Here is a 69,845-nt window from a genome sequence, read left to right as displayed (position 1 = left end):
TCTCATTCCCCCTGCAACCAACCTGGGAGACCTCTTTTGGAAGTTTCCAACAGAGCCCAAGGTGGGACTTACCAGAGTGTGGGTGGTAACAACCATGTCTAGAAACACAATGTCCTGCACTGGGGACTTGCCCTTTCTGCCCTTATAAAGAACTTGTCCCACAGTGATAAGGCCAGTTGACAAGTCCATGAAGCGGGGCAGAGAACCACGTAGGGTCAGCATGAAGCAGCCTGGCACCTGGAAGTCTTCCTCCCTTTGCAGCTTGCCCACGACACCCCGTGATTTAAATGCCATTTCTGGAATAGACTAGTATTGTTCAAATACTCATACCCCCAGTTTGGTAACCTCAGAAAACAATGGAGCCAACGTGCTGAGAATACACCTCTTTATTGCTGAAATAAATGCAGGGAAGGAAAGGTTGTCATGGCCATGGTGGGTGGCTCAGACATTAGGGGCAGGGGTAGGCTCCAGGACATCTTGCTCCAGGACAGGGATGGCACTCAGTGCTACTCCGGAATCTTCAGGCATCGTTGTTCTCGGGTCCAGGGAATGTATCACACAGCACCAGCAGTCTAGTATTCCTCCGGTAAACGGCTCTCCTGTTCCTAAACCAATCCTGCAAGCAGAAGACAGGGCTGTTTTACTACACTGAACTGTATCATGGCTGAAGAGCGCATGCTGGAACTTCGTATACTGGCTCAACTTGGCTAACATTTTATGACATATTTGGAACCCGTCCCGGGCCTGGTGTACGCTAGGTGTGTCTCTAGCACCGAGCTTGTCTCCTAGCAAAGCTCCAAATCTTTGACTGCCTAGAAACTCCATGTTTATTATGTAACCCCAAGAAGGGCTGAAGAAGTACCTGAAGTGTATACTGACTGTTCAGAAGGCTGGAAACAACAGGTTTCTTTCTCACTGAAACACTAAAAACACCCCCTGAGTATCCCGTGGGGACACGTAAGCCACACCCAGACCTTCAACTAAGGAACAGACCAGGAATTTTGCCGCTTCTCTCCATCAATTGATATTTTTTGGTTGTGGGCCTACCCTTTAAAGACCTACCTCTCTCTCCAGCCCACATCAATTGGTATTTTTAATGCATTCTTTCAGGAAAGGATGCATACCTAGCTCGTGGTTTCCTGATGGTCCCTGCAGGATCAAAAATTATTAAGAAGACTTCTCTTGGACCCCTGAGGATACATAAAGGCCTGAGGCAGTCTGTCAACGTTTCCACCACGCTAGCATTTGTTAGTTTCCAGAATGCAGATTTTATGAGACAAAGGGCACTTCTTCCGGCTCTGCTTCCGTCTTAGCCTCCCAGCACAGTGACTACTGGCCTTTTCCCTCGTGGGCATGTGGTCTGGAAAAGCCAGGGGTGCTTGGAATGCTGATCAGAGTGCACACGCATCACCAGCAAAGGCAGGCAAAGGTGCTAAGAGCAGTTTGAGGTCTCTGGGCCCAGTACTGGTTCAGAACTAAGCTAGGCCTCTGCCACTAGAGCCTAGAGCGAGGAGAAGTCTGAGAAAGGGGTTTCTGAGACATGCAGCGTGACAGAGCTGAAGGTGGGCAAGAACGTGGTCTCATCACTTAGGTGAGGCACGTGGGCTGCAGTCTCCAGAACATCATGGAGAACACAGGCCGTCCACCGCGGGGCAGACAAAGCACCCTGAAATCTCAGTGTTTCAGGTGTCCAGCTGGACATGTCCTACCTGAGAAAATGGAGGTCCGGTGTCTTCCTGAACCTAGCCTGGCTGTGTATTGCTCTGGCATCCTTGGGATGCAATTTCAGGGTCCCACTCTGCTCCTACCCATCTTCTAGGCAGAAACATCACAAGATATGAAGCCCTTCCAAAAGTATACTTTAGAATACTGACCTGCACGTCGGCTTCTGGCACACCCAGCCATCTTGCAAGATCCTTCCTGAAGTGAAAAGATTCCAACATTTAGGTTTTGTGTTAGAAATGAAGGATATACGGGCATGTGCTTTTTAAGCGCTTAGGTCCACACTATTGTGTGTGCACATGTGTACACACACACACACACTATTCTTCATACTTTCTTTGAGACTAGCTTTTAGCAACAACTTTCCTTCAGGGACCACAATTAAGGGTAATCCCCCAAACACAGATTTCTAGTCGATGTACTTAACATAGAAAACTGAAGGCAGAGCCTGTACGATGAAAAAGTCTTAGCAAAATTTTAAACTGAGATGGGATCCGTCCCACACATCTTCCCAGCCACACCTCCGGCTTCTTTCTCCTATTTAAAGACTCATTTAGGACAAACATTGATTAAATGTCCCACTCACGTGTCCCTTAAATGCGTAAAATGCACATTCTTTCCCATCGGGAATAGGGCCCATCCCCCTACTCCAGAAACCAGTATCTCATGGAGGATCAGGGCAGGGTGGTTATATTTCTTGAGGAACCCAGAGAGCCAGGGAAAGCCTGGGCTAGGACACAGCGCCTAAAACCCAGCCGCCTAGCAGGACAAAGTGCTTACCTCATCCGCAAGCTGGGGTGGCGATTCTCTTGGAAAAGCCGCTCCAGATCCTGCAGCTGAGACAGGGTGAATCTGGTGCGGCGCTTGACAGGCAGCCTTTCCCCAGTCTGGGGACTCTGGGTGCCCTCAGGCATTGCCGCCGCCTCTTGCTGAGGCTGCTGTTGATCCACGCTGGCGCCATGGCCACCTTCCTCATGGACTTGGTTGTCCACGGGGCCAGCACTACCAGCGCCAGCCTGTCCTCCTCCCATTTCTTTTTCTTGGATTTCTCCCTCCTCTCCCTCTTCTGTGGCTTCCTGAGCAAGACTGCACTGAGCAGGCTCTTCTTGAGCAAGCTTGCCTTCAGCAAGTTCGCCCGGAGCAACTTCGCCCCCATCAAGCTCCCCCTGAGCGGGCCCGCTCTGCTCAAGCCCTTTCTCGCCTCCTTCCTCTCCAGCCTTCAAGACCATTGCATTCCCACCTGAAAGAGAGAAAAATCACAAAGATAAAGGTTTGAGCGTCGCGGTCCAGGGACCATTGGAAGGCCTGGAGAGGAGCCACAGGCAGAGCTGGGTAACCGAAGCCCATGGCCACTGGCTTTTCCACCAGATTTCTTTCCTGGCCCCCGCCAGAGTCCCGTAGGAACCAGTTTACTGACCATGCTGTTGTTCCTGGTCCCCATCAGCTCCCAGATCCTGCATCCCGTTGAAAGTGTTGGAGCAGTCTTGGCGAGTCTCCATTCCGGGAATCTTTCGATCAGGCCGCAGTCCTGCAGACTCAAAAGCCGCCTCTCACAGGTCTGGCGCCAGACGAAATGAACTGCTCTGGCGCTTAACCCGGAAGGGCTGTCTTCTCGGGCCTCCACCAAATTACAGTGTGTCCAATCACACAATCTGTCCTGCCCAGACTCAGTGGCGGTGGGTTTGTCCTCTGCCTAAGCAGAAGCGGTTTAGGGTTGCAAAGGACAGGAGGACATAAAAGGAAATTCAGCGAGTCTCGGTGGCGGGGATGCAGAACCTGTGACTCCAAGTTGCCTCTGGACTTTAAATTCCGACACAGGGTGCAAGTAACACAGAGATCTTCTCATGTTCAGCATGTCCTTGAACCCGGCTAAAACTTTTTAGAAAATTATGCAAATGTCATTCAACCAAAATGACAAAGACGCATCCCTTAATAAAGTGGCACGAATTAGACTCCATCATTTATGTGCCAAACAGTGGATTGGCCAGGAGTACACACTCATTTTGGTCCCTACCTCAGTCTAATGTGATGGCAAATATGTGGGAAGGACAGGCAAGAGCCTCCCGAGAGACTGTGTTCTCAAAGGGCTGAGTTCCAGCAGTGTTCCAAGTTCGTTCTGATGGAGATCTTTCTCTACCTAGCTGGGCTTGTCCCAAGGGCATATGGTTACCCAAAGACATCTCTGGGCACCGTAAATCGGCCTTGGTCTCTGGCTCCAAACTCGTCTCACTGCCATGAAGTTTACAGATGGGAGGAGCAAGCAATTCTGATGTACTCTGTACAAAGTAGCGTTGCAGGAGACAGGGAAATTGGGAAAAAGTTAGAGAAACTCCCCAGATAGGTGACATTATCCAAATTTAAAAAGGCCACCGAGCTCTGTCATTTAGTGGATTTTGTTTTTAAGGGAATCACAGCGGCAGCGATAGGTGACATTCCCGAAATTTAAACAGCCACTGAGCTCTGTCATTTAGTGGATTCTGTTTTTAAAGGATCACGGCGGCAGTGTCTGGCGAGTGCCTGGGGTAATTGTTAGGAGGCGGCTTAGTTCTCTGGGAAAGCTTAGGCTGAGACACTGGATGCCCATGTCCGCATGGTCCGGCCCACACCGAGGAGATGATGTGCCTTGTTCATCTGGCTCTACCCCCCTCCCACCACATCCCCGCTGCTCATCCTTCACTTTGCCAGTTGTTGATCCTCGTCTGGTAGCCACCGGCCACTGGGTGCCCCTGCGCCCCCTGACATTTCCTACATCCCACATGCTTTTAATTTTCTTCTCTCTTCCTTCTCACAGCTCCCTAGAAGCAGCTGCAACTATTCCGCCTGCCCTGCCTTTCTTCCTGTTCTCTTGTCTCCAGCGTCTCTGTGAAAGGCTTTCCTGAAACACCGAAGAGGGAGGCTTTCTTAGAGACAGTGTTTACCTACTCTCTCAGTTAGCTGCTGTAGAAGCTAGGCTATATTAGGGGACAATAGTGCCACATGTGCTTGCTTGCTTGCTTTTCTTTTTTCTTTTTTTGACCCAAATTTGAAGTTATATTCATTAAATACTGACCAGGATGATAGACATTGTTCAGGCCTACACCTGAGATTCCCAGAGTATGGCGCAAAATTCCACCAGTCAGAGGGGTGCAGTGGCAAACCCCACTAGACGATGGGGGTCCACCTTTGTCCAATCAGGAGAAGCCTACTTCCCATTATCCTTCCCTGCGTATGAACCTCCCACCTACATGTGATCCAGACTTCCTGAGGAGTTAGGGCAACCAAACTTCCTCACAGAGGTAAAAACGCATAGCTTTTTATCTGACAGGAGCCCCCAGCATTCCAGCAGGTACTTTCTTGAAGGAATTGGTGCCTGGCTGGCCAGCCGACTCTCTGGCTGGGAGCCCTGCCCTTATCAGTGTGAGATAGTGTCGCTGTAGGACTGGGCTCCAGAGCCTCTCTTTCTCAATCTTAATGCTCCTGGTTTGGCTCTTTCAACCTCACCCTCCATCTTAGCCCTAACTTCGCTGCACCATATGCGAGCAACTTGCAAATGTGAACATGGGTGCTTTTTCTTCCCTACGGTCAGAAACCTAACTCGTGCCTCGATCCCAGCCTTGGATTCTGAGATTCATTCCCCAAGATGCTGCCCCCAGGGTTTGGGAGAAGCAGATAAGCAATCATGCATCCAGGGCGCCCCTGAGTCTGTTCATTTCATCCTCTTTCTGCAGAGTTCACAGGACCCCGGGCGTGTTCTTTTATTTCTGGTTGTTTCTTCTTAGGGCTTAGCAAAGGAGTGAGGTGGGTGGATTTCACTCTCTCATCCGGGAGTCAGCACCCTGAAAGATGGGTGCTTGCTGTGTAACCCAGAGCAGCTATGGAGTGCACTGTGGGAGTATGCACCACAGGTGGACAGCAAGGCCCACTGTGCTTCAAACTTACCTATGTGAGTCTGGGAACCAGCACCCTTCTCTGCCTTTACTCTTGATCCTCTAGGCCCTGTTGTCCCCATATTGGACACGGAGAAGGGACTCAACTCTGTTGACTCCTAAGGATGCCTGCTGCTTGCCTGCTGGTATCTAGCTCCCCAATCCTACACATCCCTGCACTGACAGGAAACCTCTACCCATGTACATATTTTTCAGTGGATCATCAGAGCTTTGTGAGCGCAATTTACTACTCCGTGTGATTTTTCTTTAAGGTTATCTTCTATTACTGACTTCCCAGGGTTGAATGAAATGCATTAATGAAATCTTGTGGGTCCTTCTTGTTTGTTTACACTCTTAATGTTTTAGGGCAATGGATCTCGACCCTTCTAATGCTTTGTCCCTTTAATACAATCCTCATGCTGTGGTGACCCTCCCCCAACCATTTTCCTTGCTACCTCATAATTGTAATTTTGCTACTGTTATGACTCATAATGTAATATCTGAGTTTTCCAATGGTCTTTTTTAAGGCTGATAATCCCCCAAGGGCAAAGGGGGTGGCTACCCACAGGTTGTGAACCACTGCTTTAGGTTAAGAAATGTGATTTTGGAGTTTCTACAGTATTTTCCCGTCTGACTCTGCTCCGTCTACTTGCTAGATGGGGACCATACCTGCACACAATCCTTTCTGAGGGATGGCTTTGTCTGAATCTGCATTTCCGCACACAGTTGCGCTCACAGGCCTTCACATGCAGAATCGTCTGGACCCAAAGCCCTGCAGCGCCACTGTCTCATCCCCTATACAGAAGAGAGTCTGCAGGATGCAAGAATAGTTCCAGAAATATGGAAAGCATAAGAGGGAGGTGCTCCAGAAGGTTTCACATAGCTAGTCACAGCCATGAAGGGAAAGACAAGTGAACTGTAAGTATGTTTTATTGACAAGTAGGAGTTCAAAGACAAAAAAGCAAAACTTGAATCACTGCCTAGGTAAAAACCCAAGACAATGTTGTTTACCTTCAGAGCATTAAGATAATTAAAATTAGCAATTTCAGAAATGTTGTGATCCAGCTGCCCTCACTCCCCCTGACTGACAGGGGAACTTCCTTGTGGTCTGTAATTGACAAGGATGTTTGTGTTCTTTCTGGCCAGTGGGTCTCCACAGAAGGAGCAGAGGTATAAAAGGCTTTAGCTCAGAGCAAAACAAATGTTGCTGCTCTTCCACCTGAAAAGAAATATCCGTGTCTCAATCCCAGCACCCCCCGCCAGTCTCAGCATCCAAGCTGCACTGGTGCGGCACAGAAACAATTAATCAGCTTCGAGAAGAAACGTAATTGACAGAGAATGAATTCTTTCATGAGCTTTTATCTGTATATGACATAATAGCACATACGGAAAGAGCAATAACTGAGGAGGTTTGCCTAGATTTGGGCCATCTTCCACAAACCCATGGTCAGCATTATTAGGGACACCTGGCATTCTGTGGCCTGGCTGTGCCTTGGTTGGCTCTCCTATGTGGCCTTTGTGTCTCATAGGACAGGACTCCTGCCCTTCTCATGTGGTCCTAGCTCCCTGTGTCACTTTTCCATCCTCTGCTCAGCACTCCATGACCTGAGCTTTCAAGCTATCAAGTGGTAATCATATCTTGGGCATGAAAGTCAGAGGCTGCCACGTAGCTCATCTGAACTGCAGCTTCTTGATTCATTCCCCCCCCCTCTCTCCCCCCTCTCTCTCCCCCCCCTCGTCTATATATTCTGGTGTCTTGAGGAAGAATAGTGAAGACTGAGCCCCTCTCTGAACCAGGAAAGGAGTGGGCAGGTCTGGGATCCCGTATCCAGGCCATAGGTCCTGTCCCTGGTCACAGGTCTCATTCTGCTATGTTTGTGAGAGATACATGATTGAGCGAGACATGGGATGATAGAGAGGAAGGTCAGGACTGGGGAGCTGGGTGGACAGACATCGAGAAGGACAGTTTAATGAAGAAGGAGAGGGTGGGGTGGCTGACATGAGTTCTAGGAAGGATATCTCTGATAGAGATGGCAGAGGTATGGCCACGAGAGGCTCTGGAGACCAGCTGGGGCAGGTTTTCCAGCACAAGAGTCATGGCTGGGGAGATAGGTGTACAAATTATGAGTCCCAGGGAAGATGCTGGAGCTGGGGGTACCCAGCAGGACCCAGAAGAGAGGGTGCTGGGTAGTCAGAAGTCTGTGAAGCGGAATGAAGGCATGAAGTGAGCATGGCTGACTGCATCCACACAGGAGTGTGGCAGGCTACATGGTCATGAGTTCTCAGGTAAGATCAGTCTGGCCAGCCAGTGTCCGGTGTAGAGAAGGAAACCTGGGTCCTTGAATATAATCTCCAGGACCCTACATCTGCCTTTGTGGGGATCAAAGACCAGTAAAGATGGTTCCTTATGCTAACATTTTGGTGTGTAGGGAGTTGACCACATAAACTCCCCTGAGGCTCTCTGAGAGAGGCCCATTCGTCCCACATGCAAGCTTAGACTGGCATATCAAGCTCTGAGATGGTCCACTGGTGGGGTGGGACTAAGTTTCAACTTCTTCAAAGACATCCATCGAGAATGAAGAATACTTACTAGTAGAACTTGGTTATAATGACTTCGTGTGTATTGATTTGGCAGTGACACTCACTGCAGAATTATGTCTAAACAGAAATGTGGGCAGGGCTTTGATATCCGTTATTAGGGGATAGGCAACGGTCTGACCTGGGGACAGAGAATTTTACAGACCAAAAACGTCACACTCTCACAAATGCAGTCAAGGTGATCTTTTGAAAATACCAGCCTGACTTTCCTGCTTCCCTGCTAAGACACTGCCCATAGCTGCCCACTGCCCTTCTGACTTTGCCAGAGCCCAACACTGCCCCTTCTTGACTTCCTTTTCCATTTAAGTTGTCACCAAACAGTGTGGTTAGCTCTTTTTATTCCTGGCATGTCCCGCTTTTTAACTCAACTCCGTGGCCCTGTCCTGTGCACACTCCCTGCCTTTCCCGCCTGTGTGACCGTATACTGCCACTGATACCTCCTCTTATCGAGCTGGGATCCATAGGGGCCTCTGGGAATTGACCTGTGCAAAGTTGGATGTGTTCCTGTGGGCCGAGGACTTCTGCTGGGAGCAAGAAAGGATTTAAGCAGCTAGCCTGCTCCTAGATAAGAGGGAACGCAGCCCACCAATGTACCTGGCCAACTCCAATGGACCTGGGCCTCTCCACAGGGCTGAGAGGGTGGGCATTTTGATTGCTACCAGAAAACAGCAGTGTGCCAATATTTTGCTAACTGAGTGAATGCCTGAGGGGCTGAAGGTAGGGTTTCTGATAGGATAAAGGCATAGGTACCCACAGAAACCCTTGCATCCCCTACTCAGAAAGTGTCAAGGAGCTCCGTGCGTTAAGGGATCTGGTCTCTCATCCCACAGCTTGCACTACTGGTGTCCTTAGTCCTAAGGGCTGCTTGACTCCCTTCCTTAGCCCCATTTGACTGTCCTGAAACAGCAGTGGCTTCCACAAGTCCCTGCTGTGATGGCCACCCCCCAACAACAGTCAACTGGATCATGATGTTTCGCCACCTTGTTTCCCTAAGATGGCCTAGTCTTACCTTGATTTCTTGTTTTACCCTCCCTCCAGAGATAAAGTGGATAGTCAGTGAAGGGGAGGAGCAAGATCTTATTTACCAGCCAGAGCACTTTAAACAGAAGAGTGGACACTTGGATAGGAAACTAGGAAGAAGAAGCAAAGGGATTGAAAGATGTTGGTAGTATTTCAGTGCTAAGGTCTCAGCAGGCTTCTGGGTACCTAGCCAAGCACCATCTACAAGGGTCACAGCAGCAAGCTCTCAGGGAGTCTCAGTATGCCAACTGGGCACAGTCCCTGGCAAAGGAAGTCTACAGAGAGCAGGTCACTGAGTGGCTCAAGTGGTAGATCTCCCATCTCTGGTGTGTCTCAAAGGCTGAAGAAATTGCCCTGCTTATGGCTGAAGCACCAAGTCTCCACAGCTGTGGCAGAAACAGTAGATCTCCAAGCAAAAGCAGCATCTCTCGGAGCAGGAGTGGGAACTAGAACGCCCCTTATCTGAATATGGTCTCCAGTGAGTCTGTCTCTAGCAGGCCTCGGGAGAAATCTTCCTTCTCTGATGACCTTCTAGGAGTCAAGACCCTCAGTCAGAGCCAAGAATTAGGAGAGAGCTGGATTCCAGTTGAGAACTGGATTCTGAAGTCTCTCCAGACTAGAGTCAGGAGCCAGCTGGGACTCAGACTCCAGTCAAGAATCTGCCTGGGGCTTTGTTGTTGTTGTTTTGGTGGTTTTGGCTTTTGTTTTGTTTTGTTTCGAGACAGAGTTTCTCTGTAGCTTTGGAGCCTGTCCTGGAACTAGCTCTTGTAGACCAGGATGGCCTCAAACTCACAGAGATCCACCCCCTCTTCCTCCCAAGTGCTAGGATTAAAGGCGTGCACCACCACCTGGCTGTTTGGTGGGTTGTTGTTGGTTTTGTTTGTGTGTGTGTGTGTGTGTGTGTGTGTGTGTGTGTGTGTGTGTGAGAGAGAGAGAGAGAGAGAGAGAGAGAGAGAGACCCAGTTTCTCTATGCAGCCCTAGATGTTTGGGAACTTACTCTGTCGACCAGACTGGCCTCAAACTTACAGGAATCTGCCTGCCTCAGCCTCTGCCTCCCAAGTGCTGGGATTAAAGGTGTGTACCCCCCCCAGCCCTATTAGTAACAGGTGTGGGAACGGACTCTGGTTGGTTGGAAGGGGAGCATCAAAAGAAATGAGTGTGGGTTGTCCCTTCTTAGTTGTGTTCCCTAGCCAGGTGAGGGTTGTTTGCTTGGTTTTGGTTTTGTTTCTGATAGCCGGCAGTCTTCCCCTGGGACCTTGCAATTGACTGTCTCTGTGAGCTGTTAAACACAGCCGACTACTGTTTGGAGGCTGCTGCCTTGAAGGTAGGACTTCCTTCACATCCAATGGTCTCTAGCCTCAACTGCTGCTGAAGAGCTCCGATCTCTGTTGGGGGGTCCTCCTACTACAGAAAGAAAACCTTGAGGATCTTCTTTACACCTAGCAAGCCCCTCCAGCCAAGCCACCTGCCTGGGCCTGCTCTCTACCCCCAGCCTTTGTTAGTCAGGATTTGGAGCAGGACTTCAAGCTCAAAGGGAGTTTGCAGGAGACTGACCTGGAGGGTCTCCTGTCCTCGGAATTGTACTATTTTACAGCCCTTAGAAGGACTGTTGTGAATGCTGCAACTCTCCGGAACTTACTATGTTTCCTAAGTCATATGAGCCTCTGACCTCTTTCTTCAGGAAAGAATGTTTCAATTCAGAGGCAATAAATGGCTGTAGAACTGTGGATATGTAAATTGGCCACACTCCCCCCTGGCTCCCTTGAAGGAAGGAAGGAAGGAAGGAAGGAAGGAAGGAAGGAAGGAAGGAAGGAAGGAAGGAAGACGACGACCAGAGCTGGAGGACAGCATGTACCAAGGCACATTCCACCATGCCAACACTGAAAAATCTAATGCCCACCATGCAGACGGCATAGTTGGGCACCTCCAGACCCACAGTGGAGGCTTGTGAGGGGTTTTTCTGCCTTCGCCCACAAACTGGGCCTAGACACACATTTCTCAGTGGCAGTGGAATCTGCCATGTGTTGACTTTTTACCCCTGGGTCCACCACAGCAGAGAGGATAGAGACTGCCGTGCGCACTAGACAATAGGCATCCACGTACTCCATCTTCACCTACTAAAAGACGCTTGGCTGAACATGGGCAGGCTCCCAGGGCACACTTCTGGCCTTTCTTCTCAATGAAGCCTCTTTGGATATGGGCTGCTTGCATTTCCTCATCCTGCCAGCCCAGGGGACCCAAAGAATCAAGCAGCCCCCATTACCTTTCTCAACCTTCCACAGGAAGTCCCTTTAGGCAAGGACTTCCCAAGACAATGTTATTTCCCCAGGCCAGATGGGCATGGAGTTCTAAGTCTGACCTGAAAAAGAGAGTGGAATCCCAGGCATAAGGACAGCACAAAGTAGTCTGAACTTAACATGATAACATTAAGGTGACTTATCTCCCTAAGCCGTTGGACAGGCGTCTCAAAACAACGCTGCAGCGGTATTAGAATCTGTTTCCCAATCACTACTAGTAGTAAGTGTGAGGTCTTTACATTTAGATTATTCGTGTTGCAGTTTAGTGGTGGTTGAAAATGGACCACAATATGCAGCAAACCCATGTGGGAGTTTCTAGATGGGAGGAAAGAGAAAGTTGTGCCAGTCGACTGGGAAAGTGAGGCAGAAGAGGTGAGGGACCGTGGAGCTTGCTTTTAGAAGGGCCTTGACCCATGTGTACAGAGCCTTGCAGCAGACACGCAGCGCATGACGTAGTGGCATACAACCATAGGCTGGCTAGGCCTTGGTCTGAATACTGACAAGCACATGTGCAGCCATGGGACCCTGGGGCTGGCTAGGCATTTGCCTAAATACTGACAGGTACCAGGTGATAGCGGGCGGGCCAGCATTATGCCTGAATGCTAACGACTTGTGCTTGTTCTAATGTTCATTTTCTAGTAAGAAAACAAGGATGTAGGAAAATGGGCCCATTTGATGCTAAGCAGGAGCTGTGGGATTCTCCCATACTGCCTAGGCAACCTTGAACAAATGGACTGTGGGAAAACCAGGCAAAATTTCTTCATGCCATTGCCAGCATCCTTGAATGCTCAAAGGGCACTGTGATAAAATTATGAAAGGATCGCGGGGCAGTGGTGGCACACACCTTTAATCCCAGCACTCGGGAGACAGAGACAGGTGGAACCTCTGTGAGTTCGAGGCCAGCCTGGTCTACAAGAGCTAGTTCCAGGACAGCTCCAAAGCTACACAGAGAAGCCCTGTCTCGAAAAAAAAAAAACAAACAAAAAAATTATGAAAGGGTCATAGCTGATTGTCTCCTGAAAGTGCAGCCTCCACCAAGAATGTTTAAAACACATTGCGCTAGACTTTGCCATGTTATTAACCTCAGCAAACTCTAGAAGACTTTGAAACTTTTCCCACCCAGGGGAGAGGGTGGAGTACATCCCCTGGAGGCCTAGCAGAGAGGTGATTGCTGCTAAAGGGGAAAGACTAGGATTGGTCCAAGCATAGTCCTCCGTGGTTAGGATAGGTGCTAAGAGACAGGACTGGGATTGGGCCAAATATTTCCTTTCAGATGACATAAGCAGGCTGCTCGGGCTGTTCGTGAGTCTACAGGCAGACAGTCTTTTGCTGTCTCTCCTGTGATGTTGCAGCATTAAACCCAGTGACAATTGCTTTTCCGTGCCTAGTCACTATTTCTGGCGAGAGCAGAAGCACCCATTCGGCTTACCAGCCAGGAATTTAGGAAAGCAGCCGTCCAGAATTCGTGCTGCGGCCAGCTGGTCCCACAGCCCGGCTGAACAGAGGCAAAATCCCTGTTGATCTCCTTCACAATTTGCTAGTCCAGTCACATGGCAGGGATGATGGAGAAAGACCAACTCTACTCTAAATACCAATGCCTGTATGGGAAATTATGCTAATTACTGTTATGTCCATCTAAGAGATGCGTAAACTGAGGCATGGGAGCTACTGCAGTTGGACATGACAGCCGTACTCATGAGTGCAGCTGCCCTTTGGGAGACCCCAAGAGACCCTTTTGTGATTCCCTGTATAGACTTTACTTGGCCCAGACACTTAGATTTTGGGGAGATTTCCTTCCCATCTCCCAGCCTCACAAGGTGACCCTATTTCCGCCTGGCTACCCTGGTCCCAGAGTTGGGCAGCTTAATAGGAACTAAAGAGTTGGGTGACCTGCCATGAGGGTGTGCCCAGTGAACAGGCAGTGACCACCAGGCTCAGAGGGCAGGGGAGCTTGGCTGTGGAGATTCAGATCCTGTTGCCAGCTGCATTCCGAACCAGCACCAGGCAGATAACCCAAGGACCAGGGATCACCATGGTGCTGGCAGGGCGCAAATGATCGCGGGACCTGAGGTTCTAGAGACTGGGGAACAGCACATAGTCCCCATCCTGACAAGCCTTTAACTTCCATCGTGGCAAAACTGGCTGGCCCTGGATTTTCAAGGGATCACAAGGCTGAAAGTCAGCGTCTGTGCTCACCATTTGACACAGTGGCCTGCTGTTTCCAGATCCGGATTCCTCAGCAACAGTCCTTGTAACCAGAACGTCACAAGGACGTCAGCGATATTGGAGTGCTAAAGGCTACCATAATGAAGCCTGACAAAAAGCCTTCCGGATGGGGCTCAGACTCCACACTCCAAAAGGCCTCAGCCTGGCTCAGCCTGTGGCCCTTGTCCTTTCTGACAGTCTTAGGTACCAGGAGCAAAGTGCTAAGAATGGAGTCTGGTCTTCTGGGGGCTGATCCAGCGGGCATTGCTGAGGGACAGGCACTCTAAGCTGACAGTTCCTGCAGCCATCCATGGTGGGTGCGGTAGCAGTGAGTAGGCCTCCATGAGGTGCTCAGAGCAGGGGATCCTGGTACACTGTACTGGGCTCACTGGCAGACGCATACAGACTATATATCAAGTTGCTGCAAGAGAAAAGCAGGCCTCCCTTCAGCTACAGTTCTTTCACATGGGGTTGTCTCCTGCGTACTGAAGGGACGACAGGTTGCCAACCTCTATGGAATGAGTACAAGGCCACCTGCCCACAGAGATGACATCTCTAATGTCCCATATGCGAAATGGGGCTAAACCTCAGGGTCTGAGGAACAGCAGGATACATTGTCCACTGATCTGTCCAATGCCAGGCCCTGTCCAGGCCCAGCAGTAATGCCTAAATACCCTTGTGTTGCCAGTGGGCAAAGTGAAAGAGAGAGAGGGAGACTTTCCTAATGTTACCCAACAACCTGGGAGAAAACACAAAAACAGACTCTGTAAATACACAGGAGATGTATAATGGACAAAGCCAGCAAGATTAGCCTGAATCCTGGTACTTCAGTATCCCCACCTATCACACTGCAGGTTGAAGTGACAGAGGACAGGTTTCACGGCTTCTCCCTCTGTGCCAACAGCATCTAGTTCTAACATAGCCAGGTCAGTACCACTGCATTTAGATATAGTTGTTTTGATACAGTGGATTTTACTGCTTTTAGGATTGTACAAAGAACGTGCATGGATAGGCTCTTTTAATGTAGAAAATATAGGGGTTAGGAAAGAAATTCAAGATGCAACAATGGTAATGCATGCCTTTAATCCCAGCATTCGGGAGGCAGAGGCAGGCAGATCTGAGAGTTCTAGATCAACCTGGTCTACAGAGCAAGTTCCAGGACATCCAAGGCCGCACAGAGAAACCCTGTGTTGAAAAGCAAAAACAAAACAAAAAAACAAGAAAGAAATACAAAAGAAATTTGAGATGTGAAAGAAAAAATTTCATCCTTTAAGCTTTAATCAATCTTATACACAGCCATATCACAGTATGGTTTTGATATATTAGGAAGTCTCTTGATTCGGGTAAAGGACAACCTTTCAATTATTCATTAACAGATCAGACTGAGTCTCAGCACATGCCAAGAGAACCATGGCATGACCTGATCGTCACAGGCAGAGACAATGTGCAGGAAACAAGTTCATCAGCTGATCAACAAAGCCAGCACTGGGCATCACTACCATCAGCTGTGCCTGGGAGACCCCCAGCTCCATCCTTCTTCCCCAATGGCTTGCAGAAAGGGTCCCTCCAGTTTACAAAGCAGAACTCCGTCGTAAAGGCTGGTCTCTTTCTCCTAAGCTGCTTCTTCAGATCCTGTTTCTAATTCAGAGGGAAAATAAAACTGTTTTTACACCGGAGAGCCCTCAGGAGTGAAGAATGGTGCATCTCGAACTGTCAAGTTTCTGCTTTTTTCTTGTGCTTTCTGGAGTAACGCTTTGAAATGCAGAAAGCGCAACTTAATCCAGGCAAGAAGGGATAAAAATGATGAAACACACAGCCAGTGTCTCTTAAGAGGAAAGCTTTTAGAGGATCCCTTTTGCTAATTAAAAATAAAGACACTGGCCACTGCTATCATCAGCTCCACTGCCCACCCATGATGTAGTGTGCGTACAGCACAAACGAGCATCGGGAAATGGTTAAAAAGAATATATTTAGTGGGACCGGGTAAGATGGCTCAGTGAGGGAGACAACTGAGTCAGGAAAATGGTTACCACATGTACATGAAGATCTGAGTTCGGATCCCCAGCACCTACTGAAAAGCCAGGCCTGGTGGTACCTTATTCTAATCCCAGGGCTGGAGATGGATGGGTCCCTGGAGCTCATTGGTGAGCCAGTCTAGCAATCAGTGAGCTCCGGATTCAGGGAGGAACACTGTCTCAAAAAGGAAGGTGGACCAGGGATGGTGGCACATGTTAATTCCAGAGACAGAGCTCTATGAGTTCAAGGCCAGCCTGGCCTACAAAGTGAGTACCAGGTTAGCCAAGGCTACGTAGTGAGATCCTGTCTCAAGAAAAAAATGCTCAAAAAGGTAGAAAGCCATTAAGGAAGACACAAAACCTTGCCTCTGACCTCTACATGTACCTACACACAAGTACATGCATATCCACATACATACACATACAATGAGCGCATACACACAACATACACACAGAGAGAGTAACTGTCTCTCCATTACCTCCTCTAGCATGTTTTCATTGCCTCTGTTTATACTGAACTCTAGTATCTCCTGTAAACTTATTAATAAAATGTTAAAAGTGACAAGCAAGCACAAAGCCCTCTGACATTGCAGCACTTCCGTCCAGATCAACAGTAGTCAGCCTCACAATGGAGCTAGACGCCTCCTCTGTGATCACAGTTCCACACTGCCCTCTGCTGTAAGAGGAGGGCATCCTAGTTTCCTTTCTGTTTGCTGTGATAAAATACTCAGACCAAAAGCAACTAATAGGTTATATAGTCCATCAGTGAGAGCAGTCAGGGCTGGAAGTCAAGCAGAGCCTTGAAGCAGAAGCAATGGAGGAATGTTGCCTGCTGGTTCATTTGCAGCATTTGCAGGTTTTCTTACACAGCTCAGCAACACCTGCCCAGAGGTGGTGACAGCCCTCAGAGGAATGGGCCTTCCTCTGCCAATTGACAGTCAAGGCCTTCTCACTACAAACGGGGCCACGGACCAATCTGATCTAAACAATTCCTCTGTTGAGCCTTTCCTCTCAGACTGGCACACATTGTCTGACAAAGCTAACTGGCAGAAGAACAGAGACCATTAATTAATTCTTGAAGCTCTGCACATTGTGGCACCCTGAAGGAAGAGATACGGTGGTAACTTTCCCATCCCAGGGCAGCCCTAAGGAAATGCACTACTTGGTGTAGTTAAAATCACAGTGGACTGTTGATTTTCATGTTGTTTGCCTGCTATGATATTCAGCCTACTAAACCAAGAGAAACTCTTCCCTCCCTGATCAAATGTTTGATTTAGGAATAGAAAGGTGACCGGGGCAGTGTGACGTGGTCCTTGGGAGCTACTGTAGTAGCTATTTTTGAAACGCTGCTAGCTGCTGAGGACTGGACATGTAGCTTCTGGCCAATGATTCCTTGGTGCTCAGGGTCTGGCAGCTGCACTAAAGCAGGAACCTGGCCTCATACACTAGAGGCCTAAGCTGGTCATGTGATCTGAACGGAGGCTTGTGCTGAGCAGCTCAGTGTAGGGGCCTGGGTGATCACAGGCTACCAGAACTGTTCAGCTCCCAGGCAGTAGCATACCAGATCCTCTAGGAGTTCCACAAGTTCAGGGTTTCTGGACCCAGCCTTGTGCCGTGGGGCTAGCAAGGCCTTCAGGAGAGAATTGAACCTGGATTTCCTCAGTTCTGTGAGCCTTCTGCTAGGAGTTACTCCAGGAAGAGCCCAGGAGACGTGCCTTGATCAGCAATGCAGTCATCTTCCAGGGCTCATATATGGATACGGAAGATGGCGATGACATGTTTTTTTTTTTTTCCAGACAATAAGTTTCAAGTGCTCAGAGGTGGCTGTTAATACAGAACACCCTGGTAACATATGTGCTAATCTTGGAGAAAAGTGTCCCCTGTGGGCCCAGTTGTCAATTTATTGTCGTAAGCCTGTATCAAAAGTCCACTGGAAATATATGAAGATTTCCATCTTTTCCATCTCTTGACATGGAGTAGACAGTGTGTTGTGAAGAAATAAATATAGGAAATTGTAAGAATAAAGAATGATTGTTCACGGCAGTGGAGAAGTCTGGAGGAAGAAACTCCTGGCATATCACTGCATCGCGGTTTGGCATTTTGGAGCTGCAGCAAAGCATAGCTGCTGTCTATTTATAAACTGGGTATCAGTTACTCTGAGACTTGGAATGCTGTGCTAGGAGATCTTGCCTCTTGAAAACCAAATTTATTTTGGTTCTAGAAAGAGCTACTCAGGTATATATAGCACATTCCAAGATATCCAGGGCTATACACAGTAAGGGATATATATTTCAAGCCACTTAACCACAGTCTCTCAGCTGTGCCATCCATCAAATCTTAAGAGTAATAAATTGTAATTTATGTGACACTATAAAGACAAAAATAATTCGTACATACTTCAGACACCTAGAAAAGCATAAAGAACAAAAGTTTTATACAAGTATGTGTTCTGTGCAGATCAAATGGAATGCTGATGTGTCTTACTCTCCCAAACCAACCCTCTGCTACTGCAAAGACAGTGAAGGAGGTCAGATGAGGGGAGTTACACAGAATGGACTTTTAGATCATGATCGTGGTAGGTATGTAAATTAAAGCCATCTGTGCATATTTGACATGAGTATGTGCAATGAGACATTCTGTATGACACTTTACCTTCTGCTATGAGAAATATGATGAAAGGGTCTATATTTCAGAGATGCTGAAATACTTAATGACTAAACACTGTGATTTTTAGACCCATCTAAAAATATTCCAGGGTAAATCTAGGGGTTGGCGATTTTGGTAGGGTACCAATAGAATCCAATTGGCTAGGCATGGTAATTGCTGAAAGTAGACAGTGGAGTAGAGTGTTAATTTCCACCCTGCTTGTGTATAGGCATGGTATCGTCTATAATGGAACAACCATGATTCCAACCATTTGCATCTGAAGTAAGCAGACAAGGGATACATGAAGGGAACAGGAGGGATTGGTGTGGGAAAGGCAATGCCCCCCCCCCGGCAAGCTCAGTGTTGCAAGAGCAAGTTTGAATGATCTTCCAGGTTCCCAAGATTGGTTGTCTTAAAAAACCCTTTCTGACACACTTTGTGGTCTATTTCCTTGACAAACAAGTAACTTGAGGATGTCTTGTGAAAATAGCCTCAAAAGATCAAACACCTGGCTAGGGAGATCTGAGAACCCTAAAGAAGCAGAGGCTGCTTCTGAGAGCAATGAGTTTTGGGATCAAAATGCATCTTTTTCAAGAGACTATTCAGCTTCTGTTAAAATTTTGTTGGAAATTTTACCTTTAATATTTAAAATTTTTTTCCAACAAGGGGGTACCAAACAACAGGCACTCTTGATATAGTTGTAGCCCTTTAATTCATGGCCGTGGGCCAGTTGGGAGGAGGCAACAGATGTCCTTGATTCTGTCTTCCCCTTTTTGCCCAACAGGAAGTAATAGGCACTCTGGACATTGTCACCTTTAGTCCACAAGGCAGCTCTGCATCCAGAGCCACAGGATTCTTCCTGAATTAGGAACCACCTATGCCCTCAAACCTGTAATATCTGTGCGAAATTACAAATGTGGTACGTGGGGACCCTTTGGGAAATCAGGCAACCAGGCAAGGTAGGAAGAGAAGCAGTCACTGCCCCTGTGGTTCAGCTGTCACAACAGGAGATGCGCTGGAGAAGTTCACTCATGGAAGGCAGAGCCAGCCAAGAGTGTGGGCATTAAGCCAGGTGCTGCCCAGAGGCAAAAGGATGGAGTCAGAAGGAGCCCTCTGGGGTAGGGCTTCAGTTGTCTGCTGCCCTTCCCACCTGCCAGGGGCCCTGAGTGTCAAGTCAGCTCCAAGACCAGGTGGCTCCGGCGTGTGAGTCCTGTGCTTCCGTGTATGTCCTTTACATTTCTGAGACTGACGTTCTGGGACCGAAACATATGTAAGTGAAAGTGCTTCCCTGTTTGGTTTTGTTGGTTTCCATGGTTTCATGAAAAGTGGTGCCTCTTTGGTGCTAAAAAAAAAAATGTTACATGGAACTTTCACAGAACCCTGTTAGCTTCGTTCTTCCCATAGTAGCTATGAGATGGCAGGTGACTGCCCTCCTCCTAACAGAGAACCATCTAGCGTGTGAAGTAGAGAAACAGTAACATCCCTGGCTGGGGTGTGGTGCTGCCGTGGAGCTAAAGGGAGGGGGAGTTGGCTGGTCCAGTGGTGGTGGGTTATCATCCAAGATAAAGGCGGGCACGGAAAATGCTAGACATTGATCATTATTGTCACTTGAAATGCATTTGTTTCCCCAGTGCCCCAAGAACACCGTGCTTATTGTTATGAACACCAGAGACCAAAGACACTTAATGCAGCTATGAGTGGGAAGTATGACAGGGATAGCGTGTCAAAGCACTACAAGCTAAAAAGTAATGAATTAGGTGGGAAATGCACTGTGAGGGTACTCTCACAAGCCAATAAATGACGAAAAGCTGGCTGTTATTTCCCCTCTCAGTCCAGTTCTTAGAAAAAAAAAAATAAGGACATCTTGAATTTTGCAGGCCAATGGATGGAGCTAGAAAACATCATTTTGAGTGAGGTAACCCAGATACAGAAAGACAATTGTCACATGTACTCACTCATAAGTGGTTTTAAAACATAAAGCAAAGAAAATCCGTCTACAAATCACAACCCCAAAGAACTTAGACAACAATGAGGACCCTAAGAGAGACATACATGGATCTAATCTACATGGGAAGTAGAAAAAGACAAGATCTCCTGAGTAAATTGGGTGTGTGGGGACCACGGGAAAGAGTTGACGGGGAGTGGAGGGCAGAGGTAGGGAAGGGAGCAGAGAAAAATATAGAGCTCAGTAAAAATCAATTTAAAAAGAATTTTAAAAAATTGTTTAGCAAATTGAAAAGGTTTTACAACACCAACTACACAGAATATAATATACTTCAACACCGACTACACAGAATATAATATACTTCCCAAACAACTGGGCCACTGTCCGCAGGTCAAATTACAATACAGCCAATTCACCCAGCCATCTGGAATTTGCCGTTTTTGCCACACACTTGGTGTATGTGTTAATGTAGGTAGGTCACTGCAGCTTTCTTTGGGCAAACTGGTATGGCCTAATGGCTCTGGGGTACCACTCACGTGTGGTTCTTTGTCACAGACACCACACCATGGCCTTCTCCAGCTTTTCCTCAACAGGGGATGGTCAGCGCTCAGAAGTGCCTTCTTTGCATAGATAACACTGTTTTCCAAGTTAAACCTCTAATTACAGAGAGAGAGCTCGGCTTGACCTCGAGCTGATGCTCTTGGATCTTATAATCTGGGGCCAATCGTAAGGTCTTTTCTAATGGCTGTTGAGCTGGACTCTGAGAGCATGCTTCATTTGACAGGCATGGGTGCTCCGTCCAGGCTGGAAATGTCCCATTGCCTGTTGCCCCAAACATTTGGGTGTGGCCCCAGTCAGTTGGAGTAAAGACTTTCAGCTGGCTACACACTGGGTCTGAGTGGTCATCTCTGGGGGGTTCCCTGTAACATTGTGACCCTAGGACCTGCCATGTACAACTGCCTAAAGCAGAAGGAACTTTGGAAGCAGTTCTAGGCAAGCCCAGGGCGCTCTTGCCAGGACCTGGAGTGGTCTTGTGAAGTACGTGGGAGCTACAATGGCAGGAGTGCCTGTTGTCCCCTTGTGGACTGTCCTAGCTAGAGTTACTACTGCTTTGATGAAATACCATGACCAGAGCAAGTTGATGATGCAGGGATTTATTAGGCTTCCACACCCACATAAAAGTCTACCAGTGAAGGAAGTCGGGACAGGAACTCATACAGGGCTGAACCCGGAGGCAGAAATGAGTGCAGAGGTCACGAAAGGGTGCTGCTTACTGGCTTGATCCCCATGGTTTGCTTAGCTAGTTTTCTTATAGAACCCAGGACCACCAGTCCAGGCATGGCACACCCCACAATGGGCCAGACTGTATGGGAACGACAATGTCAAGAGTGGTTTTCACGCCTTCATGGATAAAAGGTTTTGAAAGACAAAGTCAAGAGTGACTTTTGCCCCCCTCCCACCATGAACTAAATTGAACAACAATGTCAAGAGTGCCTGTCCCCTCCTCATGAACTGAATGGGAACAATTTTAAGAATGCCTGTCACCCCTAGTGGACAAAATGAGAATAATAATGCCAAAAGCACTTGTCAGTTTGCCCAAGGCTAACCGGGAACAGAAATGATGAGTGCCCAGGACCACGCAGGGGTGGATCTGAAAACCTTGCTCAATAAAGGGCCCAGATTGGAGTGGAACTGGCCTTAGGTAGTTGCTGGCTATTCCCATTGCCCTCACCCCACTTTGGACGCATCTACCTCCTGGACTACTGAGCTCATCATCAGAGAACCCACCCACCCCCCCAGTCATTTGCAGTACTGGAAAACACACTGGGAACACACTGATTCTCAGCAGGAGCTTTCCCTGTCCTTCCTTGTATGTGCAGCAGTGGGGTGAGTTGAAGGCAGCGCAGTGACAGGGGGTGGCAATGGAGGATGTGATGGGTCAGTGTGACCCATCACTATACTGGCAGAGTTTCTGTGATGTATAGGGAATATGGAAGATGACTCAATTATGCCACATTATGAAAGAATACCTTTTAGTTATTCTGTTTAAGGGACATTTCTATAACACTAGAATCACTAAGATATTTACAACAATATTTTAGAAATCGCAAAGGCAATGGAACAGACATATTGAGAATCCACCTCTTTATTGCTAAAAGAATGGCTGAGAAGTAAGGGTTGCTGTGACCAGCGTAGGCAGTTGAGATGTTGGTGGCACAAGAAAAAGCCATTCCCATCTTGCTCCGGTACTAGGGTGACACTGAAATCTTCAGGGACAGGTGTTCTAGGGCCCAGATGGTGCACTTCTGGTCCTCCTCCTCCCATTTCTTCTGTGTGCGACTCTCCGAATCTTAAATTAGTCCTGCACTCGGAAGGATAAGGGACCGCATTAGTACACTAAACAGCATGTGGATAAAACAAACAAAAAACCAGCGACATTTGGTTGAATTTTTTGGTGGGTACTCGGGATTGAACCTAGGGCTTCAAATATGCCAGGACAAGTGCTTTATCCCTGAGTTATAGGTTCAACCCAACTTGTGAGATCATAGATTCCACACAAAGAAGCCCTTCATTTCGTGCTGTTCTAATTCAGTGAGGGACTGAGGGTATAGTAATTGCTCAATGTGTGTGAACTCTGGCTTCCAGTCACAGAGCTACAGGGGAAAGGCCTGAAGAACCCTGTTAGGACAGAAAACACCGCGCCCTTCCTTCAGCAAACCCCAGTGAGCAACAGGAACACTTCAGGCTCTGTAGTAAACTCCGACCATTCAGTTTGTATATAGGGTGAGGCAAAGGGCTCTTTCTGAATGCAGCCTCTTTCTCCTGTGCCACTAGAGGGAGCACTTCTCCCTTTTAAGTTATTGGCCTGCAAATTCAGCACATAGCAATAGCAATGTTTACAAACCGAACCAACAGTTCCAGGGAGGGAAATGAGGACCACGCTCACGGCCAGGACACTCACAAAATGGTTCTGATGATGCTCAGAAAGCAGAGCAGACGAGGTGTGGGACAAGCCTTTTGGAGACATTCATGTTATAATGTCTGAATTTTAAAACACAATCTTTCACCTTCTTTGTGGCATGTGGATCACTCTACCCTCAGAGGGCCATTGAGAGCACACTAGGTAAACTGAGGGCAGGGCAAAGCAGCTTGGAAACTGCCAGTTTCTCCATTCCAGGACTGCCTTTGAACTCCTCAGAAAGCGAATGCCATACTGCACGCACTGTGCCCAGAGAGCCCTGAGCCAGACCTGGCTTGAGCCTGGAGTGTGGCCTTGGGGTGTAGTCTTAGGGGCCTGAGAACAGTTAGTATTCTAGAGACGCCATCTCCCCAGTCTTCAGGGCCTTTCCGTTAGTGCACACACACGAGGGAACTCAGAGATACACCTAATGCCATTATCCCGATGCCCCCTTTGAATCTTTTACTTTCCTTCTTCCCAGAAGAGCTCCTGTACAGCTTGGACTTTCCCCTGCTCTCACACGACCACTTCTGAGTCCAGTGAGCTGCAAATCCACTTACCTCTGCCCAAGCAAGTGGAAAAAATATTCCAGACTACCACAGGTAAAAATTTAACCCACAGTGAGGTCTAGCCCCCACCATCAACAAATCACACAAAACAGTTCTTCATGATACCTGCCAGGGATGAGGCAAACGATCTGGTATCAGAAAGACACTCACTAACAACATGAATGTGTGGGTTTGAGGCATGCGCATCTGTCTGCTTTTATTTGAGGCGAGGTCTGATGTGGCCCAGGCTGGCCTTGAACTCCTGATCTTCTCCTCCAGGGTGGTGGCATTATGGGTAAACACCGTCATATGTGGACTCCTCATACATCAGGATGACACACCAAGATGTGCCAGACAACTTAAATTCAGGTCTGCCATTCACTGCCTTGCTTTACCAGTAAGGTAGTGAATTTTAAGCAGCAAAGCCAGGAGAAGCAGGCCGTTGTATGCTCTTCTCACCCCCATCACTACAATGGCTGAAGATTTACAAAGTCCCTCCTTCCTCTTAGAATTTATGCTTAAATTTACTATTAGAAATAATAACACAGAGCTCATAGATTCATAAATTTGGAAGATTTCTTATATTTTTGGTTGTGAGCCTAGCCTTTACCGGCTGAGCCATCCCCCCAGGCCAAATTTGGATGATTTCTGCATCATTCTTTACCCAACCATTATGTAAAGGGCAGTAATATTCTTTTTCCCTTTAGGAAGTCACGTTCTCACATGCTGGGGCTTTCTGACTCCATTTTGTACCCACAGAGTTTAAAGACCCTCCCCAAACCTAGAGACTTCAACAACAGTCCACCAACTCAATATTTCTAGGACAAAGGTATTCAAGATCTCAGGTGAGTTTTAGAATGAATATCCTGCCAAACTGCTTTTTTTTTTTTTCAGATTACCGACCTACACTCTGGACTCACTTACACCCATCCATCTTGCGAGATCCTTCCTAAAAGGAAAAACAAAACAAAACAAAAAAACCGTTCAGTATGTGGTCCTGTGGATGAAATTAAAGTAGGCACAGTATATATCATATTCATGCTTCAATGTTTGTCCTATCAATCCCTCCTTCTGCCCCCATGAGTGTCTGCAGCACCCACCTTGAGGCTTAATTTACCCTGAGTTCTCCCACCACCACCCGGTACCAACTTAAAGGGGAAGCCAAAAAAAAAAAAATCATTAATCAAAACATGTCATGGTCCAATGTAATTTAAAGATACACAAAGCAATCGAGAGATGAAAAGGTATAAAATTTCAGGCAAAGGCAGAACTCCAGCTTGCGCTTTACCAGCCAGACCTCAGGCTTCTCTCTCTGCTCTGGCAAGACCTTGCCTGGCTGCAGTCTCCAACCGGACTCATTTAAATACAGCAAGAAGATAGCTTCATTCGCGACTGCCCTAGCTTTCGTCATACCCCAGCACCCATCTGCAGGAGGATAAAGTTGGGCAGTCTAGAGTTGCCAGGTGGCCTTTCTTTCAAGAGGGGATGAGGGGGCCCTGGGAGAGAACCAAGATCACCTTGAATTAGCATGTGTTCTCTGAAAACTGCCCACTATGGGCAAGGTAAGGAGCATCTGCTCACCTTGCTGGCTCATTGCTAGAATGACTGCGCTGGAAAATGGTCTCCAATTGCTCCAGCTGCTGCTGGTTGAACCGAAGGTGGTGGCCGGCCATTGGCCTCTCTGGAGGCTTTAGGCTCTTCTGACTCTCTGTGCCCTCAGTAACCAGCTCCATTTGCTCTTGCTCCATGCCACTGCTGCTGGTGCCACCATTTTTCTTCCCATCACCCACAGGACCTGGAACACCAGGACCAAAGGGGCCTTCTTTTCCTCCATTTAATTCTTCTCCTTCCCTGTTTGCTCCCACTGCTCCCACTCCAGGCTGTGCTCCCACTCCAGGCTGTACTCCCACTCCAGGCCGTGCTCCCACTCCCACACCTTTCTTCTCTCTCCCCTCTCCAGCCTGAAAGATCATCTGTGCTTTCACATCTGGAAAAGAGGAAACAGCCAGAAAAAGATCAGGGCATCGGGGCTCAGTGTGCACGATAAGGTGAGACAAAGCAATGAAGAGCTATGTATGGAGTGAGCTGACCTGACGGTGAGTGTTGCCGCTCCACCCATTCCCTTCTGCCAGGGAAGCCAGGGATTGCTTCCTGGCGATCACTAAAACACCAATTCGATACCGCTACTGACCGTGCTGCTCTTCCTGGTCCTCCTTGACTCCCAGGCAGAGTAAGCAGGTGATGGCCCGACAGCAGCCTTGAGACGCCATACTCTGAATATGGTCGATGACGAAGTACGCTTCTGCAGATGTTGGTGTCTGGGGACCAGAATGAGCGAGCTGCAGTCCTCAACCTGGAAGGGCTCTCCTCAGGCCCAATTTAGTTTCCAGCGTATCCAGTCCTAGGCTTGTTGGTTTTGCTTTCTGCTCACTGGTGGTTCCTGTGGGTTGAGCCTTCGAGGCGCACTGGCAGCGGCAGTTTGGGGGATGTAATGAGCACGACGTGCCTGCAAGAAGGGCACAGCATGCGGGCATGTGGGTGTGCAAAACCTGAGACGCCAGGTCACAGCTCAGCGGGCAGCTCTGACTTTGGTAAGATACGCAGCGAGGCAGAAAGGTTGTCAGAGGTCACACCGGGTATTTCTTTGCCTCCCCTTAATTCAGACAGTTCCGTGCCAGCTCTTTCCTGGCAAGATAGCTCACCAAGACTAGAGCAACCATCTGATCCAACACCTGGAGGCCGAAGTTCTGTTCACACACACCGATGGCCACATAGAAAAGTGTCTTCTCTGTTTTGTTTCATTTTGTTTTGTTGGGTTTTCTAGACAGGGTTTCTCTGTGTATCCCTGGCTGGCCTGGAACTCGCTCTGTAGGCCAGGTTTGTTTCGAACTCAAAGATGCCTCTGCCTCCCAAGTGCAGGGATTGAAGACGTGCGCCACCACCACCCAGCCTCAAAGGTGGCTCTTTAATGATCTATTTAAAACCCAGTATTCCCCTGGAGAGAAGAGTGGGCAGATGGTGCCCATCCCTGGCTCAGGCTGCGACCCTTCACCATGCCTTCCCCAGCACGTGGGCCTAGAGGCTGGATGATTCTCTTTATGGTTCCTCTTTTCCAGCTGGGAATGCAGTAGCGATCTTGCAGGCTAGACGGGAGGATGAGATGATGAATAACCGGAACTTGCACAAGTAGCTGCAGCTTCAGAAGAGGCAGGGAGAAAGGGAAAGGGAAGAAGTAAGGGGGGGGCATAATCGCTCACTACTGACAACAGAAACCACGAGGACAGTGGACCTAGCAGTAGGGACCCAAAAACGTGACCACCGGCAAGAGCAGCCAATCCCTGAGGACATAAAGGGTCTTCGGAACACACAGCCTCCTCACCACCATACCAGGTACACCTAATCACAGAGGTGGGGGCTGGAGAATAAGCTCCAAGAAAATCATTACGCACAGCCTGTGGGCACAGTAAGCAGACTGCATTGCCTGGTGCCCAGTTCGCAGGGAGCATGTGCTAGTCCAGCACGGTGCTTAGCTTTATACGGGTCCCTCTCCCTCAACCTGAAATAGAAGCACCTGCAGGGCTCCAGGCTACCTGGCCCCTTCCTCTAGGAGTTCGGAGCCCGGGTCAAAGGGAATGAAGGCGCTTTCTTCTGTGTTCTGCTAAATCAAGTTGGAGATTTGAGCTGAGGATGATGTTACACCCTTACAGACCCTGCACTCTGGACATAGAAACAGAAAGTGATAAAGGCCAGCCTGGGGTACATGAGACCCTGGAAACAAATAAGAAAGCCATCACATGCCTTTGCAAAACTGCACACCTTCCTCTGTGGCAGTCTGTCAGACACGTTATTGTGTATTGTCCTGGAGCCGACCTAACAGATTTTTTTTCCTGTCTCTGGAAGGACTGAGTTTTGTCCTGGTAGTTTTATTACTGGGGAATGGAGCTCCATTTGGGTCCTATCTACCTGTGATGATTCAAACTACTTTCCCATTTCCTTATGCAGAAGCGACTGACTACATGGTAGATCCTTACACTCAAAGGTGGCTATGTGAAGCTGTAGGAAATCAGGAGTTATATAAAAGCTGTTTGGAAGAGAAAAAAACTAAGCAAGCCAGGGGAACATCGGGATGATACTATCAGCTGTGCTGCTCCACGCCCTCCTGGGAATGCAGGGATGGAAGCCTTTTTAGATCAGCAGAGCAGCACAGCCAGCCCCTGAGGCTCTTTCCCCAGCCACAGGCTGGGATCACAGAGCGCCCTGGCTCAGGAAACGAGATAAGAACTCTGTGTTCTCAGACAGGCAACGCCAGCTGGGGAAGCTGGAAGCTGAAGGTTGCTGAGCTGCCTCACTCCTCCCTCAGTTTACCTAGTGCGCTCAGTAGCAGTATGAGGGCAGAATGACTTTTATGTCACAAGGAAAGGAAGCAGCAATGTTTTCACCTACTCTTGAGCCTTTCCACACGGGTATTTCTGAAAGGCTGCCCGAAGACATCTGGCCAAACTATTTTAACATCCTTAAAGGAAAATCAGAAAACCAGTATGTGGGGGTGTGGAGATCTGGGACTATATCTCAGAGGTTGAGTGCTTGCCTAGAATTTTATTCATTAGGCCTTGGGTTCAATCACAAGCACCAGCACACACACACACGCACACACACACACACACACACACACACACACACACATCACAACCTACGCACACGCTTGTGCACACACGGACAATCAGGGTGTACTAAGTACCGGCCTTAGAGCTCCCTCAAAACAGTATGTCTACAGCAAGCGAAAACTGGCTGGGAAAAGGGATCTGAAGGATAGAACAAACCAACTCAAGAACCTTTCTTCTGCAGGTTTCTTTATTCCTTGGGCGAGGAAGAAAAAAGAAACATTCTCCACAAGGCTTTCAGTTTATAGAGGCGTACAGACAAGTTAGCAATTCCACAGGCGGTGACAACAGCATCAAACACACATTTTAGAGTCACAGAGGCAGGTAAGGAAGGCCTCTTACATCTCAGAGTAGGGGTGTGGCTGTGAAGCTCCCGGCATATATCAAGAGGATTAGTTAAGAATGGGACTTTAAATTACGACAGAATTCTAAGAAGACTTTCTCGCGCACTAACTACAATTTTTAACTGTAACTAGGAGTTTATGGTTGATAATTGTAGGAAAATGCAGCAGCACTGCTGTGCTTTCTAAGCATTTCCACTTCCCTGGTGGCTGGGAACATACCTTTAGTAGCCATAGCAACCTGTGGGCCTGGGAGGAAGGCAAGATGCTTGATTTGTACCTAGCTGCCAGAGGGGGAGGGGAAACTCTTTGGAGATTTTGCTTTCAGCTCCAGCAGCGTACCTGCCAGTACCCAGTGAGAATTTCTTTCCCTGAGGCTGGGTTAGTGACTCAAGTCTTTTTCATGTATCTCTAGGGGTAAAGGCAGAAACTGTTAATTTTCCTGAGCTATGATCTTATGTTAATTGAAACCAAGGTGAAGGATAAATACAGACTATTAGTAGCTTGTTGGGTTAGAGCAAAAGGCCAGTAGATTCCACCACCTTCCTGAGTCTGCTGCTAGAGAATTCAGGGCCACCCAGACTTTCTTGTCATTAGAGCAGACGTACTGTCTCTCTGTTTAGTGCCTCCTGTTTGGGGCTCCTTTCTTGTCAATAAGTCCTGTCAAGAAAGGTAATTGTGGGGGACTAACTTAGCAAATTTGACTATTAGAACAAAGGTTTGGCTGAGTGAATGCTTTCACATCCGGGCTTCACGGTGTGAGAGAGGGGATCCAGGTGCCCACACAGGAAGAAATTATCTCAACAAATGATTTACATACCGCTGGGATATTATAGAAGGGAGAAATATCATGATTCCACAAGATTTCTACAGAATTGACAGTAACTTATCCAAAAGGCAGGTGTTCCCAGAAGTCTGAAAACTGGAATCTCCAGCACAATACATTCCTGTGGATTTGTCTCTTGGTCTGCCAGCTGTACTTTTGCTGTGCAGACTTGTGGGCTTGTGCCATTGCACCATAAACCACACCACACACACACACACACACACACACACACACACACACACACACACACACATCAGTACTGAAGTCAAGGGCCTAAGCCCAGCCCATACCACATTTATCTCCTTGAGGTATTGGTTATGTTTTCTACTCTGACCATGGCTGGGATCTTCTGAACATGCGTACACCATTGCCCTGGACTTTTCAGACAACATACTTACAAAGAAAAAAAAAAGATGCCAATTAGTAGCATAAGAGAGAGAAAGAAGTATCATGCAGAAGGAGGCAGCCTTGGGGAAAGCCCAAATGGATGATCTTATGGAAACCTCATCAAGTAAGATAGTGAGGGGACGGAATAGTTTGGCAGGTCTTACTTGTATTTGGAGAGTAGGTTCCTCTCCATACCAATGACCTGAAACAATTCATTAGCTACAACTGAATCCTTTCCTGAAAGAAAGCAGTACAATTTTTAGGAACCAGATGAGGCAGCCAAGAGACCCAAAGAGGCCAGGTAACCAAAATGATTAAATTGCATATGGAAGAATAGGCCAGTCCCCTGTGCTGGGGAGTTCAGTAGGAGGTGGGGTATTCCAGGCGGGAGGACCCTGTAACGGGTAGGGACTGAAGGATGCAGGGAGAATCTGGCAGCCAGTCCCCATTTTCACATGTTAAATGGGCACTTCAGCCTTTTGCTCCAGGTTTGGAACTGAACAAAACTAGTAAAATTGAATGAGACAAAATACTAAATCTATTCTAAGCCTTGAACACAGTTGATACCAACTGAGGGTTTTCTGAAAGACTGTGTATCATAGTTAGCTTCAGCTGTCAACTTACACACCTAGGAAGAGGGATTCTTGACTGGGAAGTTGCCTCCATCATATTGGCCTGCTGGCAGTCTGTAGGGGCATTTTTCTGGCTGGTAATTGATGTGGGAGGTTCCAGCCCACCATGGAAAGAACCATTCCTAGGCAGGTGAGCCTGAATTTTATAAGAAAGGTAGATGATAGGTGGAGACATGTTGAACAGGGTATGGGGCAGATGGAAGGAAAATAGACCTGAAGAGAATCGTATTTCATTGTGTACATGTATGAAATTGTCAAGAATAAAAGAACTTTAAAAAACGAAAGTGTCTTTACCTTTAGCTGTCAGGAAAATATGCATTAAAGCTACTTTAATATTTCATCTTGTCCCCATCTGAATGGCTAAAAATATGAAAAACCAGCAAAGGAGGATGTGGGAAATGAGGAATCCCAATGCACTGTTGGTGGAAATGAAAATTGGTGCAGCCCCTGTAGAATTGGTGTGCCCACCTTCACAAAACCAGAAATTGGTCTACCATACAACGAAGTTACACCACTCCTGGGCATGTATCCCAAGAACTCCATTTCCCACCACAGAGACACACACATCAGCATTCATGGCTGTTCCATTAACAATAGTTACAATATGGAAGCAGCATAGATAGATGTCCATCAACTAATGAATGGACACTGAAAATATACTACATATACACAGTGATATTTTATTCAATTGTAAAGAAAAAATGAAATTTGCAAGTAAATGAACGGATCTTGAAAACATGGTGGATATCCCATAGTCAGAAAGATCAGGGGTGTGGGGTGTGGGGTAGCTGAACATGAACCAGAGAGCAGGCTAGTCAGTAAGCAACATTCTTCCATAGTCTCTACCTCAGCTCTTGCCCTGTGTTCCCTTGATGGTGTGCTATATGTAACCAGGAAAGCAAATAAGCCCCTTCTTCCCAGTTAACTATTGGTCAATGATTTAGCACAGCACCAGCAAAACAAACACTGGGTTGACCTTATCTTTCCTACAGGGATTTTCCGGGACATCTTTGCAGTGCTGGAGGTGAAACCCAAAGCTGCACACATCTGGACACCTGAGATCCACCCTCAATCCCTCGTGCTAGTAGAGTCATAAGAAAGGAGTTTTTCTGTACAATCTTAAATTTCAGTGGTTGATTGTGCAGTAATTGTGGAAATCATTGTGAAGTCTTCCAGAAAAAAACTGAAATTGGAATGACAATGTGACCAAGCAATATCATTCCTGGCACATATCTCAAGAACTCTGTATTCTATCAAAGGGATAGTTACACATCCTTGTATATTGTTTCCCTATTTACAACAGTAAGGAAATAAAATAGGTTTAGATGTCCACCGACTAATGAATAAATAATGAAAATGTGATATATGCTTACAAAATCAACTTTTATTCTGATGTTTAAATTATAAAATTTTTAGGAAAATGGATGAAACTGAAAAATATATTAAGCAACATAGGCTTAGAAAGACAAACATTTATCTCTTTCATAGATCTAATTTTTCTATATCTATGTTTATGCAGGAGGGAGTATATATGGAGATCAGAGAACTAGAAAGGATCCTATAAGAGAAGAAAAAAAATGACTTTCAAGGAGGAGAGGGGTGTAATTGAACACCTGTGATTTGGAAAGAGAAGGGAATTGCTGGGAGTGGAAGGGTTTGAGCAGAGATGAGGAGCAGGGATATGGGGTCAAGGGTCAAGAAGGACAAGGGGGAAGGGTCAACCAAAACTAAGCATTATGGAAATGCCAGCTAGGCATGGTGGTGCACTCCTTTAGTCCCAGCACTCGGGAGGCAGAAACAGGCAGATGTCTGTGAATTCAAGGCTAGCCAGGACTACATGGTGAGTTCCAGGCCAGCCAAAGCTACATACTGAGATTCTGTATCACGAAAGAAAAGGGGGAGGGAGGGAGGAAGGGAGGGAGGGAGGGAGGGAGGGAGGGAGGGAGGGAGGGAGGGAGGGAGGGAGAGAAAGGAAAGAAAAGGAGATGAAGGGGCATAGTCCCTTATTTCAGACCTTTAACCTTAATCCCACACACAAATCTTCTTTGAGGCTGGAGAGATGGCTAAGTGGTTAAGAGCACTTGCTGCTCTTCCAGAGGACCCAAGTTCAGTTCCCAGCCTCCACATGGTGGCTAACAAATATCTGTAACTTCATTACAGAAGGACCCAACGCCTTCTCCTGACCTCTGTGGGCACTGCACACACATTCTACATAGATCCTTGCAGGCAAAACACCCATGTACATAAAATAAAAAATAAAGCTTAAAAAAGAAAATGTTGCCGGGCGGTGGTGGTGCACGCCTTTAATCCCAGCACTCGGGAGGCAGAGACAGGTGGAACTTCTGTGAGTTCGAGGCCAGCCTGGTCTACAAGAGCTAGTTCCAGAACAGGCTCCAAAACTACAGAGAAACCCTGTCTTGGAAAACAAAAAAGAAAGAAAGAGAGAGAGAGAGAGAGAGAGAGAGAGAGAGAGAGAGAGAGAGAGAGAGAGAGAGAAAATTGAGGGGGGTGAAAGTGCCTGCTAAGCAAGCTTGAGAAATTGAATTCAGATCCTCAGCACCCACATAAAATCAGGCCACAGCAGCAATAGCTATAACTTCAGAATTTCAGAACTGGGAGTGACAAACACTGGTAGATTCCAGGGGTTCATCCTCAATACTGTCTCAAAAGCTAAGGTGAAGAGAATGGAGAAAGAGGCCTGAAGTCAACTACTGACCTCCACACATGCACACAGAGGCACACGCGTGTGCGCACACACACAGACACAGACACATACATACACTAAATTAACACTAAATTAAAATGTAAAACAAAAATATTTAAAGCTGAAGTATGAAACTGATGATAAAACTGAAGTATTTGTACTGAAAGATAGGCGGGAGGAGCTGCTGGTGGATTTAAGCACCCCTAAGCACCGCAGAAATTTGTGCTGACTGCTGTTGCCAAAGAAATGTCTAAACTCCCACTCCAGGAAGAGGAGAAACAGTCTTTTCTTAATTATTTAAAAGGTAAGAATTTGCCGGGCGGTGGTGGCGCACGCCTTTAATCCCAGCACTCGGGAGGCAGAGGCAGGCGAATCTTTGTGAGTTCGAGGCCAGCCTGGTCTACAAGAGCTAGTTCCAGGACAGGCACCAAAAACAACAGAGAAACCCTGTCTCGAAAAATCAAAAAAAAAAAAAAAGGTAAGAATTTGCAGTGGAAGCAATCGGCTTCTGGCCAGTCTCTGCCTTGAAAAGAATCTATGCCCAGTAGCCAGGCAGTGGTGGCACACGCCTGTAATCCCAGAACTTGGGGGGCAGAGGCAGGCAGATCTCATTGAGTTTGAGGCCAGCCTGGTCTATAGAGCGAGTTCCAGGACAGCCAGACAAGGCTCTTACATAGAGAACCCTGTCTTGAAAAAGAAAACCTATTACCTGGATATAATGCCAATGAAAGAAAAGCAATGTGTAGAACTTGGAGATTTTTCCTGCCCACACTAAAGCCTTGTGTAAAAGAAGTGAGCACACCTCCTGATAGCCCAGGTAAACTGCTGAATCAAGGTTTCAAATAGAATTTAAAGAAGGGAATGAAACTGCTAATAAATTGGAAAGGGATTCTTGAAAAAAACCCAACTCAATTGTGTTTGTGTCTTCCAACTCCAGAAAGCCGGGGCCCACAGCCTCTGGAGTATGGCGCTGTGTTATGGTAGAACTTAGCTAACTTTCTTTTAATACAAAGTGCATACCAGTTGGTGGTGGCGCACACCTTTAGTCCCAGCACTCAGGAGGCAGAGGCAGGCAGATCTCTGTGAGTTCAAGACCAGCCTGGTCTACCAGAGTTAGTTCCAGGACAGACTCTGAAGCTACAAAGAGTGTCTCGAAAAACCAAATAAATAAATAAATAAATAAATATAAAAAATAGCAAAGGGCGCCACCTTATAGTGTATGTGCTCACACGCGCGCAAGCGCGCGCACACACACACTCACTGTATATGACCTATGAAAGGCTTATGAGCCTTTCATAAGGCTTTGATAAAATATTCAAATCTTGTGGAGATTCTAGCCTGGAAAATGTCTTAAGTGATCTCTGATGCAAGCCAAAAGCAAGTTGGTGGAGTAAAGGGATTACTTACTGGGCTTACCGGTTACAGTCCATCCTCTGGGGTAGCCAAGACAGGAAAGTGGAGGCAGGAGCTGATGCAGAGGCCGTGAATGGGTGCTGCTTACTGATTTGTTCATCGAGGTTCGCTCGCCCTGTTTAAAAAAAAAAAAATTCTTTCAAGACATGGCTTCTCCTTGAACCTGGGAACATTTGCCTAGGCAGGGTATCCACCACTACCCTCTATAGTGAATTGGGCCCTCCCACATCAGTCACTAAGAAAATGCCCCCATGACATGCCCACAGGTCAATCTGATGGAGGCAACTCCTCTGCGGAGGTTCCCTCTTTTTAGGTGACTTTTTTTGTGTCGGGGGGCAGGACTCAAGACAAGATTTCTCCGAGTAGCCCTGGCTGTCCGGGAACTCACTCTGTAGACCAGGCTGGCCTCGAACTCACAGAGATCTGCCTGCCTCTGCTTCCCAAGTGCTGGGATTAAAGGCGTGCATCACCACCAACTGACTTTTCTGCTGCTTTTGTTTTCTTGTTTTCTTTTGTTTCCAAGACAGGATTTCTCTGTGTAGCCCTGGCTGTCCTGGAACTCACTCTGTAGATCAGGCTGGCCTTGAACTCACAGAGGTCCGCCTGCCTCTGCCTCCTGAGTGCAATCACCCAGTAGTACCATGAAGATCTTTCGCAGAAATTCTGTGGATCATGTAACTTAAGTTGCTGGCAGAAGGAAAAATGTTACAATTTAAATATGTTTGCTGCTTTGGTTATGAATTTTTAAAGTTATGTAAACAATTAAGTAGAAAATTGAGGTTTTTAAAGATTTTATATTTTCCTTTCTTTTCATGAAGTAAGATTTTTCCCTTTGCTGGGAAAAATAATAAATTTGGCTCCAATATATATACTATTACAGGATTTTTTTCATTATGTAAAGCACCTAGATTAATCTAAATATATGTGTCCATACATATATGACTATATATGTGTATACTTGAGATTTTCATTGACTCGACTATATAAAATAAGTAATTTTGAAATTTAAAATAAAATCCCAATAATTTTTTTAAAAAGGAAATCAAGCGTGATTAGTCATGCACCCTATCAGCAATCCCTGTCACCCTTCTTATAAAATTCAGAAGAATATTTTTGTTACTTATGATATCAATGTAAGATTTTAGTATCTCTTGAAACATTTTTAAAATATAGACATTCCATCTTATTTTTAAGGGGCAAATGATTTTTTTAAGAGGTGAAATCAGAAGGCCTTAAGAGCACTGCCAGGTGACCCAGATTTGATTCCCAGCACTGGTAGTGGGGGGGGCAGTGCCTATTTTCCAACTGTGCCAGCCTCAGGGCCAGATCAGCCGCCTGTCTCAGGTGGCAAAGGGTAGGACAGGGAGGGAGGTCATCTCCCCCTCACCCACTCTACCATATTCCAGATGAGGGGTGGGGTCTGATCTCCCTCAAGCATTCCCATGGCCTGATCATCTGAACCCCCATCAATGGGGGTCAGCCCTACTGTGCTGCCCGGACAAAGAGCAGGGCCTGCCTTCCTGAGTGCTGCAGTCTGTGAGGGGCAGGATCAGCTCTCCAAATCTTGGGACCCTGGGACCAGCTTTTTCTGCCTGCGGTAGGTAAGGTGCCTGGGGCAAGGGGCTATCTCTCCCTCGCTCATGCTACCATGTGATAGACCATGGGCTAGCTCTCTCACTCGCATGACTTCGGGGCTGACTCACCTGCACCCCAGCTCTGCTGTGCTGCCCAGGCTAGGTGCAGAGCCTGTTCTGAGAGCTGCAGTGGGTGGGGGCAGGACCAGTTCTCCCTAGTGCTTCAGCCAGTGAGGGGCGGGACCAACTCTGTGCAGCCCTATCCTCACTGCTTTCAGTGGTGACAGGAGCCAGGGACATAGCACAGACCACAGAGGCGGCAGGATCACAGACCCAGCCAGGCCCAAGCCCAGACAAGGCCCCTGGGGGCAGCCCAGGCCCCCAGTGAAACCATGGCCATGGCAGCAGCACAGGCTCCTCAGATGTGCCTGGCTCCAACAGAGGCTCAACTCTCCCACAGTGATCTGGCCCGTGGTGGTGCCCAGGCCCTTGACGTGTCTGAGTGGCCCTTAATGGCAATATGGGCCATGGATAGCAAGACAGGTCCCTGCTGTGGTTGGACCATGAACCCAGACAGGGTCCTTGGAGGGGGCCCAGGCCCAGATGTCACAGTGGCCCAGGTGGCAATGCAGGTCCCTCTGAACAGCATGGCCTGTGAACACCCGTATAGGCCCAGGTGTAAGCCCAGATCCTGAGCATTCACACAGGAATCTCAGACATGAGTGCCGACCCCGGCTGTGGCAGGGTCACTGACCCAGACATGTCCCTGCTGCAGCTCGGGCCCATATGACACCCTGGGCCTGGGTGGCAGCACACATCACTCAGGTCAGTATGGGTTCAGCAGTGGCACAGCTCTCAGGCACCAAGAAGGCCACAGGGTGGGAGCCAAGATCCTGGGAATCAGTGTGGTGTTTGGTGGCAACAGGGGTCACAGACATCAGCATAGACTCAGGCTGTGGTAGGACCGCAGACCAAGACATGGAGATCTCTCCTGGGTGGTGACAGAGAGAGAAAGTTGGCAGGCTGAAGCAGCCCAGCTACCACCCAGACCCAGAGTCAGGACAACAAGGTAGCCCACCCCACACCCACCTCATCTATGAACCGCTGGAGCTCGTGAAGGCACAGCCCCAAAGCTGCAGGATCTCCACAACACAGGGAAACAACAGGATATCCAGGAGAGTCCCAGTCAGGGCCCAGTGCCCACAGTGCAGCAGAAACCAGAGGCCCTGAACCAGACCAATGACTCCGTGCAACGAGCACTTGCAAGAAAAGGGCGCATATGTGTGAACTGAAGGTAACCTGTGACACGCCGCAGCTTCCGCACCGAGGTTTGAGGGGTGTTTGATTTGGTTCAGGTTTTTGTTTTACTTTTAAACTTTATTTTGGCAGGGGAGGTTGCAAGGGCAGAGGGCAGAAGTGAGGAGACAGGGGATGAGTCGTATTAGCATGCGTGATGTGAAATTCACAAAGAATCAAGAAAATGTTTTAGAACTAACTACAAATAAAAGCAAGAAGTATGAAAAAATGAGAGATGGCATTAAAGATTCAAGAACCACTCAGTGTTTGTCAGTACCGTGTTTACCCTTTCAGCTCTGTGGCACCCATGAGAATGCCTGGGATCTTCCAAGATCACATGGTACAGAGGGGCACTGAACAGCAGAAGCTGGGTTTCCAGAGTTCCAAAGGCCGTAGCCCCCAGTGACTTCTCTAGATACACAAGGGCCCATGTTCTCCTATGCAAGGCTAGAATTCCTCAGGAGGGTCCTGATCAGAAGGGCTCCCCAAGCCCTCTGAGCTACTGCTGCGCTCTGAAGCCGCAATGCAACAGGGGAAATGCAAGAGGGGCACCTGCAGCTCAGGAGAGCAGAGCTGGAGCTCAGTGGAGTTCTGTCCTAAGGGCCTAAAATGCAGGACCTCTCAAGAGACAGGATAGAAACACCTGGATTACCAAGGAGGCTTTTGGGATAAAGCTGTACATTCACACAATTTTTGAAACAAGCATGGTTACATTTTAAAAACCAAATCATGCCCATTGCTCTCTGGCAGGGAAATGAGAAGTGACAGACAGAACTGATAAGATGAAATGAGAAATGGATCTCTCTCTCTCTCTCTCTCTCTCTCTCTCTCTCTCTCTCTCTCTCTCGACCAAATGCCCAAGGCAGGATTAAAACTCACTCTGAAACAAAGAACGACGTTGAAGCTATGATCTTCCTGTGTCACAGTGTTCAGACTGGGACAGCCTGTCACTTTATGCAATTGGGGAGCTCTAATCCAAGCTTTTAGGCATACTTCACAAGGACTCTGCAAAATGAACTACATCCCCAGCACATAAATGAATGTCTTTATAATCACAGTCAGAAACAGAGAAAATAATTCTCAGACCCTGGAGACCTCACCAAAAGGAGACTCAGGTTATACAGTAAAGACAAAGGACAGGAAGCATACATTTAGCAATGAGGTAGTTACCAGAACTGTGAGATAAGTCTTATCCTGGAAGAATTTCAGCACCAGGGCTCCAGAATATTCCCAGCCCCAAATAGTCTGTTCCTGGACACACACTAGTACTTAGGGGCCCTTCCATTTTAAGAGTGGCCAGGACACGTTGGGAAAAGCTGGCTGCCTTGGAACCAGTCTGACCACATGCCAGTGAAGGGGCTGCTTTACTATGGGGTGAAAACAAGGCATAAAGGCCTGCTCTTGACACTTTGACCATTCACAGAAGACGTCAGAAATGCATCCAAGAGAAAGGTGAGGAACCACAGCACAGGTATTCTCACAGCTTTTGCCAGCACTCATGAAGGCTGGACAGTACTACTAAGCTCCTCCTCAGTAGCCCTGACGACAATGAACCCACCGATCTGCCTGCTGAACAGTCCCAGAACCTGCAACCCTGCCCCAGGCTCCTGCAAAGTCAGAACATGGAAGCAAGCAGGCTCTAACTTCACTTTCTGTGGAAGTCCAAAGAAGAGCCTCCCAGATTAACACATTATTTAATATCCATTCTCAGCCAAGAACCAGGGACTGAATGTGGGCCACTAGACTAAGAGATACTGTCCTCGCATTTCCACAAGACCTTCAGCGCTATTGGCGAATCTTTTATTACTCCCTGAATATCGGTTCCCGTGGCTGACTACCACCTGTTCCCTAGGAAGAGTCAGGGGACTCGGTTAAGCTACAACTTGGAAGGCTCGTTCTACACCTTACTTACCTAGGTGCCATCCCTTCCCTGAAAACAATCTGTTCATTGAGGCTCCAAACTGCCCTCAGTTTTGCCAGTCAGGGGGCTCAGCCCATAGTAACAGGGGTCAACCGGAAGCAAGGATGGCACGCACGCTCATGATTGGATACAAAGGTACCTGCAGTACCAGCGTGCCAGACCGGAAGTGAGCCCTGCTGGCTGAGATGCTCTCCTGCCGGAACTGTAGGGGTCTCCATCTTAGAGCCTGAAGAAACTCAGGGGAAGGCAAGCCTCGAGTGATTTCGACAGCTTTCTGTCATGGAGCGTCGAAACACCAACACCCTGCCTCATGAAGACCCTGATGAAGAAAATTTAAATGGTCAGTGCGTTCTGGGAGTGGTGGTTTGAGGATGTTCATGAGGGGACTGGTGTCTCTCGGAGGTGACCTGTACAAGCACTCGGCACTGCCCGCTTTGCCTTCCCTGACGCCATAGCGACTTCGCACTACCCTGGGTAACCATCTTTCTCTGTTTCCTCACATTCAGGTGCTGAGGCACCGACGGTCTTGCTGGCTGAAGAGGGAAGAAATGAGGAAGAAAATGAACAGGGCCGGGCTGGGCGCGGTGCCGCAGCCTCAGCAGCAGAAGCGGAAGAAGCAGGAGAAGGCCCCTCAGCTGCTGGTGCCGCGGGCCTCCTGGATGACGGGAACCAAGATGGCGCCGCCGGTAGTCATGGCCAGGAGAATGAGCTGCAGCCTCAGGATCTTGTCACCAAAGGCATGGGGGGCGCAAAGGGTGTGCAGTCTGTGCCACATTCAGTATGTCGTGTACAGCCTGTATCAGTTACAGTTCCCTGGGTAAAGCCTATGCCATATACAGTATGTCGTGTATAGCCTGTATCAGTTACAGTTCCCTGGGTACAGCCTATGCCATATACAGTAGAGTGTGTACAGCCTGTATCAGTTACAGTTCCACTGGTACAGCCTATGCCACATACAGTACGTTGTATACAGCTTGTATCAGTTATAGTTCCCTGAGTACAGCCTATGCCATATACAGTAGGTCATGTACAGCCTGTATCAGTTACAGTTCCCCTGGTACAGCCTATGCCACATACAGTAGGTCATGTACAGCCTGTATCAGTTACAGTTCCCTGGGTACAGCCTATGCCATATGCAGTGGGTTATGTACAGCTTGTATCAGTTACAGTTCCCTGGGTAGAGCCTATGCCACATCCAGTAGGTCATGTACAGCCTGTATCAGTTACAGTTCCCTGGGTACAACCTATGCCAACTACAGTAGGTCATGTACAGCTTGTATCAGTTACAGTTTCCTGGGTACAGCCTATGCCATATACAGTAGGTCGTGTACAGCCTGTATCAGTTATAGTTACTTGGGTACAGCCTATGCCATATACAGTAGGTTGTGTACAACCTGTATCAGTTTCTCTGTTTCCCCACTTTCAGGTGCTCAGACACCCACGGTCTTGCTGGCTGAAGAGGGAAGAAATGAGGAAGAAAATGAACAGGGCCAGGCTGGGCGCGGTGCCGCAGCCGAAGCAGCAGAAGAAGAAGGAGCAGGAGAAGGCACCTCAGCTGCTGGTGCCGCAGGCCTCGTGGATGACGGGAACCAAGATGGCGCCACCGGTGGTCATGGCCAGGAGAATGAGCTGCAGCCTCAGGATCTTGTCACCAAAGGCATGGGGGGCAAAAAGGGTGTGCAGTCTGTGCCACATTCAGTATGTCGTGTACAGCCTGTATCAGTTACAGTTCCACTGGTACAGCCTATGCCATATACAGTAGGTCGTGTACAGCCTGTATCAGTTATAGTTCCCTGGGTACAGCCTATGCCATATACAGTAGGTCATGTACAGCCTGTATCAGTTACTGTTCCCCTGGTACAGCCTATGCCACAGACAGTACATCCTGTACAGCCTGTATCAGTTACAGTTTCCTGGGTACAGCCTATGCCATATACAGTAGGTACTGTACAGCTTGTATCTATTACAGTTCCCTGGGTACAGCCCATGCTACATACACTAGGACATGTACAGGCTGTATCAGTTGCAGTTCCCTGGGTACAGCCTATGCCAAATACAGTAGGTCGTGTACAGCCTGTATCAGTTACAGTTCCCTGGGTACAGCCTATGCCATATACAGTTGGTCGTGTACAGCCTGTATCAGTTACAATTCCCCTGGTACAGCCTATGCCATATACAGTAGGTCATGTACAGCCTGTATCAGTTACAATTCCCCTGGTACAGCCTATGCCATATACAGTAGGTCATGTACAGCCTGTATCAGTTACAGTTATCTGGGTACAGCCTATGCCACATACAGTAGGTCATGTACAGCCTGTATCAGTTACAGTTTCCCTGGTACAGCCTATGCCATATACAGTAGGTCGTGTACAACCTGTATCAGTTACAATTCCTTTGGTACAGCCTATGCCATATACAGTAGGTCATGTACAGCCTGTATCAGTTACAGTTCCCTGGGTACAGCCTATACCACATACAGTAGGTCGTATACAGCTTGTATCAGTTACAGTTCCCTGGGTACAGCCAATGCCACATACAGTAGGTCGTGTACAGCTTGTATCAGTTACAGTTCCACTGGTACAGCCTATGCCATATACAGTAGGTCATGTACAGCCTGTATCAGTTACAGTTCCCCTGGTACAGCCTATGCCATATACGGTAGGTCATGTACAGCCTGTATCAGTTACAGTTATCTGGGTACAGCCTATGCCATATACAGTTGGTCGTGTACAACCTGTATCAGTTACAGTTCCCCTGGTACAGCCTATGCCACATACAGTAGGTCATGTACAGCTTGTATCAGTTACAATTTCCCTGGTACAGCCTATGCCATATACAGTAGGTCGTGTACAGCCTGTATCAGTTATAGTTCCCTGGGTACAGCCTATGCCATATACAGTAGGTCGTGTACAGCCTGTATCAGTTACTGTTCCCCTGGTACAGCCTATGCCACAGACAGTACGTCCTGTACAGCCTGTATCAGTTACAGTTTCCTGGGTACAGCCTATGCCATATACAGTAGGTACTGTACAGCTTGTATCTATTACAGTTCCCTGGGTACAGCCCATGCTACATACACTAGGACATGTACAGGCTGTATCAGTTGCAGTTCCCTGGGTACAGCCTATGCCAAATACAGTAGGTCGTGTACAGCCTGTATCAGTTACAGTTCCCTGGGTACAGCCTATGCCATATACAGTTGGTCGTGTACAGCCTGTATCCGTTACAATTCCCCTGGTACAGCCTATGCCATATACAGTAGGTCATGTACAGCCTGTATCAGTTATAGTTCCCTGGGTACAGCCTATGCCATATACAGTAGGTCGTGTACAGCCTGTATCAGTTACTGTTCCCCTGGTACAGCCTATGCCACAGACAGTACATCCTGTACAGCCTGTATCAGTTACAGTTTCCTGGGTACAGCCTATGCCATATACAGTAGGTACTGTACAGCTTGTATCTATTACAGTTCCCTGGGTACAGCCCATGCTACATACACTAGGACATGTACAGGCTGTATCAGTTGCAGTTCCCTGGGTACAGCCTATGCCAAATACAGTAGGTCGTGTACAGCCTGTATCAGTTACAGTTCCCTGGGTACAGCCTATGCCATATACAGTTGGTCGTGTACAGCCTGTATCAGTTACAATTCCCCTGGTAGAGCCTATGCCATATACAGTAGGTCATGTACAGCCTGTATCAGTTACAATTCCCCTGGTACAGCCTATGCCATATACAGTAGGTCATGTACAGCCTGTATCAGTTACAGTTATCTGGGTACAGCCTATGCCACATACAGTAGGTCATGTACAGCCTGTATCAGTTACAGTTCCCCTGGTACAGCCTATGCCATATACAGTAGGTCGTGTACAGCCTGTATCAGTTACAGTTCCCTGGGTACAGCCAATGCCACATACAGTAGGTCGTGTACAGCCTGTATCAGTTACAGTTCCCTGGGTACAGCCTATGCCATATACAGTAGGTCGTGTACAGTCTGTATCAGTTACAGTTCCCTGGGTACAGCCTATGGTACATACAGTAGGTCATGTACAGCCTGTATCAGTTACAGTTCCCTGGGTACAGCCTATGCCACATACAGTAGGCCGTGTACAGCCTGTATCAATTACAATTCCACTGGTACAGCCTATGCCACATACAGTAGGTCGTGTACAGCCTGTATTGGTTACAGTTCCCTGTGTACAGCCTATGCCATATACAGTAGGTCATATACAGCCTGTATCAGTTACAGTTCCCCTGGTACAGCCTATGCCACATACAGTAGGTCATATACAGCCTGTATTAGTTACAGTTCCCCTGGTACAGCCTATGCCACATACAGTTGGTCGTGTACAGCCTGTATCAGTTACAGTTCCCCTGGTACAGGCTATGCCACATACAGTAGGTCATGTACAGCCTGTATCGGTTACAGTTCCCTGGGTACAGCCTGTGCCACATACAGTAGGTCGTGTACAGCCTGTATCAGTTACAGTTCCCCTGGTACAGCCTATGCCACATACAGTAGGTCGTGTACAGCCTGTATTGTTTACAGTTCCCTGTGTACAGCCTATGCCACATACAGTAGGGCATATACAGCCTGTATCAGTTACAGTTCCCCTGGTACAGCCTATGCCACATACAGTAGGTCGTGTACAGCCTGTATCAGTTACAGTTCCCCTGGTACAGCCTTTGCCACCAATGGTACATTGTGCACAGCCTGTGCCAGTTACAGTACCCAATGTACAACTTGTGCCAGAGTTTCTACCTGGATCACAGCGTATGCCACATATGGTGCCCTGTGTACAGTATATGTCGGTAACAGTACCTAATATACAGCCTATGTCAGTAATAGTGCCTGGTATGCCGCCTGTGCCAATCACAGTGCCCTGGAGACAGCCTATGCCCATTAATGGACCCAATGTCCAGTATACGGCAATCACTGTGCAGCATAGTCAGCCTATGCCCATTTATGTACCCCATGTCCAGCACATGGCAGTCATTGTGCATCAGAGACACCCTATGCCTGCTAATGTACGTCATATTCAGTGTATGCCAATCACTGTGCCCTGGGTACAGACTATGCCTGTTACTGTACCCCAAGTCCATCCTATGCCAGTTATTGTGCCCTATGTACAGCCTATACTAGCCAAGGTACCTAGCATACCACATGTGCCAGTTCCTATAGGACAGCCTATGCAAGTCAGGGCTGCCTGTGTACAGCCTGTACCCATTGCAGTGCCCAATGTACAGACTATGCCAGGTACTGGGCGCAATATGCAACACGTGCCACTTAGACCCCGTGTTCAGTCTAGGCCAACTACAATGCCGCGTGTTCAGCCTGTGTCAAATATGATGTGCCATGTGCAGCCTGTGCCAGCAGCAATTCCCAATGTACAACCTGTGCCAGTTAGGATGCCACCTGCACAACCTCTGATAGTTACGATGCCCAGTGTCCAGCCTGTGTCAACGCTCATGTCCTGCCACCTCCTCCGTGAAAGGTTTATGAGGCTGCAGCTGCAGGAGTTGGAACGCATTTTCCAGAGGAATTAGTAAATGCTGAAGAAGGGTAAGCAGATTGCGCGGCCTCAAGTCTTTTGAGGGGGAACAACCTGGTACATAGGGGCCTCTGGCTCGCTGTCACCTGTCCTTATTTTCATTTATTGAAAAGTTACATTACATTTTGAAGATTTATTCTTTGTCTTGGTGTCGGGGTGGGGGGAGCTGTGTCTCACATTTGGAGGTCAAAGGACAGACAGCTTGAAGGACTTGGTTCCTTCCTTCGAGGATGTGGGTCCGGGGCTCAAAATCAGCTCCTCATCCTGGCTGGCAAGTGAGTTTATCTGCTGAGCCATTTTGTCTGCCTCCTTTTTGTCCTCTGGAATGGAAATCCACCCACCCATTCAGGCCTGCAGGAGCCCTGCCTTGCTGTCCTAGGGTTCTGTGATGGGCGTGGGGCTCTTCTCAGGTAGTATTTAGCGGACCCAGTAGAAATGTTTACCAGTGCCTGTTGATCTAAGGAGGTCAGGTCAGAACTGCCTGGGAAGCCTGAGATGTGGCTGGCACAACACAGGAAACACTCTGCTTTTGTTGGACATCACATATGTTTGGACATCACATATGTTTGACTTTTGCTGACTCATGGTAAACACATCGACACATTTCCCTTAATTGCTGTTTTTGGCATTTTCTGAAAATTTCTGCGCCCTCCCAAAAAATTTTCCTTAAAGATAAGCTTCAGTGCAAGTCGGTGGCAGCGCATGCTTTTAGTCCCAGCGACTGGGAGGCAGAGGCAGGCAGATCTCCGTGAGCTCCAGGCCAGCCTGGGCTACAGAGTGAGTTCCAGGACAGCCAGGGCATTTACCCTGTGTGGAAAAGGAGGAAGAAAGGGAGAAAGGTATAAGCTTCAGTGTTGATCATGGTGATTTCTGCATTTCTCATCACTGAAAAAACCAGTGCAGTCTCTTGCTTCCTAGAAAACTATCTCAGCACCGGGAAAATCCACTGTGTTTATCAAACCAGTGTGTCTGTAGCCCCAGCATTTGAGAAGGACACTAGGTCACACACTCAAGGTCGTCCTCAGTTACGTGCAGCCCAGTACCCAAGAGACCCTCTTTGTTGGTGGTTTAGGCCTGGGTTTTACTTTTTCTTTTCTTATCTTCTGGTTTTCTTATGCAGGGTCTCACTCTGTAGCCCAGAATGGACTCTAACTTTCAGGATGGCTCTAATTTCAGTCTTCCTCAAGCCGGGAATCCAGGACTGTGTGGCCGGCAATGAACACTTTTGAGACATGTGTTTTGTGCCTGACATGATTTTAACATTTTGTTTCCCTGGCATGGGAGATGGTTCTGACCTGAGACCCAGAGAGAACCAAGTCCAGGTAGCCATGCTCTGATTCCCCATGTACACTGTGACCACTGTGATACAGAAACATTCTCTCTCTCATTCTCTCTCTCTCTCTCTCTCTCTCTCTCTCTCTCTCTCACACACACACACACACACACACACACACACACACACACAAATACACACACACATACACACATACACACACACACACACACACACACACTATATGAAACGAATGTAACAGGCCCTGTCCTGATGAGCTACGTGTTGGACAGCTTTACATGTTAACAGAACATCAGGAATCCTCAGGCAATTTCCAAGAGGCCATCTTCTTTTGTGCTATCCTTCCAGGGTGGCAAAGGCCCTCACCCAGGACTTTCCTGTGAGCATTTGGTTTTGGAGCTTTTGCTTTGCACTGTGACATTTTTGAGGCAGTTTTATGCTCCACACACCCAGTGTTCAGGGCATCTCTCAGAGGTATTCTCGGTCTCTATTGTTGGTTTTCTATAGCTGACTAGCTCTGGACCTAGGTCTTTGACTATGGATAGCCCTTTCTGCTGAATTAAAGTCACTTGTACAAACTGGCCGTCCTAGAGGGCAGGCACTGAGACAAGTATTTTAATAAATGTAGAGTCTGTAACATGCTTTATTTCATCTGTGCGTCCAAATACTGACTTCCCGCTATTTTTGCTCTCAGAAAACAGCTGGCAAGATGGATGTGCGTGACGGAAGGCAAAGTGCAAGTGAGTAGTCTACAAAAGGCCACTGGACCCAGCACAGCCATTCGAGAACTTCCCTCGGGGCTGGGATATGCTTGTCCTGTCCCCAAAGTTGGAGTGCTGTTCTGACCTAACTGTGTCTCAAAACGACATTGAAAAGGTTCCTTTTAAAATGTGTGTGTGTGTGTGTGTGTGTGTGTGTGTGTGTGTGCGTTTGTGTATTCCCACTTGTCACATGTATGTGAATGAGTGCCTATGGCAGTCACTAGAGGATATTGGGAGCCCTCTAGCTGAAGTTACAAAGGATTGCTAGCCAGCAGAGAGGGGAGCTGGGAACTGAATTCAGGCCCTCAAGAACAGCAACTGTCTTTCTCCTTGGGCCATTGCTACAGCCACATTGAAGTAATTTTCAAGCTTTGTGATCTTTGTGGGTAGAAAATTAAACCAGAAGCCTCACTGTACAGAACCAGCCCATTTTAATTCGAACCCAACTTCCTAATGGGACACTGATTAGAACAAAGCTACGTTCTCTCTTAAACATATATATATTACACACACAAGTGTCCTGTGCCACGCTTAAACATATATGTATTACAACACAAGTGTCCTGTGCTTAAATTATGAACACGTGTTCCGTAACTTACAAAATATGTAAATGTCCTATGTGTCTGTAGCTGTATTTGTCAGGTTTCAAACCTGGGGCAGAAGGCTAAGTGTCTATGTAGCATATCAAAGACGACCTGGCCTCCAGGTTCTCCCTGCAACCAAGCTCCCTACCTGCAAAAGGCCATTCTGGCTTGCACATCTGCCCTCCCTCCCTTTCTCCCTCCCTCCCTCCTTCTCTCCCTCTCTCCCTCTCTCCCTCTCTCCCTCCCTCCCTTCCTCCCTCCCTCCCTCCCTCCCTCCCTTTCTCCCTTCCTTCCTAAACCTCACCAGCTCAAGCTAGGTTCCCTTCCCAATATAACTGAATCTTTTTGGTTACCCGTCATTATGTCTTCTCTCCTTGGTTCTCTTGGATGCTGCACCTGTTTCCCCGTCTTTGCTCTATATCCCCTCACCCACTCTCTTCACATGGGACAGTTCAGTCTGGTCATGTCCCCTCTGGACTTCCACACATGTCCAGCCTCTCCCAATGCTCTCTGTATATCAGTAATAACCCTTCTTCATCATACCCAGGACCAGTCATTCTCCTTCCCTTTTAATTTCTTTTTTCCATTCATCTGGCAGTGAACCTGGGACCAGTCATGTTCCTTCCCTTTTTATTTTATTTATTTATTTTTTATTTATCTGGTGCTGACACCACGGAGAGGCATAAATGAGCTTCCTGCTAGGGAACTCAGCCCTTCTTAGTCAAGCATCTGCTCTGACTCTTCTCAGTATGTGTGGATCATTTGATTCTGCAGACTTGTGCCACCCACAACATTTGATTCCACAGCCTAGGGTCTCTCCTTCAGCTGCTGCTCCCCTCTGCCTGCTTTCTAACTGCTGCTCTCATCTCTCTGGTGTCTGGCCTGTTATGTCCTCCATGTGGGCACTCTATACTCTATCCACGTCTCTATGGTTCCTTCAGCTGCTGCTCCCCTCTGCCTGCTTTCTAACTGCTGCTCTCATCTCTCTGGTGTCTGGTCAGCTATGTCCTCCATGTGGGCACTCTATACTCTATCCATGTCTCTATGGCTCCTTCAGCCGGCTGCTCCTCTGTCCTGCTACACCCACGGAGACATCTCTCTTATTCTCCTGCTCTCTCCCCTCCTCTTCTTACTGGGTAAGTGTTACTCCAAGCTGCCTGCTAGTCTACTGTTACTATAAAAGCCACCATTCTATACCAGGAAGTTCCTCTTACGTCCACTGGGCTCCAATCACAAGGGCAAGGGACACCTTTCCACTGTGACTTGGAGCATGTTTGTCTCTGACAGGTGTCCCATTCCACTTGGGATGCCCTGGATAGATATTCTTCTCACTGAGCATCTTACCCATGTCAGTTACTGGCATTTCTGGACTCTGGCCTGCTACCCCAACTTGGATCTCTCTCCTACTGGTTCCCTTTCTCCTGTCTCCTCCCTTCTCCTCTCCCCACATGCCGCAGTTCAGTCTGGGCACACACTCTGAACTCTCCCAGATGTCCCTGCTTTCCCACGTATCTATTATAGACTTTGTCCTCCACCGTACCTAGGTGCAAGTCACGGTCCTACTGTGTTGCCTTCTTTCATTCAGTATTAACAATACGTTTATAAATAGGTAAACATACACTCAAGTCCTTTAATGCTGGTATCCTTTAGATAGCGTTTCTCTGTGAACACTTCCTGGGATTATGACATATAAAGGATTCAAATCAGTGTAGCTAGGGGCACCACGATTCTGCACTATTTGAAACACTGAAAATTAAGCATAGATTCTATCCTTACAGGGGTAACTTGGGTGAGAATAATTCACAGGGTGAACCCTGCACTCATAATGCGGGTGTAAACTTGGTTAAACAGAGGCTGATGGGAATGGGGGAAGCGTAGAGTCCAAATGCCCTGTCCTCCTCCTGCTGTTTGAAGCGCCCGGTGAAGCCACACAGATTAGGGCACCCAGCATTATGTTTGTCTGCAGCACACTGGTGCATCTGCTGAAAATGCTGCTAACATCCTCCAGTGGATTACTGTAGAGAGGGAGAAAGACATGCGACATCTGGACACTTGTCCAGGGACGATTTTGCAGTGCTGGGGTGGAAACCAGGGCCTCCCACATTCTAGGCAAGCACTGGACCCTGCGCCAGCCCCTCAGTCCCTCACAGAATTAGGGCAGTGAGACAGCAGGTTCTTCTGTGCGGTATAAATTATAGGGCCAGCTAACACCCCATGGTGTGTTTTCTGATTATGTCCTGATTACTCTACTGAACAAATCCCTCTTCCCTCTCATTTTAGAGATGGTTCAAGAAGAGGAGAGAGCAGTTCTGGAGAGGGCAGAATCTGTCGGGGCCGAGCAGTACTCCTCCTAGGCCCCAGTCCACTTCTCTGAAGACAGTGCACAAGCCATAGTGTGCCACCCTTGACCTGGAACCACTTGTGGTCGCATTTGGTCTCCCACTCACGTTATTCCATCTTTCCTCCCTAAGAACTTGTACTTGAAATAAATACCTTGTCAGCTCATCTGCTTCATGTGTCTTCTGCATAAGGATGGTATGCGGGCCAGTTATCAAGGACATTTGTCCAGGAACAAACAGCATTTAAAGCAAACGCCAAGGTCTCCTTCTGTGGGGTGACATCGCTGAGTGAGCATCAGTAGGCTTTTTATGTCATACATGCTTGTTAAGTGGTGTAGCATGTTTACATTCATCCATCCATTCCTTTACGTCCTCTATCACGATATTTGCATCCTTACCCTGACCACATTGCACCAGAGATGTGCAAGAGGAATATGGAAAATCTTCAGGGAGACAGTCTGAATCCAGAAAGAGCTGGTTCTGACCATACCTGGGACTTCCATACCCACTATGGAGTCAGAGAAAATTTCCAAGAGGCTACTTCCACGAGTCTCAGGAAACAACAACGTGTATTCATTTAAGCAGCTCCCAGATTTGTTTACTGTTCTCCATTTCTGTGGAGACTACACGGCATTAGCAGCCACTCTGCCAGAGGTCCTGCTACTTCAAAAGGAACAGAAGATTCAACCCATCCAGACCAGAAGGAGGCTCCTTCTTTCTTGGCTCCTACTCCTAGCCCAATTTTCTCCCTGAGAGGAGCTGAATTGACACTTTAAAAGGTATATTTGTATATTATCCAGTTCTCGAGGTTTCAGAAACAAATTAATATTTAAACTAATTTTCCACCCTTGTAATTTCTTAAACAGTTCCTGAATAAGTTTAGGCGTCACTCAAAATTTCAGGAGACACCCAGTGCACTGCATTATTGTGCCCACTCTGCTGGCTCTCGGTGACAAGCACACAACTGTGTCATTTTCTATGGTTTCCGATGGTGCAGAGGGACATTGAATGGAAGCTGGATGTCTCTTCCCTAATGCTGCCATGAGGACCTGCCTCTAGCAGCTCAGGGAGTGAAGGAGAGGCATGGAGTCGGTGAATTAGTCACTCAACTTGACTTTTCTATCTGACAGAGAAAAGCTTAATTCTCTGGGGCCAGCAAGGAGAGCTAAACTTAACTTTGTGCTGGTAAAAAAGGAAAACACACACACACACACACTTAGGGTCTTTCTATCATCTTTTGTCTCTGTTCTTATTATTTTTCCCTTAGAGCTTATATATCCCAACAAAATCTTTCAGGCAATACAAAATTCAATGTAGTTACATTTTATTTTTTCAAGTGAATAATTATAATGAATAAAAGTAAATATGTTTCCCATTTCCCTTACATAGTTGAACATCCTATGTACTATAGATGAAAAACAAATTATCTCAAGAAGTCACATGCATTCCTATCCAAGCAACGTGTTATAGATTAACAGTGTAAGCAAGCAAGGTATTTTTCTCAGCCAGGTGTTTTGCTGGCAGGCTGCATTTTGCAGTTACAAAGAAAGGACCAGTCACTTTATTATTTATCTCAAAGGGTAATCTTATAAGCAATCTTAACAGAATCACAAGCCTAAACTTTTGTACATACAAAAAACAGTCATCTTTTTTTAAAAATCCTCAGAGTGCATACCCACTTGTCAACAGTTTTTTTTTTATATATCAGAAAGCTGAGGGCAGAAAGGACACAAGGAATGAATCATCTTTGATTGCAAACCTCTCCTAACAAGAAAGGCACGTCAGCCAGCAGTAGACAGTTTCCTATTTGTTTCTGCTTCCTGACCTCTATGAGTCCCTCGCTCAGCTATTAAACATACGCCTTTCTAAACTTTAAATAGATCCCCAAGATTGTCTGCCTCAAAGTCATTAACAAAAGCATCTTACCGTAACCTTAAGTCATACTTAAAGCTTTATTTCAGATATTACACACACCAAAACCTGTGACGATATCTCCCAACATCAAGATTAAAAGAACTTGAGCTATCTGGGCTTCTGGGATTCAAGAGTTTTCCTTAATCATTAACCTAAGCCACAGTCTATACAACTCCTCAAGAGAAACTAGCCATGTGACATTTTCTTGTTCTTTTCTATCCTCTGCAGCCCCTGCTTTATCAGGGGTAGGGAAAAACCATGCCTTGCTTTTACCTGTATTAGTTTTCCCACTAAGCTAACCTCTATCACAATCCCTTACTATATTTATTAAAGATCCTCAATCATGAAAATCCTATTTAAATGAACACTATTACTCTATAAAATCATTGCTTCAGTTAAACAGTACAGCTTAGGAGGAAGTCATCTTCATAATAATCCACAGGTTAAAATGCCCAATAGGACAAGATATTTCCATGACATGATCACACTACATTAAAGTCAGTGGGGATTCCCCACACCCATTCACACCATGCAAGATTGCAAAGAAAAAAAAATGGCAGCGGCAAACATGTAAAGACAGCAGTAGCAAGAGACACTCTGGGGCCAAAGCCCTCGGAGGCCTTGCCTAACTGAGATTCACCTATCAGAGATTTGGTTCCTGGTGGTCTGACCTCCCAAACTTCAACTGCCACATGCTGCTCCTCTGACATGGCCATCGACATTTTCCCTTCTCTCACAGCCCTCAAATGGTTAAATTGATTATGCAGTGGGTATGCCCACCTGTGCAGAGCTGGAATGACTGAGGAGCTGCTCCTTCAGACTCATGCCCCTGCCACTTATATTAACTACTCTGCTCAGAGCCGTCACCTCCTCATCTCTCTCTCATCCTGCACAAGACTCAACTCCAAACAGATCAAAACCCTCAACAAAAGACCTGATGCTCTGAACCTAATAAGGGAGAAAGTGAGAAATATGGTTCAACATACCAGCACAAGAAAGGACTTCCTGAGCAGGCCTTGCTGGTGTGGGCATTATGACCAACAATTGGCCAATAGAACCTCATGAAACTAAAAGGCTTTAGCACAGTGGAGGAAAAACATCCTTCTGGTAAAGAGGCGGTATATAGAATGGGGGAAAAAAACTTTGCCAATTATATAGCTGACAAAATCTATATATCTCAAAAACCTAAACACCAAGAAAAAAATCCAGTTTAAAATTGGGACTTGAAACGAAACAGAGAGTACTCAAAAGGGCCATTGCATTTATGAACTCAGTGGTTGTGGCTGTGGCTGCTTATAAAAGGCCTGCACAAGACAAAGACAGTCCAGTCAAAATGCCACCGGCATAAATTGGGGGGGGGGCCTCATGAACTTAGTTTTCTTCAGGGATAATTCAGGTCATGAGAAGACCATGCATGTTCTAGTAGTCCTCCATCCATATCCACACACATCAATGAGTAGACTCAGTTGGTTTTATAAAGACATGAAATTGGGAGAGAAAAGTGGTGAGGGAAAAGGGAAGAATTGGGGAAAGCAGATAAAGGGTTGATTGATGAAATTCCATTATATGCATGGATGCAAATCTCAAATAGTAAAAATAGAAAAAAAATAAGTCATGTCCATTGCTCACAGCTTGACAGGAAAATAGAGAAATGAGAATTGATTAAAGGAAAAGAATGACTCTTTTCTGAGACATAGCCTTATGTATTGCAGGCTGGGTTCCAACTCAGTCAGTAGCTAAACATGATTTTGAGAAGCTGATCACCATGCCTCAATCTCCCAAGGGCTCAGATAACAGGCATTGAAGCACTGGGCCACCATGCTTGCTTTCTTCAGTGCTCTAGATTAACCATGGAGGGCTTTATACACGTTAGATAAAGACTCTGCAAAATGAGCTACATCCCCAGCACATAAATGAATGTCCTTATAATCACAGTCAGAAACAGACAAAATAATTCTCAGGCCCTGGAGACCTCAACAAAAAGAGATTCAGGTTATACAGTAAAGAGAAAGGGCAGGAAGCATACATGTGCAGATTCAGCAATGAGGTAGTTACCAGAACTGTGAGATAAGTCTTATCCTGGAAGAATTTCAGCACCAGGGCTCCAGAATATTCCCAGCCCCAAATAGTCTGTTCCTGGACACACACTAGTACTTAGGGGCCCTTCCATTTTAAGAGTGGCCAGGACACGTTGGGAAAAGCTGGCTGCCTTGGAACCAGTCTGACCACATGCCAGTGAAGGGGCTGCTTGACTCTGGGGTGGAAACCAAGCATAAAGGCCTGCTCTTGACACTTTGACCATTCACAGAAGACGTCAGAAATGCATCCAAGAGAAAGGTGAGGAACCACAGCACAGGTATGACAATTCTCACAGCTTTTGCCAGCACTCATGAAGGCTGGACAGTACTACTAAGCTCCTCCTCAGTAGCCCTGGTGAAGATGAGTCCACCCATCTGCCTGCTGGACAGCCCCAGGACCTGCAACCCTGCCCAGGCTCCTGCAAAGGCAGAACATGGAAGCAAGCAGGCTCTAAGTTCACTTTCTGTGGAAGTTCAAAGAAGAGCCTCCCAGATAAACACATTATTTAATAACCGTTCTCTGCCAAGTTGCAAGAACCCATTGTCAAGACTAAGAGACACTGTCCTCACATCTCCACAAGGCCTCGAAAGCTTCTGGTGGATCTTTTCTTACCCCCCAGTAAATCGGTTCCTGTGGTAGACCACCACCCGTTCCCTCTTCTACTCCCTGTTGTCCAGGTGCCATCCGTTCCCCACAAACACATCCAGCTCACTCAAGCTTCAAACTGCACTCAGTTTCGCCCCTCAGGATCGCTGACCATAGCAACAGCAGGCCAACCGGAAGCCAGGACGACACGGCCAGAATTGGATACACGCTAATATAGACTATGGGGGGACCCGGAAACCGGAAGCTAGCTCTTGCGGGTTGAGGAGCCTTACTCCCAGAGCGGTAGAGGGCTCCAGCTCAGATTCTGTAGAGACATAGCAAGTCCTTGAGGTTGAGAGTCTTCGCTTCCGGAACGGCAAGGAGCTCCAGCTCCGCCTCGTTAGAGGCACAACCGACCGCAAGCCGCAAGCCACAAGCCACTTCGACGCCGGCATTCCAGACATGGAGCGTCAAAACTTCGATTACCTGCTTTATGTGGGACTTGACGACGACGACGACGACGACAACTGGGATGGTCAGTGCGTGCTAGGAACGGTGGGTTGGTGATGTCCGTGAGGGGAAGAGCGCCCACAGAGGCCGCTGGGCAGGCCCCGTGCACTGACGTCGCCTGTAACCGTAGCGACTTCACGGGGACTTCGCACCACCCGAGGCCCTGTCACCTAGGAGCCCTTTCTGTTCCCCACTTCCAGAGGCTGAGGCACTGAGGGTCTTGCAGGCTGGAGAGGGAAGAAATGAGGAAGCGAGTGGATGGGTCCAGGCTGGGCGCGGAGCCGCAGCCGCAGCCGCAGCAGCAGAAGCAGAAGGAGCAGGAGAAGGCCCCTCAGCTGCTGGTGCCGCAGGCCTCGTGGGTGCCGCAGGCCTCGTGGATGAAGGGAACCAAGAGGGCGCTGCCGGTGGCCATGGCCAGGAGAATGAGCCGCAGCCTCAGGAGCCAGATCGCGGGGCCATGGGAGACAACCAGGGTGTGCTGTCCTTGGCCGAGCGGTGGTCGTGTGTTAATCCCGTGAGGCTGCTGGTGCCTGAATTCCGAGCCTCTCACCAGCACAGGTTCACCGTGGCTCAGCTCCAAGAGCTGGAGAAAGCCTTCCAGCGCAGTCAGTACCTCACCACTGAGGAGGCGTGAGTAGCTTGTCTGGCTTGCTCTGTTGTTTGATAGAACCTCCAGGTTCCACTCTTGTCCTTGTTTTATTATATTTTAAAATGTGATTCTTTAATTTCTCTTATTTAATTCCTCAGTGTGTGTCTCTGTGTATGTGTGTGTATATGTCTGTGTGTGTGTGTTGTGCTTGCATGTGCATATCCGCAAAATTGCACATATGGGGAACAGACGACAACTTTCAACAACTGTTTCTCTTCTCCCATTACGTGTGTCCCCATGTTGAACTCAGGCATGCAGGTAAGCACCTATTCGTCTGAGTCATTTTGTTACAGTGGTGAGTGCGAGGGTGATTGCAGGGCCAGCCTCAGCTACAGTGTGGAAGGTTATCTTTAGATCTCCTGAGTGACTTGGGAGCATGGGGGTCACAGGAGAGGGGAGAAGCGGAGAAAGGAGGAAGAGAGGGGAGCAGACAAAAATGTATAGCCCAATAAAACCAATTTTAAAAAAATGAGCCAGGAAGTGGTGCTGCATGCCTTTAATTCCAGCACTCGGGAGGCAGAAGCAGGTAAATCTCTGTGAGTTCAAGGCCAGCCTGGTCTACAGAACTAGTTCCAAGACAGCTAGGGCTCCTACACAAAGAAACCATGTCTCGAAAAAACAAATAAATATATACACACACACATAAGTATAGTTTTTACTACATATAACATATAATACAACATATATTAATATATTATCTAATTGATATATTAATATGTATTAATATGTTAATATACTTTGACATATTATTTAATGTGTTAGATAACATAATATATAATATATTATAGATTAACCTATAATATATTTTATATTATACTACATATATAAATATTATATTATATTATTAAATATATAATAAATATATATTTAAAATATATATAATAAAAATAATATTATAAATTAATAATAAAATTATATTATTATTATAATATAATACAATATATTATAATATAATTTAAATAATAATATAATTTATATAATGATATAATATAGCATGATGTAGTAATTGTTACATTAATGTGTTAAAATATATTAATATATTGATTTTCTAATATATAAATATAATGTTTATAATATAGTGTGATATATGTTGATATAGTATATATTAAGTGCATTAATATATGATATATAATATATTGATATGTATATCATTACATATTATGTATTATGTGTTATATATTACATGTTTATTATATATCAAAGACCAAATATATATTATATATTGTCATACAATTTATAATATTATAGTATATTGTGTTAGTATATATTGTATATTAAATATTATATGATATTGATGTGTTATATGTTGAATATCATTTGTGATATATTGGATAATGTATAATATATTAAATATAATGTATTATATATTATATACTATATATTGGATATTATATGATATACATTAAATATTATATGTGGTATGTATGCTGCATATATTTGGTTTGTAATATATATTAAAAATGAAAATAAAAACAACCCAGGCTAAGTGGGGTATTTCAGATTTGTAATCGCATTGTTCGGGATTTGGAGGCAGGTAGATCAGAAGTTCAAAGTTATCTCAGTTCTATGATGAGTTCCAGGCTAGCACCATCTCCATTAGGCCATTGTGTTGAGAGTGAAGGTATATTCCACCATGCTATTTTTTTCTAGCAGGGGTGGGGGAACATGGGGGTGACTTTCTCTTCTGACTTTCTGATATAAGGCCTCACTCTGTAGCAAGGCTGTCCAGGTACTTGCAGGGAGTCTTCTACCTCAGTTACCAATGGTGCTTGGAATTCAGGACTATGTGGCTAGTGTTGTGAGATTTTATAACATTCATCTTGGGCCTGGTGTGACTTTAATATTTCTTTACCTGGACTGGCAAGATGGCTCAGCAGGTAAAGACACCACCAAACCTGAGATCCTGAATTCCATTCTGAAGACACACATGGAAGAAGAGGACTCCGGCAAGCTGTCCTCTGGCCTCCCATATACACCATTAACACATGCACACATTAAGAAAAGAAATATAAGAAATAAATGTGATATTTCATATTTCTGATGATCATTAGGTTGGAGTACCTTGTGTATTGTTTGAATATTAAAAATTCTGGGATGTTTCCATTAATCTTTATTTGAGCTTCCTTCTATCCTGACAAAATATGTCACCTAAGATTTTCCTATGTACATTGGTTTTGTAGTTTTTGCCTTGTTTTGTGTTGGGTTTAGTTTTTGCTGTTGTTGTTTTAAGTCTCCTGTATGACTATACCTAGTGTTAGGAGCACTTCTTTCGAGGATTTTACTAGACAGTGTTAGTGGTTTTCAAATTGCTTACTATAGATGTACTTTGGTTTGCATATCTACTAATGGCAATAAAATAATTTGTTCTAAATGTCTCAAATTCTCAAAGTGAATAGCAGAGAAGGTAAGGAATGAGACAAACATTTAGAAACACATATAAAATATCCTTCTCATATTTAATTTCCCATATCCATAATTCCAATACTGAATGTCTTCCATTTTTACCCTCAGGAAACGACTGGCAGCTAGCATGGGTGTGACTGAAGCCAGGGTGCAGGTCAGTAAACACAGAACAGCCATTTAGTAGGAAAGCCATTCTAGATCTTACTTTATCTGCAGGTCCTGTTGGTCCTCTGAGCCAAATTGTGTTGCTTTTTTAATTTGCCATGTTTCATATTGACTTTTAAATATTTATCTCTAAATTGTGTGTGTGTGTGTGTGTGTGTGTGTGTGTGTGTGTGTGTGTGCACGTATGTATGTGTGCACCCCAAGGAGAGGGCATAAATTTCATGGAACTGGAGTTACACATATATGTGAGCAGCCCAAATGGGTATTAGGAACTAAACTCAAATTCTCTACACTCCATGTCCCTAATAAGCAATTTCAAAAAACACTAATATGAACAGCAAAAACCTCAAAAGAAGTGCTCCTAACGCCCCCAAAAGAGTATCAGTCTTACAGTGTGTACATATATATCCACATATATATCCTGCATAGTTATATAACATTCATAGAACTATCTTATACATTATGGATACATATTTTATAAGCTAAGATGCATACATTCATAATTCAGCCACAAGATACATGTATGTGAAGTAAATATGTACTTAAGTAGTAAAAATAGTTTAGTACATTTTTTTTCCTTAGGAAGTTATGTGTCTTCTGGAAATGAGTCATTCCTGATTAGTAGGGCTTTCTTGTTCCATTTTCTACCCACCAGGACCACAAATCCCAAAAGACATTTTGAGTGATCTAGAATGATGGTTCTATATATATAACCTTATATATAAGTGGTATAATATATAAATATAAATATATTATAGACTAGTTTTTAATATATTGTACAACACATAAAGTATATTAACATATGAATACATATTAATATAGCAATTAGATAATGTAATATATTAATATATGTTATATATTATATGTTAAATATTATATGTTATATGTAGTAAAAGCTATATATGTGTGTGTATATGTGTGTGTGTGTGTGCGTATATATGTATTTGTTTTTTCGAGACAGGGTTTCTCTTGTAGCCCTAGCTGTCCTGGAACTCGCTCTGTAGACTAGGCTGGTCTTGAACTCACAGAGATCTGCCTGCCTCTGCCTCAAAATGTCTCTTGAGATTTGTGGTCCTGGTGGGTAGAAAATGGAACAAGAAAGCCTTACTAATCAGGAATGGCTCATTTCCAGAAGACACATAACTTCCTAAGGAACAAAGAATGTACTAAACTATTTTTACTACTTAAGTACATATTTACTACACACACATGTATCTTGTGGCTGAATTATGAATGTATGCATCTTAGCTTATAAAATACGTATCCATAATGTATAAGATAGTTCTATGAATGTTATATAACTATGCAGGATATATATGTGGATATATATGTACACACTGTAAGACTGATACTCTTTTGGGGGCGTTAGGAGCACTTCTTTTGAGGTTTTTGCTGTTCATATTAGTGTTTTTTGAAATTGCTTATTAGGGACATAGTATGTTTTTATTTCTGCTAATGGGGGATGATAATAAAACACAATTACTAGTAGTTTTGTTTATTTGTTTTTTTACTTTGGTTTTTAAAGATAGGGTTTCCCTGTGTAGCTTTGGAGCCTGTCCTGGAACTCACTCCGTAGACCAGTAGGCCAGGCTGGCCTCGAATTCACAGAACTCTGCCTGCCTCTGCCTCCTGAATGCTGGGATTAAAGGCGTGCGCCACTCCCCAGCAAGGCTGGTATTCTTTAAAAAACATTCTCTGGGAAGTCATAACGTGGTTGTGACATATGAATACTCAAATAAGTGTAGCTAGGAGATCCATGACACTAATGTTAAAAACTAATCATAAATTCTATCTTAAAAGGGGGAATTGCTGATAATTCACAGGTTGAATTCATATAACTAATGAGAACTTATCTTATGGAAATGAAGAAAATATCTAGTCAAATTACCTACTCCTACTGGGCTTTTAAAATTTTTTATTAGTCTCTGAAAATTTCATACATGTTTTGATAATATTTGTCCTCTTCCAACTCTTCCTCCATCCACCCAATTTTGTGTACCCACTTTTTATAACTCATTCCGACCAATTTGTACTGCCCATGTATGTATGTATGTATGTATGTATGTATGCATGTATGTATATACACACACATGCACACACACCCACACACACCCTAATGTTCCAAGGCAACAGTTTCCTTGTGGTCATGCACAGCTTCTGGCTCTTACACTTTTTCTGCCCTTCTCCCAAAATGATATCTGAGTCTTGCATGAAGGCATGGGGCAGATATGTTCTATTTGTGGATGAGAATTCTTCAAACTCTTATTTTCTCTGCCTATTAGCCACTTGTAGTTCTCTGTGTTGATCACCATCTACTGAAAATAGAAGTTTTTCTAATGAGGGCTGAAAATTCACTAATCTATGGATAGAACTATATGTCATTAGGAGTCAGTTTAATATTATTCTGATTTAGCAGTGTTAATAGCCATACGTTCTCCCCTAGGACATGATCTATCTGGGCACAGGTTCTTGGCCTTAATAATGGTGCCAGGTATGGGATTCAAAGTGTGACATCTGACCTATATCCAACTGGCAAGTAGTGGTTACTACAACTAGGAAAGGACAAAGTCTTTATTAGTAGAGGTTAAAATTCTGCAGATTCCTGCTGTTTCTTTAAGTACTTCAATTATGATCCTAATGGTTTACTACACTGAACCTTTTCCTTTTCCCCAATCACTGTAGAGATGGTTTTGGAAGAGGAGAGAAAAATACAGAAGATATAAGAGGCTGTGAGCACCCAGAACTTCTCCTCTGGCTTCCCATAACCTCTTTCTCTGAGGATTGTGGGGGAGACCTAGAGTGCCACCATCACCAGGTGCCAGATGCTCATGAGATTTGGCTGCGTCCAAATACATGCTGATTTCCTCCGTGTTTCTGTTTGCAATAAAGAAGTGAAGGCCCACTGTATTTATCTTGTGTGTCTTCTGAGATTGTTAAGATACATGTCCAAGCTATCAAGGAAATGTCATTTAAACAGGGTGACAAGTGTAGTATGAGGGCTGGCTTGTTGGGGTTTCTGTCCTTCCCAGCACCCCAACAGCCGGCAAGCAGCAAAGAAAAATTACACACAGGACTCCATAAGGTTATAAACTGATTGGCCCATTAGGTCAGGCTTCTTGTTAACTCTTATAACATATATTACCCCATTATTCTCATCTATGTTAGCCATAATGGCTCAGTACCTTTTCTAGCGGGGGCAGCTTACATGTTGCTTCTTCAGTGATCTGCGCAGGAGTGGCTGAGAGAGCTTCTGCTTCCAGAATACTCCCAGTCTCTTTGCTCCACCCCTACTTCCTGTCTGGCTTTCCCGCCTATACTGCCTGCCTGGCCAATCAGCGTTTTATTAAAATATGATTAACAGAATACAGATAATTCTCCCGCACCATTTCCCTCTTTTTTTTTTAAACAAAGGAAAATACCCATAATCCATTTGTTGGGAACGTGGGCGTAGTATTTCAGGCTACTTCCTGCTGGTTGGGGGCGCTGATGATCTTATGGGGACCTAAAGAAAATTTAGAGTTATAATCAAGTCCTGACTGAAGTATCCTGGGAGTCTTGATCATCTCAGGCTGCAGTCTTGAATCAGTTCTGGATGTAGAACTCTGTCATCTGGGCCATCTGTTCCTGTCGATTTCTCAGGTGGCCTCCCTTGGTCAAAGATGATTTTTCTTAACTCTGAATAAATCCATAGCCTCTCATTTTCTGTGGAAACAAAAGCAGAATCTCTTCTCCAAAGTAACATACCTTTTGACTTCAGTTTTGAAGCCAAGGTATTTTCAAAATGTCTATCTTGGGTTAGTTCAGCAGCATTTATAAACAAATGTCTTTTGGTGACTGTTGCTCCATCCTCAGCATTCAAACAATTAAAAGAGAGCATAATAACACACAATATCAAGATTCTGTGTATTTTCCATCTTTATGCGGCTTTATTTTACTTCTATTTCTTTTATTTTTACTTTTACTTTTTGAGACAGGCTCTCTGTATATCTTTGTCCTGGAATAACTCTGTAGACCAGGCTGTCCTTGAACTCAGAGATCCTCCTGTCTCTGCCTCCCCAGTGCTGGGATTAAAGGTGTATGCTACCACACCTTGAACTCACAGAGATCTGTCTGTCCCTGCCTCCCAGGCATTGGGATTAAAGGTGTGCACTACCACACCTTGAAGTCACAGAGGTCAATCTCTACCTCTGTCCCTTGAAGTCACAGAGGTCAATATGCCTCTGCCTCCCAGGCATTGGGATTTAAGGTGTGTACCACCACACCCAACTACTCTCTTTCTTCCTTTTTTTTACATTAAGGACTTTAACTTTTAGCCTGCATATATTTTTAACACACTGTAAAATATTTAGAGGTTTTCTTCCTCTTTGAATCTCTCTTTACTGTATGTTTTTCTTTTTCTGACCATATGAGTCTTTAATTTACTAAGCAATATGGAGAGCTGTGGCTTTGACGACTAGATCCAGCTCATTCCTTAGCTTTTCAGCCTCAAGGCTGAGGTACCAGCCAGAGCTGTGTTCACTGCCACAACTCTATGGCGTTTCAAGGTCCTTGCCAGCAAGCAAGCTGCAGCATTCTGCTCACAGACCACACTCAGTCGGACTGCCTGCCTGAAAGAGTCAGAGTTTGCTCTGGCAGGACAGCCCAGATAGCCGGCATTTTAAAACAGCACAGCTTTTCTCCTGCTACAGCTGAAAACTGAAAAGAATGCGTTCAGCTTGTCATCAACAACATTTAAGTATTTTGTGGCAGGACCTCTTTAAAGAGCTGCAAGGTTTTGCAGCTAAAGCTGAGTCAGGAAGCCTCTCTCAGATGAGAGCGCTTGCTTGCCTCTAGCAAACAAAGTAGACCTGAGAAATTGCTGCCACCAAGAAGCCATGCTTTACTCTATTCTTTTCCAAACTTTCTCAGGCTTTCTGTGGATTCAGTTATCCATGTCTGGGCGCCATATGTAGTATGAGGGCTGGCTTGTTGGGGTTTCTGTCCTTCCCAGCACCCCAACAGCCGGCAAGCAGCAAAGAAAAATTACACACAGGACTCCATAAGGTTATAAACTGATTGGCCCATTAGGTCAGGCTTCTTGTTAACTCTTATAACATATATTACCCCATTATTCTCATCTATGTTAGCCATAATGGCTCAGTACCTTTTCTAGCGGGGGCAGCTTACATGTTGCTTCTTCAGTGATCTGCGCAGGAGTGGCTGAGAGAGCTTCTGCTTCCAGAATACTCCCAGTCTCTTTGCTCCACCCCTACTTCCTGTCTGGCTTTCCCGCCTATACTGCCTGCCTGGCCAATCAGCGTTTTATTAAAATATGATTAACAGAATACAGATAATTCTCCCGCACCAGACAAGGTCTCTTTTCAGGAGGCAACAACTCTAAGCCATAGTTAGTTAGCCCTGTAGATTACAGGCGCTTTCCAGTTTCCGCTGTAGGATTGCACTGACACACATGTTCTTGTTTGTCACCCTTCATACTGTCCTCTCCCTGCTCTTACCATAGAGACAACTGACTACCTGGGCAATCACCCAAAATCACGTTTGCAGCGTTGAAGCTTCCAACTTTGGCTAAGGCATAAAATAACTGACAGATTATTTTTAACAGACAAGAAATTTTTCAAAACTGTCTTACCCTGTCTTGGCATGCTTTGACAGTTCTGCTTATCCATTTCTGGATATTATGTATTTTGTCAGTAGTTGAGGTATGGGCAATTCCTTGCCCAGAGGCCGGTTTTGCCAATAAGAAGACAAGCTCCAAGTGGAGTGTCTTTGGTGCTCAACAGTCTCTCAGGAATAGATCGGTGTTGCCAGGAACAATTGTGTCTCACTACACAGAACTCTAAGTTAGATTAAATGCCATTTTCTACAGTTCTTTGAAGATGTTGAAGATTATCTATTTATACAGAATATAATCTCTATATATCTAAAACACCTGATTAGTCTAACTATAAGTATGACAGACATAGATGACTATTGATCTACAATTCCTAATACCTATCTAACTTAAAGACTAAGACAATAAACAGCTGTGCAATAATTGAGGACAACGACCTCCAAATGTAAATAATGTACAAGTATACATTGCAGTACGGTAAATATATATATATATCAATACATAAACAATGTTTTAAGCAGAGGTAGAAGCATGCATGCATACAATATTCAATATAATTTAACTTTGTATCCAATGCAATTGTCTATAAACAATAACTCACAAATACCAATCTATTATCCCATCATCCAATTTTCCTTTTTTTTTGTCAAAAAGATCCTTGAGCTTATAAAATTTCTCCCCCAACCCTCAACCATATACCAACTATAATCAACCAACCCCTAAATGATGCCCCTAAGTCTGACAAACTGTGCTGGGAGAGGGAATGTCGTCCTCTAGAATTACTTCCAGCTGTCATGGGGGTGACGTTCTTTCTAGGGGATTCTGTGAAAGTGAAATGATGGTTAAATTTCAAGATCAATGTCTTTTAAAATTGCAAATAGTCTCTGAGTATTTTGTGGAGGTCTGGCCAGAATGTTGTAAAAGATGTGCACCATTTCAGCTAACCAAGTTGGAACTGTCTTGTGCAGCTGATACCCGAAACAGGTCTTGTAGTAGCGCTATCAGTATCATGATGTCATATCAACCAGATGGAGCTGTTGTTATGAGGCACCATCTTCTTCCTGGAAACTTCAAATATCACTGCAAGAAAAACTCATTGTTCATTGTGGAAAACTTAAACATTATCTATATAGACATATACAGACATATATATTCAATGAAAGACATGATAAAAACAAAAATAGATATGAAGAAAGGCAAAGATGTTTTCTAAATTCATTTTTCTTTCTGTCCCATATCATGGCTCTTGACATGAGACAGAAACTCTAGAAAATCTGAGTTTTTTTCTCTTAACAACAGGCTTGGAATTAGAGAGGGACTGAGCCAGAGTCCAACTCCAAAACCAGCTCTATAAGTTTAGAAATATAAACATATATCTTAGATTTTTATCTAAGATAAAAACCTAACAGAATCTATTCAGTTTTATTGATAATCCCTATTGAGTAGTTATTTTTCCAACTGTCAGTATTCAAACATCCAGGGTCCCTTGAATTTTTCAATGAGTGTTTTTCTGCAGGGATAGGAACAGAACCCTGCCCCGATCCTATATGTTTTTCTTACCACCTGTATGATTATGATCATTGTGGATGAGCTTTCATTTCTCCTTTCCAAGAGGTTTCTCCTCTTCAAACCAAACCTTTATTAATTTTGATGGTATCCACAATTTTTCTTCTCCTGTGGAAACAAGAAAAACCCCTTCCCCAACATAACATATCTCCTGGCTTCCATTGAGAGGTCAGTACATCCTTGAAATAAACTGTTTAGTTTAGCAGAATTTTCCATTATCCAATGTCTTTCTGCTGCTGTTGTCCCTTTCTCATTAGCGTTAAGAAAATTCAAGGTTAATAAGGCATTATTTAATCTATTTCTGGGGGCATTTTCCACCCCTTTCTGTTTAACATATCCTTTATAGTTTGATTTGATCTTTCTATGACTGCTTGACCTGTAGGATTGTGAGGTATACCTATAACATGTTTAATATTATAATAAGCAAAAAAATGTTTCATTTTCCTAGAGACATAAGCTGGACCATTATCTGTTTTTATTTGTGCAAGTATACTCATGATGGTCATAACTTCTAATAAATGTATGATTACTAAATCAATTTTTTCTGAGCTTAAAGCAGTTGCCCACTGACAGCCTGAATAAGTGTCAATGGCATGATGTACATATTTTAATTTTACAAATACTGCAAAGTGGAACACATCCATCTACCAGATTTCATTCCTTTGAGTACCATTTGGGTTAGTTCCTGCAGATAGCGGTGTTTGGTTATATAAAGAGCAAGTAGGGCATCTCTTTATAATCTTTAGTTTGTTGCCATGTAATGGAAAACTCTTTCTTTAAACCTTCGCTATTGACGTGATGTTTTTATGAAATTCTGAGGCCTGTAACATGCTTTCAATCAATAATTGATCAATTTCTGCATTCCCTTGTACTAGAGGACTTGGGAGACCCAAATGGGATTGGATGTGTGTTATGTACAGAAGACAAAGCCTATTCCTGATTATGTCTTGTACCAGGATAAACAATGAAGTCAATTCTGTATCATCTGGTATAAATTCAGCGGTTTCAATATGCAAGATAACTCTTTCTGCATATTGTGAATTTGTAACTATATTAAGAGGTTCTTTAAAATCCCTTAGCACCATAAGAATGGCATATAATTCTGCCTTCTGGACAGAAGTATAAGGACTTTGTTCCACCTTATTCAATTTGTCTGATTTGTAACCTGCCTTCCCTGATTTATTAGGATCAGTATAAAATGTGTGGGCTCCAGTTATTGGAGCATCACATACAATTCGAGGAAGAATCCAAGAAGTTCTCTTTATAAGGTTAAGTCTACCGCTTTTGGGATAGTTGTTATTAATTTCTCCCAAAAAATAGCACAACCCCTTTGTTATGGTTCATTGTATTTCCATAACTTTTTTATTTCATCAGTAGTAAAAGGCACTATAATTTCTGCTGGGTCTATACCTACTAGTTGACAAAGTCTCAGTTTACCTTTTATAATTAATTCATAGACCTCTTCTACATAAGTTTTTAATTTTTTACTAGGTTTGTGTGGTAAAAAGATCCATTCTAAAATAATATCTTCCCTCGGTATTAAAATTCCTATAGGAGAAATTCTGGAAGGCAATATGACTAGAATACAACTAAGATTTGGATTCACCCTATCCACGTGTGCCTCCTGTAATTTTTTCTCAACCATTGTCAGTTCCTTTTCTGCTTCTGCTGTTAATTCTCTGGGACTATTCAAATCTTTGTCAACATCTAAGGTTTTGTTTAAATGAATTATTAGATCAGGTATTATCCCAACATCTGATTGTAGACTGGAAATGTCTCCTAACAGTCTTTGAAAGTCATTAAGAGTCCATATCCGAGCTCTCCTAATTTGTGTCTTTTGTGTCATAATTTTCTGTAAACCTATTATGTAACTTAGGTAATTAACAGAATCTCCTCTTTGAATCTTTTCAGGAGCAATCTGTAATCCCCATTTTGGCAGAACTATCTTTACTTCCTCAATCATCCTTTCTAAAGTATCTATATTTGAATCAGATAACAAAATGTCATTCATGTAATGGTAAATTATAGACTTAGGGAATTGCTTACGTATTATTTACAATGGCTGACTCACAAAGTATTGACACAGGATGGGGCTATTGAATATTCCCTGTGGTAGGATAGTCCACTGGCATCTCCTAGTAGACTGAGAATTATTATAAGTAGGCACTGTGAAGGCAAATTTTTCTCTATTCTTTTCTTGTAAAGGTACAGTGAAGAAGCAATCTTTCAAATCAATAATGATAAAAGGCCATACTTTTGGTAACAGAGAAGGCAGAGGAATTCCAGACTGTAGAGGGCCCATAGGTTGAATTACCTTGTTGAGAGCCCTTAGATCTGTTACTATTCTCCATTTACCAGATTTCTTTTTTTTTACAACAAACACAGGAGAATTCCAAGGGCTAGTTGACTCCTCAATATGTCGAGCATTTAATTGCTACTGTACCAATTGTTCTAAGGCCTGCAATTTATCTTCAGCGAGAGGCCATTGCTTAACCCATATTGGCTTCTCAGTTAGCCATTTTAAAGGTAGGGCTGGTGGTACCTCTAAAGGTTTGTTAGTTGCTTTATGTTCTTGTACAGCCTGAATGGCTGGTGACCTTTGTGCATAGTACCTTATTATATCCTTCCCAGAATTATGAGTTCTTGGGACTGCAGGAATGTTAATCTGGGTATTCGATTGCTGTAGCAGGTCATGACCCTATAAATTTATTACAATATCAGCTACATATGGCCTTAGCTTTCCTCTTTGACCTTCTGGTCCAATACAGTTAACCTAGCTCATGCTTTGTTTAACTTGAGATATGGTTCCAATTCCTAGTAATTGAATATCTGCCTCTTGAAGAGGCCAATTTGGATGCCAAGATTCTGGGGTGATGATACTCACATCTGTTCCTGTGTCTATCAAGCCAACAATCACAATTCCATTTATACGCTTCTTATTTCCTAATTGAATTTCTGACTTATCCTCTAAATTTGAACCATCATTTAGAACCTTATGATCTTGCATAGAAGGTTCTAGAGTTTTTAATTTTCCTGGTGTGACATGTCCTCCACGGTTACTGGGAATGACTGGGCCACTTTTGGCTTGGGGGCCTGCAAAAGGCCACTCAGGAAGATTCCAGATGGTATCAGGTTGCCTGGTCTGTCTGTTGTTGATCTGCATTCACTGGTCCAATGACGTCCTTTACCACACCTTCTACATATACCTGAAGGCCGAGGTTTCCTATTCCTGCCATTCCCAGATGAAGTGTTATTCCTATAAATTCCTTGCCTGCAATCCCTTTTCAGGTGTCCTAATTTACCACAATTAAAACATTTGGCAGGTTAATGTCCCCTCATTGCTCTGGAAATCACTTTTCCTATCCAAGATTCATAATCATAGTTAAAGGTCTGAAAATTCATGGTATGCTGGATCCATTCATCCATCGGTGCTGATCTAGACCTTAAAGGCCCAATTATCTTTTTGTATTCTAAGTTTGCATTTTCAAAAGCCAGTGATTCAAGAATTAGTCATCTAGCTTCTGGGTCTGTTACTCCTATGTTCAGAGCCTTAATTAATCTTTGCGAAAAGTCAATATAAGGTTCTCCCTGTCCCTGCCTAACCCTGGTATATGACTCTATATTTTTCCCTATTCTGGTATTCTATCCCAGGCATTCAAGGCTGCTTTGTGGTATACGAACAATACTTCTTCATCATAAAAAGCTTGGACCTGTGGATCAGCGTAAGCTCCTACACCAAGAATTTGATCCTGTGAAACCTCCATACCTTTTGCTCTTCCTTGCTGTTCCATATGTTTGGATTCTTCTCTGAAATAAACTCCAAACATCAAGGAAGGTCCACCTTTCCAACACCACTGATGCTAACTGGGAGAAATCATTGGGATAGCCCAAGTCCTTATTATTTCCTTAACAAATGTAGAGTGCAAGCCATAAGTAACAATGGAGTGCTTAATTTCCTTTAGGTCACTCACTCCTATCGGTGTCCATCTACCTTCTTTGGCTCCCTTTGAGCCTTTAGAAGTTGACGCTTTGTCAGAATAAATTACAGGGTATGTCACTAAAACCCTGGGTAAACCAGTTCTGACAGCTGGTGGTGGCATTGTACCCTGCCCTTGTATCTTCTCATCTGGTTCATCAGCTCCAATAATTTCCTCAATCATTTCAAATCTCTTAATCATTCTCTCACGTAAGGCCTGAACCTTCTGACCTGCAAAGTT

At 45.5% G+C, this 69,845-nt stretch overlaps 4 protein-coding genes across 5 annotated transcripts; 2 read left to right on the top strand and 2 right to left on the bottom strand.

The window, feature by feature from the left end:
- Positions 1 to 375: 375 nt before the first annotated feature.
- LOC125410675 (uncharacterized) lies at positions 376 to 3,800 on the bottom strand. The gene is made up of 4 exons (XM_087902631.1): positions 3,140 to 3,800; positions 2,503 to 2,962; positions 1,875 to 1,920; positions 376 to 616 (listed from the first exon to the last, which is right to left on the bottom strand). Exons 1-4 carry the CDS (start codon positions 3,219 to 3,221, stop codon positions 521 to 523), a joined length of 684 nt encoding a protein of 227 aa, XP_087758757.1. The 5' UTR covers positions 3,222 to 3,800; the 3' UTR covers positions 376 to 520.
- An 18,684-nt stretch (positions 3,801 to 22,484) lies between these two features.
- Positions 22,485 to 26,691, bottom strand: LOC125410742 (homeobox protein Rhox5-like). 2 transcript variants are annotated; one of them, XM_085684389.2, is made up of 5 exons: positions 26,053 to 26,691; positions 25,798 to 25,848; positions 25,443 to 25,656; positions 24,786 to 24,810; positions 22,485 to 22,716 (listed from the first exon to the last, which is right to left on the bottom strand). In XM_085684389.2, the coding sequence occupies exons 1-5, from the start codon at positions 26,129 to 26,131 to the stop codon at positions 22,711 to 22,713; spliced, it is 375 nt and encodes a 124-aa protein (XP_085540515.1). In that variant the 5' UTR covers positions 26,132 to 26,691; the 3' UTR covers positions 22,485 to 22,710. The 2 variants fall into 2 exon arrangements, with proteins under 2 accessions (XP_085540515.1, XP_085540513.1); XM_085684387.2 differs by having other exon boundaries at positions 24,765 to 24,810; positions 26,053 to 26,689.
- A 10,100-nt stretch (positions 26,692 to 36,791) lies between these two features.
- LOC148117242 (uncharacterized) lies at positions 36,792 to 50,312 on the top strand. The gene is made up of 7 exons (XM_087902535.1): positions 36,792 to 37,077; positions 37,175 to 37,277; positions 39,119 to 39,147; positions 40,123 to 40,371; positions 41,043 to 45,179; positions 47,157 to 47,202; positions 50,088 to 50,312. The coding sequence occupies exons 1-5, from the start codon at positions 36,792 to 36,794 to the stop codon at positions 45,161 to 45,163; spliced, it is 4,788 nt and encodes a 1,595-aa protein (XP_087758661.1). The 3' UTR covers positions 45,164 to 45,179; positions 47,157 to 47,202; positions 50,088 to 50,312.
- Positions 50,313 to 54,981: 4,669 nt separating this feature from the next.
- LOC146889290 (rhox homeobox family member 2B-like) lies at positions 54,982 to 61,358 on the top strand. The gene is made up of 4 exons (XM_087902944.1): positions 54,982 to 55,259; positions 55,435 to 55,864; positions 58,395 to 58,440; positions 61,134 to 61,358. The coding sequence occupies exons 1-4, from the start codon at positions 55,187 to 55,189 to the stop codon at positions 61,182 to 61,184; spliced, it is 600 nt and encodes a 199-aa protein (XP_087759070.1). The 5' UTR covers positions 54,982 to 55,186; the 3' UTR covers positions 61,185 to 61,358.
- The last annotated feature ends 8,487 nt before the right edge of the window (positions 61,359 to 69,845 follow it).

The sequence above is a fragment of the Myodes glareolus genome, chromosome X (assembly GCF_982192425.1).
Source record: "Myodes glareolus chromosome X, mMyoGla1.1, whole genome shotgun sequence".
Taxonomy (NCBI): Eukaryota; Metazoa; Chordata; class Mammalia; order Rodentia; family Cricetidae; genus Myodes; species Myodes glareolus.
The sequence above is the reverse complement of the archived record's forward strand: the minus strand, read 5'-3'. Positions and strand labels throughout refer to the sequence as shown.

What these genes read in the sequence shown, in the direction of transcription:
- LOC125410742 (XM_085684387.2), bottom strand. Translation starts at nt 26,131, where the DNA reads ATGGCGTCTCAAGGCTGCTGTCGGGCCATCACCTGCTTACTCTGCCTG. An exon ending in AGAGGGGAGAGAGAAGAAAG is followed by an intron (nt 25,657 to 25,797) that starts GTGTGGGAGTGG and finishes CTGGTGTTCCAG; the next exon opens with GTCCTGTGGGTGATGGGAAG. An exon ending in TCTAGCAATGAGCCAGCAAG is followed by an intron (nt 24,811 to 25,442) that starts GTGAGCAGATGC and finishes TTTTCCTTTTAG; the next exon opens with GAAGGATCTCGCAAGATGGA.
- LOC125410675 (XM_087902631.1), bottom strand. Translation starts at nt 3,221, where the DNA reads ATGGAGACTCGCCAAGACTGCTCCAACACTTTCAACGGGATGCAGGAT. An exon ending in GGACCAGGAACAACAGCATG is followed by an intron (nt 2,963 to 3,139) that starts GTCAGTAAACTG and finishes TCTCTCTTTCAG; the next exon opens with GTGGGAATGCAATGGTCTTG. An exon ending in TGCCAGAAGCCGACGTGCAG is followed by an intron (nt 617 to 1,874) that starts GTCAGTATTCTA and finishes TTCTGCTTGCAG; the next exon opens with GATTGGTTTAGGAACAGGAG.
- LOC146889290 (XM_087902944.1), top strand. Translation starts at nt 55,187, where the DNA reads ATGGAGCGTCAAAACTTCGATTACCTGCTTTATGTGGGACTTGACGAC. An exon ending in CGACGACGACAACTGGGATG is followed by an intron (nt 55,260 to 55,434) that starts GTCAGTGCGTGC and finishes CCCCACTTCCAG; the next exon opens with AGGCTGAGGCACTGAGGGTC. An exon ending in TACCTCACCACTGAGGAGGC is followed by an intron (nt 55,865 to 58,394) that starts GTGAGTAGCTTG and finishes TTTTACCCTCAG; the next exon opens with GAAACGACTGGCAGCTAGCA.
- LOC148117242 (XM_087902535.1), top strand. Translation starts at nt 36,792, where the DNA reads ATGGCCATGGCAGCAGCACAGGCTCCTCAGATGTGCCTGGCTCCAACA. An exon ending in ACACCCGTATAGGCCCAGGT is followed by an intron (nt 37,078 to 37,174) that starts GTAAGCCCAGAT and finishes TCCCTGCTGCAG; the next exon opens with CTCGGGCCCATATGACACCC. An exon ending in AGGCATGGGGGGCGCAAAGG is followed by an intron (nt 40,372 to 41,042) that starts GTGTGCAGTCTG and finishes CCCCACTTTCAG; the next exon opens with GTGCTCAGACACCCACGGTC.